Source organism: Colius striatus, chromosome 9, assembly GCF_028858725.1.
Source record: "Colius striatus isolate bColStr4 chromosome 9, bColStr4.1.hap1, whole genome shotgun sequence".
Lineage (NCBI taxonomy): Eukaryota > Metazoa > Chordata > Aves > Coliiformes > Coliidae > Colius > Colius striatus.
Window position 1 is genome coordinate 547,501 of NC_084767.1, and position 58,177 is coordinate 605,677.

The 58,177-nt window shown below is 49.6% G+C and overlaps 2 protein-coding genes across 12 annotated transcripts in view; one reads left to right on the forward strand and one right to left on the reverse strand.

Annotated features, from left to right (window-relative positions):
* The window catches only part of GRIA1 (glutamate ionotropic receptor AMPA type subunit 1), a 123,983-nt gene extending 115,568 nt beyond the window's left edge, over positions 1 to 8,415 (forward strand). For all 4 annotated transcript variants that reach the window (XM_010200324.2, XM_010200331.2, XM_062003107.1 and 1 more), the window contains 2 exons: positions 5,359 to 5,493; positions 8,227 to 8,415. In XM_010200324.2, the coding sequence (XP_010198626.1) occupies positions 5,359 to 5,493; positions 8,227 to 8,415 (324 nt within the window). The remainder of the gene's footprint in view (positions 1 to 5,358; positions 5,494 to 8,226) is intronic.
* A 21,703-nt stretch (positions 8,416 to 30,118) lies between these two features.
* LOC104561588 (LON peptidase N-terminal domain and RING finger protein 1) lies at positions 30,119 to 57,370 on the reverse strand. 8 transcript variants are annotated; one of them, XR_009819250.1, is made up of 13 exons: positions 56,870 to 57,370; positions 53,103 to 53,221; positions 52,497 to 52,619; positions 51,638 to 51,769; positions 50,820 to 50,937; positions 49,957 to 50,050; positions 48,209 to 48,323; positions 47,463 to 47,584; positions 46,923 to 47,081; positions 45,398 to 45,560; positions 45,171 to 45,317; positions 36,670 to 36,756; positions 30,119 to 32,877 (listed from the first exon to the last, which is right to left on the reverse strand). XR_009819250.1 is itself a non-coding variant. In XM_062002269.1 (13 exons), exons 1-13 carry the CDS (start codon positions 57,258 to 57,260, stop codon positions 32,831 to 32,833), a joined length of 1,821 nt encoding a protein of 606 aa, XP_061858253.1. In that variant the 5' UTR covers positions 57,261 to 57,370; the 3' UTR covers positions 30,119 to 32,830. The 8 variants fall into 8 exon arrangements, 6 of the variants coding, with proteins under 6 accessions (XP_061858253.1, XP_061858254.1, XP_061858256.1 ...); XR_009819249.1 differs by having other exon boundaries at positions 30,119 to 34,722; XM_062002269.1 differs by having other exon boundaries at positions 36,670 to 36,760.
* Between the last annotated feature and the right edge of the window lie 807 nt (positions 57,371 to 58,177).

Below are 58,177 nucleotides of genomic sequence, written 5' to 3' on the forward strand. Positions count from 1 at the left end.
GCAAGGCTGAACATCAGGCATAGCTCCCCCTATCCTGCCCATGGTGAGCACATGTGCTTCGGGGGCATAAGCTAGACCACACACCTCTCCTCTAATAGCCACGGTTCAGAGCATGAATATCTTTCCTCCCACAGGCATGGAAAAAAACCTTCACATTTCTATTGTTGAGCTTAGCTTAGTTTGCAGTTAGAGGACTTTCAGAGTGATAAAGTACTGCCAATGAAGGGGGCTGAGGAGCTAGATAGATGCTAGATTTGTATCCACAATTTCTAGTTAGAGGCAAGTAAAATCTCTTGTGTTTCCAAGGCTCACGTTCATTGACCCCAGATGATGTTTCACACTTGTACCTGACTTCTGTGCATTCAGTTTTGAATCTGACTGTTTATCTATATATTGCCCACCTAGGTTTTGTTTTTCCAGAAAAACCCCTATAAAGTAGATATATTAGTGAAACTGAGCTAAAACTGCCGAGGTAAACACTCCTTCTCTGATGAATATTTGGATATGTTATGCCATGCCAGGAGGTGCTGTGCAGCTGTGCTCAGGAACTGTTGATCCACCACAGTCCCAGCTGCATAGCCAGACAAAAGGAAATCCCAGACAGTGTCCTGCCCCATGACAGCCACTCCTTGCCACAAGGTTTCTCCATACACACACCTGCAGTGCTTCAAGCAGCTAGACACCATCCACCAATTCCTAGTCTTATCTCAGCCTTCCTTCACTCCCCTTCCACTTGCCACAGCAGAAATAAGCCCAGAAGAGAGACAGACACCTGTAATTAGGTGGCTCCCTAGAAGGACCCCGTTTTACGAACAAGCATGAGATGGACAGATTTTTTTTTTGCAGGCTTTGAAGTGTGCTGTGGGTTTGAAAGGGATGCCTTGGGTTGTTGGAGGGTAACAACAAATTGGACACTAAATGTCAGGGCAGATGGATGTAATTCTCCCTTGGGGCTTTTGCAAGGCAATGGGAGAAAGAAAGGGTGTTTTCCAGACCAGGATGGCAAGATGCAATCTGCTTGCAGGGGCAGACAGATCATTTCATGTAATTAAAGGCTCTTCATCAAAGCTTCAGGCATCTCCCAATCCTCTTCTCCAGTTGCAAGAATGGTGTTTTTATTTTTAAAAATCAACAAAAAATAGGGAACAAATCCTGCTACTGCCTTGCCCTGACTTTGCAGGGAATTGGCTGGTTCTCACACCAAAGGTGTCTTTTCATGCTGGGCAGCCTCATCCTGGCAGCCAGACATCCATGTGCTCCCACCCATCCCCTGATAGACTCACAACAGTGCCCAAAGGCGGTGGCCAGCACCATGTCCTTCGTTGCTGAGCTTCAGGCCTTGCTCCAATGCAGTCGGCCAGCTTTTGGTGTAAAAACTCATTTTCTGGAGCTACCACCTACTCTAAGGAGAGTTCATCTTCTATGGAGACAACAACAACTTGAGGTGCCATCACCCTGACGTGCCAATGGGGTCTGGTCACGCAGGGTAAAAGAAAGGGCCAGCCCTGCTGGGAAACCAGGCAAATTTGGCCTTAATGCCTTTCAACCAAGAAGGATAAGTAATGATGATGGACACACTGCCACGTTTGAGAGGAACAGACGGGAATGTGCCTGGTTGCCAGAGCAACGAGGCTGGGCTCTCAGAAAGATGGGTTTTTCTTTCTCTTTTCACCTGCCAATCTTCCCCCCACGTCAGCGCTGTGCCGCTGCGGGAGACGAGCGGTGACATTTACACTCCCACTAACAAGCTGGTTCAGTGATGGACAGCTCTGCAGGAGAGCATCTGGTGTCACAGAGCCCGAGCAGAGAGAAGCAGAGGGTCCTCTCAAGCAGCCAGCACAATCTGGGAGTTTTTATTATTGTAAGCATTATTATGAGCAGCAGAATGCATGGAGACAGGAAGCAAAGCCTCGGTGGAGCATGCAGCATTTCCTTTGTGGGGATCTGGTCCTGCACCAAATGGGAGCAACAAGATGCCGTTTCCACCGAGGGAACATCTCCACATGTCCTGCTGGGAGAGAGAAGGAAACCAAAAGGAAAAGGAGAGGATGAGCAAAGAGTTAAGCAACACTGCAGGAGCAGTCCCACTTCTCAGCCCGGTTGCTGATCGCAGGTTGTGTCATCAGCCATGCAGCAGCAGTTCAGTGTTCCTCAGGGCCATGCTGAGGCTGCCCATGACTTTGGCTCCTTGGGAGAAACCTTATTATGGTGGTAGAGGTGAAACTCAGACTGCTCTCTCCCTCCAAGCAGGTTTGCACACCACTGTGCCTCCCTTTCACCTTCTGTGTAAGACAACATGCCGTTCATCCAAACACTAAAAAGAATCATAATAATGATGCTACTGCAAAGTAAATGCAAGAAAAATGCAACAACTCTGAAGTCATCTGTACAGAATAGTGGCACAGCAAACTGCTTTGGGTCATCTCCTCTCTCTTACTGGTCAATTTGCTGCTGGCATCAAGAGGAAAGTGGACCTTAGGAACGAGGAGCGTTTTGGGGATGCCAGACCACTCTGCCATTGCAGCCGACTGAGAAGGTGCCCTGTTGGACAGTGACTCCCAAACTGGGAATGGAAATACAAGAATATTGTGGCAAATAAAATTGGAATTTGTGTATTCCCATCTGTGGCAGAGCCAAGGAAGCTGGTTTCCAGTGGATCTGTGTCTGTAAGTCCCATGTGGAGTCTCTGATGCCTGGTATGAATTGTGCCAACATAATTCTCTGACTGAGAGCATTAATAGGTTTTGTCTTCTCTACAGTGTCATTCTTTTTCACAAAGCCCAGAGGTTCCAGATATCTTTGAGATCTGCACATATCTGTCAAATCAAGGTGAAATATGGGCTGAAAATTATTAGTGAGACACAGACAAATAGACTGCTCCTCATCCTTCCCTCTGAGCACAGAGCATGTGTTAATCAGCCACTTTTCGTTAAGGAGCCAGGCTAAAAGATCAGGATGTCAAGGAGAGCAGCCCACCTCTAGTATCTTTGTCCCTCCCTGAAGCTGGTGCAGTCCCTTCAGACTGAATTTGAAGAGGTGAAGTGCCTGATGTGTTGTAACCCACTTTTCTCAGGGTAAATCTTTCACTTTTCTAAATCTTCACCAAAAAAACTCCCTTCATTTTTCAACTGGTGCTTAAAAAGTATACCCAGTAATCTGCAGAGAAGAGATGGCTGAACAAAAGTACAGTCAAGACTGGAGGAAAAAAAATGCATGAAGGCAGATTATGAAAGACCAGATAAATAATCCTTCAAATATGGAAAGTGCAGAAATTAAGAAGGTGCTTGCAGAAATCTCATTACAGAGGGTACACAGGAAGCAAGACTACAAACTGCCCAGCCTGTGAAAGTTACACAAGGGAGAAACCAAACCTGTCCATCAGCAGTGACCATCACATCTGCAGCAGTGCAGCACACATGATGACAGCAGAGAATCTCTTGGCAGCCATGTCCATCAGGCAGCCATGGAAAAGGAGGTCACTTGCAGAGTTCTTTTCCAGTGACCAAAACTCTGCAGAGGTGACCCCTAACCAAACCTCAGCATCTTTCAGCAGAGGATTCAGGATGGAAAGCTACTCCCCGTGGCAGCACCTGCAGTGAGAGCTGCAGCTGGGCAGAAGTTTGGCAGCTTGCATGGAGAGTGGGACCAGATGAAGGAGAAGTAGGATGAAAACCCATTTTTTTTAGCTTTCTTGACTGGAATTCTCTTGTCTTCTTATTTAAAAAAAAAAAAATCAAAAGGAAGTTACATTCTCTTCTATTATGGGATAGTTTTTTAGATTTTGGAAATTGAGCCGTTTTCCTGCTTGCAGGGAAACTTTTTGCCATCAAACCCTAATACTGCAGAAGGCAGAATCCTTTTGCAAAACTTACTTGCCTGAAAGACAGTGCTGGAGCCAGGAAGACTGCCTCTGCATCAAAATCTCCCATGCTCACGTTGATGTTTGGTTTTGGACTTACTTGAAATTGCTCCAAAATAGGTTTCTGCTTCCTCAATCCTTGCCCTTCCCCAAAAGTCTGGGTTGCTTATTGTAAAACCCATCAAGTAAACGAAATGAATCAACTGTCCTTCAAGGGCAAGGAACAAGCTGTGCCACTCACCAGTCTGTGTGTCCATGGAGTAGCAGGGACCACCAAGAACCATGCAGAAGCTTTGCTACCAACAGCAGACACATCTACAGGCGTAAATACTATTCCTTAACTGTGTGGCTGCATCTCAAATGATCCTTATACAATTATATTTCCACATCCAGGGAGCAGGGCTTTCAATGTTGGTCAGGCTTTGGTCACTCCAACAGATTTGCACTGAGCTGTTGGGCTTGCACTGATTAATCTATACCCGCAAATAGGTATTGAATCGATACTGCAGAGCAGAGACAAGCACAAAGCAGGGAACCTTTGCCTAGTTGAACTATAGAGAAAGCATGTCCTAGAAAAAAGAGCCTGGTACACAGAGCTGAACCAAGCTTTTGGGTTGTGCTGCTGCCCAGACTACTGGAACACCACAACTTCACCCAGTCAGCATGCAGGAGAAGGTTTTCGGAGTTGCCTTTTGGGGACATTGGGTTTAGATGTGAGGACTCAGTTGCCCTAGCAGCGAAATGAGTCTTTCTGAGACTTGCCTCTTCCCCAGAGAGCCGTGGCGATTCATTAGGCAATTGTAAATTCAGAATATAGCTGCTGACTGTGAGCTGCAGTCCATTAATAGCCCTATTTATTGCCAACCAAATAATTAGCTTAGACATGCATCAATGGGTCTTGATTGCATATGAAATAACTGTCTTATTACACAGAAATCCAATCAGTTTCAGAGGCCATCTCAGGTGTCACCCCAACCTCAGTATTGAGAAGGAAAAGAAAAAAGAAACATTAAACCCCCAGCCATTTCGATGTGTTGCTCAGCAACAGAAATTGCGGGGGAAAGGATCTAGGAATGAAGGAATGAGCATTTCCAAGAGAACAGGTTATTTCGGGCGAGACATCAGGGACAAGCAAATGTCACAGAGGCGGAGAACTCTTTTTTTCCCCCTTCCTTTAATCAATAATTTAAACTAGGCATTCTGGGTAAAATAAGCATTTAAGTTAGCGAAGTGAAAAGCGGAGATCCCAAACCTTTACGAGAGTCACGTTGCTGAAGAAATGTTTGTTTGTTTCTTTGAGGGAAACATTAGATTTACTAGTCATCAAATTAAAAATTGAGAATGTTGTTAGAAATGTCAGTTGTGCATTTAAAGAGAAAGATGATGTAATGCCCACATTGTTGTATTGTGCAGCATCCCTCCCAGAGCAACCTCATATTAATTTTGTTTTTCTCCTTCCCACGTGCCCTCCCCTCCCTCCCTTCTCCTTTCTCTTCTAGGACAAGACAAGTGCGCTGAGTCTCAGCAACGTGGCGGGGGTTTTCTATATCCTCATCGGTGGGCTCGGACTAGCCATGCTGGTTGCCTTAATCGAGTTTTGTTACAAGTCCAGAAGTGAATCAAAGCGGATGAAGGTGGCAACCCATTCCCCAGCCTTTCACACCTTCTCTCTGATCCTACCCCGGCTCCAAAGCTGCCTTCAGAGATGGATGCAGCCCACACCACGGGTGGAAAGCCAAGACATAGGGATAACAAAGGGACCGTGTCACTCAGCTTGCTAGAAAAAAAACAGTAGCTTCAGAGGAAGCTAAAAGAGGGTCAAGTGGGCCATAGCAGGGAGCTGATGCAAGATCAGACATGTGGCATAACGCTAGCTCAAACTCCAGATATAGAGCAAAATCATAGCACAAACGGGAACAGGAACACATGGCCATTCCTTAAAATTAAGGAAAGCAGATTATGGCAATGAGAGTGCAGTATGGATGAAGTGTGCTGGGGTTGGTGTGATACAGCCTTTAGTGCAATATGATAAAATCCCCAGAGCCAAGCAGTAAAACTGGGGTAGCACGGTAATGAATCAGATCCTGTTGTTCCCTTTGCTGGCACCCTGCTGGCACCGCTTTCAGGTTGGCAACAGTGATGTATGCTCAGAGAGTTGTTACCCTGGAACGGATGATGTGGATCTGCAAATTCAGAATTATGGGTTCTCTTTAGAGAGAAACTGGCCTCTAATGTGTCCTGTAAAGTTTGCCTTTCTCCACCCTGTCATGGTCTTGCAGAAGCGTACTTCCCGTGACCCAGGAGTTTTGTTTCAGACTTAAATTCTTGGTGTGCCTAAGTTTCAGAATGTCATGTCTAGAGTGGATTAGATTTGAGAACCCTGGGTTTACACATTTAATGCAGCACCTGTGGGACAAGTACATCTTGACTCGGACAACTAGCAGAGGTGATCTCTTATACAAACAAGTCCAAGGGTGCAGCAGGATCTGTGCTGTGAGAGTAACACATCCCTTTTCTTCCTTATCTTCCTCCTCTTCCCTGAGCACCAAAGTTGCTATGAGTATATGAAGAATGCAGCACGTTTCATAACATTTAGAGAGATATTCACCTCCCTGAGTACTGAAGCTTACCCAGAATCAGAAGGGAAATAACCAGTCTTTTCTTTGGGGTTTATGTCACTGTTTCAAAACATGCTTAACATTTTGTCAGTAATAATAACATTTATAAATCACTGACAATGCACAACAGCTCTTTTCCCACTGAGGTTCAGAAAATTCTACAGGCAATGAAAGATGCATTGAGCACAGGGGTAAGATAGTGTGAGCAATTAATCCCCTTGAGTATACAAAAATTACAGTTTACTTGCTGTCTACACTGTAAATCTAGGTATGTCACAAATACATTGTGAAGGAGCCGGGGAGCTGGGTTTATTTAGCCTTGAGGAGACTGAGAGGAGACATGATCACTCTCTACCACACCTGAAAGTGATGTGGGTTGGTCTCTTTTCTCCAGTAATGAATGATAGGACAAGAGGAAATGGACTCAAGTTGCACAAGGGGAGATGTAGATTGGAGATTAGTAAGAACTTTTTCACGGAGAGAGTTGTTAGACACGGGCATAGACAGCCCAGGGAGACAGTGGAGCTCCCACCCCTGGAGGTGTTTCAATGCTGTGTCACCGAGGTGCTGAAGGACATGGTTCAGTGATGGGCTTGTCAGTGTGAGGTCTAGTGGTTGGACTTGATGATCTTAAAGGTCTTTTCCAACTGAAATGATTCTATGATTGTATGACTCTATGAAAGAGTGGCAAAATGCAACAGCTGTATAGTTTTAGACTTGAGGAGATTGTGCCCTGCTTTAGGCTTTGATATGTTACTTGAAATGACCAACTAATTCTTGTCAATGTTAGCTTGCAGTGCACTTGCCATGTTAAAACCAGTCACTAAGGCAAGGAATTGTCACTCCCAGTGTTAGCATTTGGTTTAAGTTTGTCACTTTGGGTGGATCCCACCATCTGTGGCTGCTCAACAAAGCCATTCAGCAGAGCCCAGGCAAATGCCTAGAAAGATGGGCCAGATCCCCCTCTAAACCTAAGCTCTGCTCACCAAGTGCCTACAGAGCTGCTGAATGAGCTGCAGTTCCTGCCAGCACAGGAGGCTGCTCCATGCCTGACAGGGCACTAAGTTGACTGTTTCTGAATAGCTGTGCCAGATTTATCTGTTCTGTATAATTACTCACCTGAATATCCCAGTCCAGAAAGCAAGATGGTGCCCTTAGAGATAGCTTAAACACAAAGAAAGCACATTGACTTCATCTTTCAGTTTAGTTGTTCTGAACAGGTGGTTTCCTAAGATGTCTGAAAGCAAACATTTTGGATGGTATCTGGAGCAGGAAGTTGAGGTTGGTTTCCTGAATTGGGTTTGCATTTCCTGGTTACATCAGTCACCACTGTAGACAAAAACATGGGCACATGCTCAAATTCTCACATGAGGAAAGTGAAACATATGCTTGCAGTGAGTCACAGTCCACCACATATAACAGTACTGGAGTAGTGTTAGCAGATCTATGGGGGAAGTGTGTATAGTACCTCTGCTCAGATCCAGGATGACTGTTCTTATGTTGTAGAGTTTGAATAGCTTTTGCATATGCCATGTGTGCTTTATACCCCAAAATACTGTTGAAGATTCTAGTTTTGAATGTAGAAGAGGTGCGAATTAAGAGCAGCTGCAGTAGGGACATGGAGAAAGTGAGAGTCTGAATGGAGGCAAGGAGGGAGAGAACAGTGACAGAAGGACAACGCTGGTTTATATTGTAACTTCTCCAACATTGCTAAGGACAGGGGGAGACCCCCCCGTCCTTCCTAAAAAGGGTTTTTGTTTAATCCCACAGCAATCAATCAATGAAGCCATACGGACATCAACCCTTCCCAGGCCGGCTGCAGCAGGAGGCAGTGGAGAAAACGGACGTGTGGTCAGCCACGATTTCCCCAAGTCCATGCAGACGATCCCGTGCATGAGCCACAGCACCGGCATGTCCCTGGGAGCTACGGGATTATAATTGGCCTTGTGACCCATTGCCTGGGTGAGAGCAGGGGCAACCCAACTCCACCCCCTTCAGAGCCAAAAACAAATCCAACACCAACAAAACAAACGACGATGACAGAAGGGACAATTGGATGTATCTTCTTGAGGAAAATAAATCTATTTCCCTTTTCATTTGCAAACAGATCCACCGGCAGGAGAACGGGAAACAGCTCTGTACTGCAATAAGGAGAATGTGATGGGATTTAACAGACTCGTGAACCGTCCCTGATCAAAGACCCACTGGAACACTAATGAGGACTATGCCATTTTGTTTTAACTTGGTTGTTAATAAGTCTTAGTGTGTGCAATATATATATTTTTTCTTACTAATTCCTGTGGTGTAAGGGTGTAACATCAGCCCTTTCTCCCTTCCCTGCTCAGTCCTTCAATCTGGTTTAGTTTGGGATGCAAACCATAATGTCTGAGCTACTAACAGCAAAAAAGAAAATCCAATAAATGGCAAGTTGAACTCCCTGCAGGGCGTCAGCATTGACCCCTTTTGTCCATCCTGATTTTGCCTTCCGTTGTGAACTGGGGCTGTGGAGTTGTTGCAACGAGGCAGACATAGCTGCAAACAGCTCTCCCTGCAACAGGAAGGACTCGATGCAAGAAAGAACCTGAACAAAAACACAAGGCTGTTTTACAGGGGCAAAGTCATGAGTGAGCTTGGAAACCTCAGGTAACCTGAGGACAAAGTGATAATGATGAGCGGCGGTTCAAGAGAAGAATCGTGTCCCTGGAGTGGAGCGTGTCATGCGTGGCAGACTAGAGCAGATGGTTGGTCTAAGATCATGCTTGGCTGTTGTTTATGGAAGAGAGAAAGTAAACACCGTGTTCCCCTCACATGCGACTCTCCTGCCTAGGTTACTGGGGGCTAACAAGCAATCATGAACCATTTCTTCATTGCTTAGCTTCTTGTGTGTGCTCCCTTTTCGGTGGTCACATAAGGGAACCACTCTGAGCCGGGAATAGACCATCTCAAGACATCCAGTTCTAGATGGCTGCCTATTAACCAGTAAAACATGCTAGAAGTCATGAGGCTGCAATGGGAACACCCCTGCCTTTTTGCTCTGAAATCCTTTTATGGCCACTTTTCTAATTAAGAGGGACATGTTGTAGATAGCTGGCCAGAATGGCTTTCTGGAAGAAACTGGTGAAGCAAACCAAGGAGGAGATGCTACAAGGACTTCATTCAAGCACCCGTGGTATTCAGCAGCATCAGGGCTGGTCAAACAGCCCTCCCATCAAGTTGTGGCCTGTCTGGGTACAAAGCCAGAAGTAGCAGATTCCCAGTCATGTATCCTTAAGGAAGGAGAAGCATCCACAAGCCAGGAGAGCAGGTTGCTGATCCCAAGCTCAGTCTTGCAGAAACCGGCACTGCCTGACGGGCAGCTGGGAGTCCAGCCACAGGCCCGGGGATCAAAGGGGAAAGGGTGGCTTTCCAGAACTGCACAAAAGGTGCAGGGAACAGGCAGACAAATGCTTCCCACTCTAGTGGGCCTGAGACATCTCCCCAGAAGTGAAGGATTCCCAGGGCAGCATCTGGAGAGACAGAAGATCCGTGGGGCAGGGATGACAGTGAACACACTTAGCCTTGTCCCATCTCACAGGTCCATCATTGATGGCAAATAAAGGTCAAAGCTTCTCACAGGACCCAGAAAATATCTGTCCAGGGACTGAGCTGCTATTGGAGCATCCTGAGACCTTTTTTTCCTCTTTTTTTTTTTTCCTTTTTCCCTTTTTTCTTTGTTTTTTTTCTGCAACGTGGCAAGAGAGGAGCAGGAAAAGAGGGCAAGCAGATGAAGAGAAAGAGATGCAGGCAAATGACTGGCACAGGTCTACAAGGAGGATCTGTCTATGCAGCTTTCCATAAGTACAGCTGGAAGCTGCCTGAGTACTAGTTTCCATTAGTATATGAATGTGCAGAGCAATATATTTACCAACTTTAACAGCAGCCTGGTCTCAGCACCTGCTCCATTGACCCACTTGTCATGCGACCCTTTGGAGACCAGCAAGTCAGTCAAGCTCCTAAGCTCAGGCACAGCATGTCTTGTGCCAATTGTTTTCCTGTCTCCACCTCTGGGAACTCGTGTGATCTTCATCTCTCATCACCAAACATGAACTCTGTTCTCAGCCACTCCAAACAAGCCTTCAGGTCACTTTGTGTTGGTTACCATTATTTTTAACCCTCTTTTCTTGATTTTAACTTCAGTTTCATGTAAGTGCCAGCACAGTGGAGGCATCCCACAAGCTAGCCCATTTCCATGCCCAGAGCCCTCGGACACACCTCCTGGCCCAGCTCTTGCCACATCCCAGACCTTGCCACGGCCCTGCGGTGGGAGCAGGTTCAGAGACCCATCAATGCTCCGTCCTCCTCCAAGGACAGGACCAGGTGGCAGCAGGTCATGGGGAGCCCGACCGGGCAGTTGGACGGTCTTGTGAGTGCATCTGTGCTAGGACTGGCTGCCTGTGACATGAAGACGTGAGATGCAGTTTGCAAAGGATTTTGGTCAGTGGAGGGGTTAAAAAAACCAACAAAAGAGAAAAAAAAAAAAAAGATGAACAGGACAAAAGCGTGGAAAATGTTAACTTGTAATATGTATTTTTACTACACTTTTCTTAAAAATAGAGTAATGGTAAAACTCTGAAAGACATTGCCATTTTTTCTCAACAGGAATCCATATTTAACAGTTTTGGCTTTCATTAAATTTTGCTCTTTGGTACCTGGATCTTTTATTTAACAGCTATATTTGTTTCAACTGTCTTTTGGTTTTTCTCTCTTCCTGCTTTTTCTTTTGGCACTAATGCAAAGGCTTTTGCTTTATCAAAGGCAGCACTGTTTTTCTTTTCACATTCTCTCTTTTTTTAAGCAACCTTTTTATTGGTAATTATTATTTACACACAAAATGAAACTATCAGCTGGAATTTTAGCACCAAGGATCCATGATCCCATTATTTCATACCTGTCCATGCCGTTTTGTGCCAGTGCTGGATGTGTGAAACTGAAAATGATGTTAACCCTCAGGCAATATTACCCAACCTGAATCAAACGAGATTTCCTTGATTATTGCTGTGTCTGACTTGTGAACAGCAGCTAAATAAACTGCTTCAGGTTGAAATTGGGAATCTATCTAATATTTACCCAAGAGTCAGGAAACTAAACATTCTTTGGGTTCAAAGTTAATGATTTTGCTTCATTGGAGTTTTGGGGGAGATTATTTTTTTTTAGGAGGGCTATTAGAGGATTTTAGCTTGTTTTTAGAGACAGAAGACACGGTCAGCTCAGACATAATTCAGAACCAGCACTGGTGCAAAAATGCTCACCAGGATCAGCTTTCCTAGGAGCTCCCATGTTATTTCAGAGGCTTGGACATTCAAGATGTTTCTCTTACTCAGTTTTCACACCATTAACCTGCTAATTTCCTCAACCAAAGGTCTATTGAAGGGGGAAAGAGTACAATTACATAGGGTCTTGGACAGTTATGCAGATGCTGACAGCTGCTGAGGTTGGCTGTAATTGTTAATGCTATGCAGTTAACATAGTGCTTGGCCACAGATCTGAAGGATCTGAAGGACTTATATGGTCATTCCCATCTATCGGCTGGAGAAGGTGAGACACAGAAGTGCCTTGGAACAGACATCCCAGCTCACCCCACAGAGCCATGGTTACTTATTTAAGGTGTTCAACATTCACAAGGGATTCTTTTTTGCCCACTGGTAAGTTTTAAAGATAGAGTCAGCAAGGGGGCAACATTAATACCTTTTGAAAGGGCCTATGAACCCTCAGGCTTCCAAGCACGAGAAAGTCCAGTTAATGGGGCCTGCAGAAGAGGTTTTCCATGGGCAGGTTATTCTGGACCAGCCCATTTTGGTCTTCCACAATTGCTTAGGCATCCATTGCTACAGTGTGGGCTTGGATCTTGACTCAAAACACTCTGTCTCAGTGGTTCACTCTTGGTTCCCAATGAGGTTGCAGAAATGTACAAGAAAAGTTATTTTCTGTCTTGGCATAAACTGGATGAAATTCCCTCCTAGTGGCAAAAACCCAAATATGTCTGGTAAGAAAGTCTCCAGTAAGAATCTAAAACCATCTTCAGCAGTTGTTAAAGCAAAACAAACCCAACACTGAACTTTGAAGTGTGGCAGGTGAGGAAGAGATGCATCACCCAGTTGATGGACTATGAGAGGATAACCCTGACATCAGGACAGGGATGCTCCAAAAAGATTTGGCTGCATTTGTTTGTCCATGTGTCAACCTGCCGTCAAATGCAAGGAGGATTTACTCATCTGAGCTCAGCGACAGGACAGGGGTGCATCAGTGTTTGCTGTAACCCAGTGGGTATCACTAAGCTGTTTCAGCCTCAGCAACTCAGCCACAATTCTCCATCAAAAGTTTTGGGAGACATGAGGAAGTTTTCGCTGTGAACACAGGCTCATACTCATTTTTCAATGACAGGGACAGTCACCCAGGCTTTGCACGTGGCTCTGGGCTCCCAGGAGCACATTTTTTATGCACGTTTCTAACTGACTTGTCAGTCAATACTAGAGGCACATATCAAAGCTTAGATGACCCATGGGGGCCGTGCGTGGTGCCCTTAGGACACTGCTGGCACTCTTTGCTGCAATGGCATGAGAATAGCAGCACAACCTGGGGCTTAGCTGGTGGAGGTTGCCCTGCCTGAAGCAACACCTTAGAGACTGGAAGAGGTGAGTTCAGGCCCTTGCCACAAGTAAAGGTACCAGATTAACCCTAAATACCCATGTGGTCTGTTCTCTGATGGCTTTTGTAGCTGTTAACCTCTCTTAATAGGTTCTCCAGCTGCCTTGATGTTACCTATGGGCACAAATCAACTTGTCAGCCACCAGTGCTGGTTTTGCATCTTGGCAGCCTGTTGCTGACTGAAGCCTCCATGTTGCCATCTCTTCTACCCAGCTAATTAATTAATGGAAATACAGAGATGTCATTGTGTCACATAAAGCTGCAGACAGAAGGGTGAGGCTTTGGGGCCCAAAATCCACATGCAAATCCCAGCTCAAAAGATGCCAGACAGTGCCAGACAAAACTGCTTGGTCTCCATGTTGCTCCAGCTTCATAACAAACTTGACACTCCTCCCAGTTTCCTTCTTACACAGAGCAGCTCTGTTTCACAGGCACTTGGTCCTGATGGTTTGAGTGTATGAGAGGGATGAATTTAGGATGCAAGGACTTGGAAAAAGTTCTTCTAAGCATGAAGGGATAGCTCAAGTCTGATCTCTCCATGAAAACTCTGGGATTCTCCACGCAGCCCTGAACTATAGCTTCATCTCTCATTTCCCTTCTGTCCACCCCCACCTCTGCTTCATCTGTAAATCAGCCACCCTCAGCACTGTCAGCCACTCCTCTTTGGGACCCAGACCAGGCTCTGGGTGTGTACATGCTGGTTGTCTTATTGCAGATAAGACTATATCACTGCATAGTTTTAGAAAGCAGGTGAATTCAGATTCCTTTGGGATGGGGGCAGAGATGTGAATCCAGCTCTGCATTAGGCAGAAGTGATCCCATAACCCTTCACACTGTACTCAGGCAGTAAGGAGCTTTTCTGTAAATTAGGTACTATATGAAGCCAAAGTCTTGCAAAGTTATCTGGCTGTTCCTAGAGCACTTGGTTAACCTCCCTTCTGCTGGTGAACAATGGTGCCAAGGAGGCATCACTGTTTGGCTCCCAGGAGGTACACCTGGCTTGGGTAGGGAGAGAAACAGGGTGCTGAGCATCATCTCCAAGCTGGTACCTGAGTGAACTCACCTGCTGATACAAGGGGAGAGTTGTCCATAGAGCAGTGAAACACAGCCAACCTCACCCCCAGAACAGATATGGAGAAGTATAATTAGCCAATATTTGCATATCCTTTTCTCATGCACTGACTATATAGTACACACATACACATGGATGTTAACACATGCCCTTCACAGCTCAAATTAGCTTCAAGGTACCTTTTCATTCCTAAGGATCAATATGGTATAATGTAACAGCCACCAAGTACGTTCATTACTCTGCGGGGCTGGTTTAACACACTGTCTGGATCCCTTTGGCAGTAATTCCTCCTCTGTTCAAGCTGGCATCAAAATTAATGGCATGTCATGTTCTATAAGTCCTGACTTCTTAGATGAAAGGTACACGGTGTTGTTCGCATCAGTGTTACAGTGTAATAAATCAATGCTTTCCCATTGGAAGGATTTCAGCCCATCTCACAACTTGCTCTCAGGAATTCAAACGACAGCCTGTCTGCCAGGCCATGGGCTGGTACAAATAATTCCATAAAAACAGAAAAAGTGGGGGGCTGGGGGGAAAGGACATCTCATTGCAGGATTGTCAGTGCCTTGTGCAGGACGCTCGAGCCAGGGCAGCAATGGCAAAGTCTCATCAGGCCCCAGTGCAGAGCAGCTCAAGGGACCGGTGTGCCCTGTGCCAAGGAGGTTACAGACAAAGCCATCAGAGTCTGCGAGGGGGAACACAGCCTGATTTCACTTGACCAAACAGAAGCAGAGACAAAAGCAGAGTCTTCCTTCTCATTGCCAGACTCCAGAACAAACTACTCCTAGTTCTCAGAAAAGCTACAGGAAAGGGGAAGAGCAGAAAAGACTGAGCATGTCAGGACAGAAAACCAAGCAAGACCCTGAAAAGTGCCCAGCTTCTTTGGTAGCTGGTGTCCAGAGCGCAGTTTACTTACTTAGCAACATCTTTACCAAGAAAAACTTCAATTCCCCTGATCCCAGGAGTACGTGTGCAAACTGGAAGAGGTTGAACTTGAAAAGGGAGTCATTTTGTTGCCTCAGATTAACTCAAACTGTGTGACAAGCTTTCCTTACTACAAAACCAATGTTGCCAACCTTGAAATCTGCATTATTAATATTTCCACATGGGTCCCATCAGGAGCTGCCAGAAGAGCTCTCCTGGACTCGTGACAGCTTGTCCTGTTTGATTCTAATCATATATGAATGCATGAGTTAAGAAGACATCATTAAAAGTACATTAAGTTTAATTATGCTAGCAGCCACAGACAGTGGGAGCATCAGCTTAATGCAGAATGCATAATTAGATCAGACCTAATCCATTAGATTCGTATTTGTTAAAGAAAATGTTCCTTGTCTATAAGTGTCACTACAAAGTGATCCATAGCACTGTTTTCTGGGATCTAGTGCCCTCCCACCCCCTCTCCCCTCATCCCCCGCCGTGTGTGCTGCTGCAACCTCAACCAGCTCATTGCACATCTAGCTTAACAAAAGTGCACAAAAAACACAGGCCAAGAAGATCCTTCTCTCTGTCAGCCATGCCCTGGGGAGGTTCTGTGGTGGTTTAAGTCATTATGGACTCAGATCTCATTTACAAGGAGCTGGCACCATCAGAGCGGGTTGTAGGTGCAGAAGTGTACCCAGTCCTGGATGAGTGCATGGCCTTACAACCCAGTTAGACCAGTTCAGCCGTGTCCCAGGGTGGAAATGGATGGGTCCAGAGTGGCTGATGCTCTTCCACAGATCTCAGATGCTGTTGCTGCAGTGTTGGGATGACTTCCAAAACAAAACTAAACTAAACTAAATCAAAATAATGAAATCAAACGTGTTTCAGCTCCTTCTAGGGCTGGTCCAGCTCTCTCCACCAGCACCAGGAGAGCGGTGGCAAGGACAACAGGGAAGGTGGCATATCCCTTTCCCCAGCAGAGTGGCATTACAAACCACCCACTGCATCGCTCTGCAAAGCCACTGCATTCCAGGGAAACCACTGTCACTTGAGCTAAGCCCCAGGATGAGCAACTGTGGGTTGCCACCCCACAGCAGGATCACAGAGATAACTGGTATCAGAGATGCCCTACACATCCAAGCAGCAGCATCACTGCAGTGAGGACGACAAATCTGCTAGTGCCTGAGACCCCACGTAATGAAGTTACTGTGGCTTTGTGCTTCCCAGCTGGGATACAGGGGATCCAGTAGCCATGTGCTTGTCCCATGGGGTGATTTCTGCAGTATCTCCCAGCTCAGACCCCCAGCAGTGGCCACTGCTTTAGCAGGGTATTTCTCATCTCCTGGGGGTATTCCCAGAGGTGATGCAGTTCAACAGCATGCCCACAGTGCCCGTCGATGCACATGCTCACTGACATCCTTGCTATCGAGAGGGGTGAATCTACTACAAGCCTTTACCTGCCGCAGGTTATTCACACCCATAGTCCCACAGATTGGCTCAGCTCAGCACCGGAGAGAGAGAGGTTCTGTGCAAAGCTGAAGTCTCAGTCCCATTCAAGAGTGATTCCAGCTGATGTCTCCTCCAGCCTGGAGAGAGAATGGACAGGAAAGGGGGATAGAGTCCCATGCTCACTGGCACTCATCGTGGGCAGGAGACATGCTTAACAGCTCAATTGAGCCCTCTGACACCTGCCTAAGTGCTAAATATTATTGCTATTAAAATATAATGGCCTCTTGCTGCCTCTCCTCCACAGAGCTGGGTAAGGGCTATGACTGGGAAGCCACAGCAAGGAGGCACAATCTCACAGGCAGTGCAAGCAGGCAGGATTAAAACCTTTCACAGCCGATGTCCAGGTCCTAATAGACCACAATTACTCATTATACAATAAATGACACTTCCAGGCAGTATTCTGAATATAGCATCTGTTAACTTCAGTTTGTGGAGAGCTTTTTTAGTCTGCTTTGGATTTGGTTTTTTTTTTTTTTGAGAAAGAAAATCTCTCCCAGATAGATCATTTTATCCACATTTCACTTCCATCCTTACCACCTCCGTCCCAGCTCCATCTCGCTCATGTAAGCAAGGATGACAAGGGGTCTAGGAGGGGACAGAATGGGGGTCAGCAGCCTGGGGGGCCCTGCTGCCACCAGTTTTGCAATGCTATGGGACACCAACACTGTCTTGCCCACAGGGTCTCATGATGGGGATTGGAGGATCCCATGGCTGTTTACTTGTCACACTGGTGCCCATGTTCTCTGTTTTTCAGGGGTTTTAACTGAGAATGGCCATCAACATTTCTAATTTCAATATAATAAATATGGGGAAAGACCAGCTGTTGTGACTTTACCATTTATGTGCTGAATAGTGTCTGTTTGCCAACAGCCATCATATGCCAGAGTCCTGGTTCAGCTGAGAGGTAGGAAGAGACGTGGCAAAGACTTGTGAAAGCTTTCCTCCTCTAAGGAAGCAGGTGATTTACACTGAACTCTATGTACTCAGGTGCTGATTACTTTTTGGCTGAGGAACATCTGAGTAGGTGTTTGGAAACAATATAACCTCATAAGGCCGTTTAGAGAAAGCATTGATAAACAGGCAGCAATTGGTATGTGCAGAGTGAGCATCATGTGTGCAGCTGTTTGGGTGTGCATCTATATGTCATTTAAAAAGAAAGCAGCAACCTCCAAGAAATCAAAGATGAGCACAAAGAGCAGCTCTTTGGAGAAAGAAGTGTGAGGACCTTTATATCCTCCCTATCAGTTCCCTTTGGTGTAATCCAAATGCCAAGATGAAAGAGCAACCCAAGGTGCTGTTAATTGTCCCTTCCAAAGGAAAAAAAACTAAATTATAGCACTCATTGATCAATCAAATGGAAAACTAAGTTGGCTCCTCTGTGGCCTGTGTGCCCTAGGCTGGCCCTGGCATCCCTGATGGGAGATGGGTTATAGCTGCAGCCCTGGCAGCCACAAGCCACATATTCCTAAAGACCTGTAAGTACATTTTAGTCTCTAACAGCCCTCCCTGAGACCCCACCAGACATCTGGCAGAATTCAGCAAGACGTCAAATGTCTCTGTCTGTGCTGCAATATAGTTTGACAGGATCCTGACTCAACAACATGACTGCAGTGTGATCAGCTCTTAGGTTTCCTTTGAAGAAAGGTTTTCTCTCTGTTGTAAGAGAAATCAACCACCACCCCCCTCCACCTAGACCACATGCTATCATTTTAGTACATTATCCAAAAAGCACTAAGAGAGCTCAAACGTTGTCCCAATGGATTCCCAGGTCTTATTTCACAGCAATTGACACAGAAAAGGCTGCAAAGTGGGGTTTTTTTAATGGGAAAACTGAGGCACAGGAAGATTCCTGTGGGATCAGGGCTACACAAGAAATGCAGGCAGATGGATAAGTTACTGCCCAGTCTCCTGGGCTTGCCTCTTCTACAGTCTTCTGTACCTCATCAAACCCTTCCATGGAGCCCAGAGCTCAGTATTTCCAGAAATACAGGAGCATGCCCAACTTGCAAACCTTCATCCTTTCCAAAAGGATTTTGTGGTGCCACAGGTTTGTGCCAGGTCAGAGAGGAAGAGTTTGAGAGTCTGTGGTTTGATGCACTGAGGCAACAGAAACTCCAGCGTCCCTCTTTCTGTTGTTTTTCCTGAAGGCACTGAAATAATATTCAGAAAGATATTTTCAGACTTAAGAGAAGCAAAGCCCAGATGTGTGGCTTTGAAGGAAATGCTCTAAGTCCAGCCTATTAGTCCTATAATTAGCCAGGATTTCATGGTAGCAGCACCACTTCCCTCCACAAGACACAGGGATGGTTTCCAGGACAGGGTTTTGCTCCCTGGTGTCCCCAGTGCTGCCTGATGCCATGCAGAGGTCAACCAGTGTGCTACACGGTGGGGTGCAAAGGCCTGTGTCTGGAGTTTGGTGGAGAAAGGGTTAACCACATCCCCAGCTAAAAGCTGGGCCAGACTGAGAGGAACTGGGAGATAAGCAAGGGCTATAAAGGTGTGCTGGGGAAGACAGTGAGGGCTTTGCTGGGAGAGCTGGGCTGGGACAGGAGGCATGGCTGGAATTTAGGAAGTTTGCTGCCCATGTGCAGGGAGGCTTCTGCAATCAACCACTGCCTGCATCTTCTCTCAGACTTCTGGGAGAGATGGGAGAAAAGGCACTCACTTGCTTTTAATACCACGGGTAGGAGGGAAAACTCTGGCAATGCCTCCCTCTGGCTTCTGAGCCGGTCTCCAAGCAGACCTGTAGCAAAGAAAGCTTCCTTATCTTGGGCTGTGGGACTAGTGGTTAATCCCATCATAGCAAGAAGTCTGTCAGCTGCTGACAGAGAGAGGAGGCTGCTGTGCAGGAAAAATGTGAGGGAGATTAAAAAGGGTCAAGAGAGAGCCCAAAAACTGATGAATAATGTGTCTGGGGCTTCACAGGAGGCAGGTGCAAAGGTGGGGGCAATGACATTAACATTAAAGGGAATCAGGGCACAGCAAAGGAGAGTTTCTACACACTGAGCAGAAGCAGAACTCAGAAATGCACATCCTCAAGTGAGCAAAACCAGATACTTTACGGGCCAGTAACTATTTTTTGGTAACTGCAGTGCATCAGCTAGTGCTGTGTGCCAGGAAGAGTAAACATGGCCTATCTCCAGGCCAGGGAGGATAACCAAGCACATGCAAGCAGTCTGCAAACAAGAGAAAAAGCCCGGTATGCTTTCCCAAAGATAGATCTTGACAGTGCTGGGATTTGTTTTGTTTGTCTGTTTTTCTCCTGAAGATGCTTGTGTTTCTAAGTGAGGGAGGTGTGGTAGGTTTTATGTAAATGACTTTCACAGAAACATTTGATTGTGTGGGGGAGCTCATTAGCTAAAATGAAGACTATAAAAGAGAAGCTGTCAAAGTGAGACATCTAAAGACAAGATAATGAGTTGTACTGCAAAGCATTAACTGGGTGGAAGGAAAGGTGCATGTATAGTTTCTCTGAAGGATTTTTCTTGCAGCCACTGTTAATTCATAGGAAGAATTGAAAGACTTCAAGACTGGGAGATAGACAGGATGAAAGGCAGTGGTCCAACGTGACGACTGAGGACTGCTCACAAGACTAGCTGCTTGTGGTAGGAGCAAATGAAGATCTGAGTACGCTTGCTGTTTGCCATACAGATGTTTTCCACCAATGAGACAACAGTCCTTAAATAATGGAAAGAGGAAGTAAACACATTCAAGGGTCACAGAAGGAGTTCCAGCTGGGAGAAACCTTTCAAGACATTGGAAACGTTATGCACAATCCTGGCCAGCCATCATTGAGAAAGTTGACCTGAAACTAGAATAACTGTGGATTCGATGATGTGGGAAATCCATTTCAGCCTCATTTATGTTGCTGCCTACCAACAATGTGGTAGCCACCGTCACCTAGACAACCTCTATCTGTGAAATACCTTCTCCACAGTGTCCCAAGGGATTGCACTCCCACTCAGTTGGTTACCGGGCCGTGGACTTACCAAGAGCAAGAGAGATGTCTCCTCCCTGGGCTAGCTAGCCCCAAATGTGCCTCCAGAAAGATTTTCAACCTGCCTGGGAAACCTGTCCTGCAACTTAAGCAGACAGCAAAGCAAGATGAGAGAGGGGGCCAAAGACACATGGAGCTGGTAGGCAGGAGCAAAAGAGAGAGAGGAGGGTGATACAGCATGTGCTGGTGCCTAGCAGGTGCCTCACCGGGAGGTGCGATGGAGCTGGTGCCAGGCAGGCGGTACAGGCGCAGCAGGGCTGCGAGCACGGCGCGGTGCCGGCAGGAGCGGGAAGCGCCGCGACACCCCTAGCTGTTACTTTTCTGATTTAATGAGCCTCGGCTGCTCTCTGTGAACGTGCCGGCGCCCTTCGGAGCTGCCAGCTCCGTAACTGGGGCAGCGCTTCGGGCCCCGTCGCCAGCGTCTCTCGAAGGTGAGAGGAAGTTCGTACGAGCAGCCGGTTTGCTGGCTTGGAGAGGCACCGGGCTGAGAACAGTGGGAATACTACCGAGCTGACACGTGGGGCTCCTCCTACGCTTGGCAGGGAGGGAAGGCTTAAAAGCATAATTTACACAGGGATAAAAAAGCAGCGTCTTTGTGCCAGTTGGCTCAGAGGCAGCGAGGTACAGCAGGGAAAACACAATTTAGTTTGGTGGGTTTGCCATCTCTCCAGTCGAGACTGGCTGGTAATTGCTGCTTTTTACCACTTCTAGGTGAATTGCACTTTAAGGAGTGCGATTCCTACAGTGCCCTGATATGCAAGTTGTGGAGCAGTAGTTTTTTTCGTGAGGTGTTTCTGAAGAGCTGTGGGATTGCTGGCAGTGAGGCCAAGCATGACCCCAGGGAATGAGATGGTGTTTCCTCGCTGCTTGGATACAGTTTACCCAGGGTCCGGGTGCTGCACTTCCCAAATGCACCCCGTGCCATGGTCATGAATCCTTGAGCATTCCACCACTGATGATGAGGAGATGCCCAAAGTGCAAGATACCCTGGAAGTATTTGGAGACCTGGGTAATCCTCCATGGCTCAGGTCAGTGTTTAGAAAATTCTGAGGTTTTCCCATTTCTACCCATTTAAGGAGAGAAAATATCCTGATATTTTTCCCTGACATTGTAAGAATGGGAGTGGGAGGGAACAATGTGCAAGGTACATGATGTGCAGAAGCCATGGTGGCTCCTGATGTGCAACAGCAGGGCCAAAAACATTTGGACCTTAATAGCCACAGAAGACCTTTCTTATGAGGGGATTTCTTTCACTGGCTGATTGATTTGCCTTCCTTCCCTCTACTATTTGTCATATGTAAATATATTTTAAGGAAAAATGTATTTCTAGGGCCCCAGATCCCACCATGTGTCCATAAATGGTTGTTTTGGTAAGTGCTGCAAAGGGCAGGGGTCCCAGACAGTTGGTGAATATTGCACCGATCCTGTTTTCACATGGCAGCAAAAGCCCTTCCAAAGCAGGAGAGGAGCCACGTCTAGCACTTGCTTAGAAATTAGCTTTGGGTCCCATCATTATCAAAGTCCAAGGACACATGCTCTCTAATTTACTGTTACAGCCACGGAGCGCTTCTATTGCAAGATTAAAGAGGGTTAAAGGCAGCTGAGAGAGGAACTTCAGAAAGATGGCAGCAATGCAAGCTTCTCCTGCTCCTGCAGCTCAGCACAGCCCATCTGTAGCACTGCAGACACCTATGTCTTCTTGCGTGACAAGGGCCAAACAATTGGGATAATTGCTCTCCCAGCAATACACCAACGATGTACATTTAGGTTTCAATTAATTTACTGGCTCTAAATGAACTGCCTCCTATTGCTTTCAGCAATCAAGTCTTGTTAATTGAAAATAGCGTTTATCTTATCTCTAGGAGAAGGCTGGACAAAAGTAGGGCAACAAAATCCAATGTGAAGGTAGCACCAAGGGAAAGAAAGAGGAGGAAAATGAAGCCAAGAGAAGAGAGCAGCCAGGGTGGCTGAGGGAAAAAGCTCAGTCTGTTTTTTTCTTGATTACTTCAATGTTTTCAGCGTGTCTGGATTTGGAAGGGCTTTTCTTTTCACCCAGACTCACGTGGTCGCACTTCCAGCTGGTGTGGTCAAGGAGACACTTGCTCATGCTGCAAGAGCTCATGAACACAAGCCTCAGCCTCGCTGCTCCCTCTGACATCTCAGTGCTGGCAGAGGCTGCCGGGGCACAGAGCGAGTAGCTCACACTGGGGTAAAACAGAGCACAAGCAGTCGAGTTTAATACATTTTCTTGGGTGACAGGTGAACCCCAAGTAGTTGTTCATCCCATCTTTGTTTTCATGGGGGTAGCCATGCTCTTGGGGAAAGCAGCTGAAATGTCAAAAGTGTCTTGAAAGTCAAACGACACCAAAAACCCACCTCCTGCTTCATTTCCCAAGGGAAGCCCTTTAAACAGAAGATTGCCAGCCACACTATACTGTTTGAAGAATGATCCCAGTTTCTTATCTTTAAGTTACAAAGTAAGTCCTTAAGACACAAGATCATTTTTTTCTCTTTCTTGGTCTGATTACTTAAACACCCTCTGTGAGTTTCCCACCAATTGAACCTAATGTTATCTCATACACACAGTCATCATCTCATTAAAGGGAAATCAGAGAAACTGACTTTAATAATTTTTAACACCCTGTGTGAAAAATCCAGCAATTAAAGCTTCCTGCCCCTGGACCTTTGAAAGCGACACATGGCAAATCCCCTTCAGACTTTAATAAAGTGCTGCTCATCAAAGGACTGTGACATGCAGGGGTAGGAGATGAGGCAGGGGAAGGAAAGAAATAGGAGCATCAAGACTTAAAGAGACTGAAAGACAAAAGATGACTCTATTTTTCACTCTTCTTCCAGAAACTGAGGAGAGAATGAGCATCGTTAGAAGGAGACCAATAAGCCCAACTCACCCTGGAGGAAAGGCTCTGGGGTGCGTTGCAGGATCAAGGTGGGTCAAAGCAGGCAGCACCAGGCACACATCACTACACAGAGACACTCAGAGAATAGTATTTACTCTCCAAGTAGAGTTCCACAATGTTGTTTGTTGTTGTTGCCGATCTCAAAGGACAAAATATTCTGTAGCAGAGCAGCAGGTGGATGCCAGGCAAGACCATGGACCAGGCTGGCTGCTCCTCTGTAGATCTTCTGGGAAAGCATCCTAGAGATAAAGTCATCTTCCTCACCACCCACTGATCACAATCACTTGAGGGCAAATTATTCCTAGTATTGTCTTTCTAGAGAAAGGATTTGGGGATGTCATGGATAAGAAGAAACAGATGTCACTGCTGAAGCTTGGTCAGTGGGAAGGAGATGTACTAACCAGGTATCCCATTTCCCTGTAATCAGATAGGAATCCCTCAGGATATCTTGGTCCTTCTGAAACCTTGAACAGGTTTTCTGAGCTCTCAATGACCTGATACTCCTGGTCAGTTGTACAACAAAGGTGATTATCTTCATCTCCATTTCCTTATGGCTTGTTTCTAAAGTGCATAAAGCAGCACAAACCTCTTGGATGAAAGGCATAAAGCATCTCTGTTGTTTTTATGACTTAGACTCTGACATCTCTTGACCTGAGGCTAAGATATTTCTGGGTTTTTTTCTTTCCATTCCACTCCTTTATTATCTGGTTCTTTCAGGATGGCAAAAAGTGGTGCATTAAAGAGATCCTACAAGTGAAAACACTGAGTTTGTGCACAGACAGGTGAAACACAAGCAGGGAGGAATTGATGATGACTGGAACTCATTAACATGAAAATCCTCAGGTGACTCGTAAGGTTTCTCCTCTGAGTCTGCTGGAATGATAACACCACTGGCAGTGGCTTTTCCAGAAAAGGAATATCCAACCAGGGACTATTGGTTTGATTGGATTGCAGTGAAGCTTCACATTAGGCCTGAAACTCAATAGGTGGAGCCAACAGAGGTTTGCTAGAACACCAAGACAGGAGAGTGTGTAATGCAGCTTGGCTTTTGCTCAGAACAAAAGCCAGGTGAGGTGAGTTGCAAGCTGAAAATACACAGTGTAATTGGTGGAAGAACATGAGGCACTTGCTCTGGGTAGGCTGAGGAACTCAAAGTGATGCACAGCAATTGAAAAAAATAGGGCTCAAAGTAGGTTCTGGATAGGTAACTGGGACAACATTGCTTCTTCCCTTCCAGATGGACAATGTCTCCATGGACAATGCTTGGTAGCCATATGAAGAAGCATTGCTGTCTCTGTTTGCCTCCATGGAGCACAGAAACATCACAGGAAGGCTCTTGTTGACCCAGCCTTCTTGGAGTACACAAACTTCTCATTATTCTGACGTCATATAGTTCCTGTGACTATTTCTTCCATCCCCGTCTTTCCTGTTACACGTTTCCCTTCCAGGAGGCCTGATCTCACTGGGAGGGACTGTGCTTCTCTGTCAAAAGGAGAGATCTCCAGGCAGGTCCCTGGTGTGATGGGCACCCAGCTCACACGGTCTCCTGGTGTTGTTTCCTGACAGACGTCTAGTTCTTGCCATCTAGTGTCCATTTGTGTTTAGGATTCCATTTTATCCAAGATTCAAGCAATATTTGTGCCTCTTAGTCTTTAGGGAGAATACTCCTTCTACCCATCTGGCCTTTGTTGATGCTGAGGTTGAAGAGGATAGGTCATTTTTGCTGACAATAGCCCCCTCCATGTGCTTGCAGAAGCAAAACGTTGTGCATGTGTGTTTGTGAAGGGAGTGAGAGGGCACATTTCTCCAGTGGGATCTTTAAGCCTTTGCTAAAAAGCTGCCCTGCAGCTCATAGGCATGCAAAGCTTGTGCAAACCACTTAGATGCCATGTCCCAACCAGCAGCTCTACACTGGGGACAAAATCCAGGAGCAGAGCCCGTGTAGGGCAGCACAATTTACTCCCCTCTCCACCTAATCCCAGCCCCTCACACCCTGTTTGTGACCTCCATTCCTGGTGCTTCCCAGCAAACACTGCCCTGCAGCACCAGCTTACCCAAGTAGGACAAAGCCAGGAAGGGTCCCTGCCTGCTTGGCAGATGTTACCAGGTGGCCTGGGCCCTTCCTATGCCATAAAAAGACCACTTTAGGAAGAGCTTTTGTTCTGGCTTTGCCATTTCAGCAGTTACTCACCAGTCCACATTAGCAGGCACGAGGGATGCTCGGCACCAGTCACACTGTGTCCTGTGCTGTCATTGTCTTTGGCTTCAGATTCAGACCAGCAGTCCAAGCATGTCAGGTCTCCTGTCCTCCAGCCCTCTCTCAACACGAGCCTTTCCTTATCAGGGAAAAATAGTCCACAGGCCCTGCTCTGGCCCCCAGGACTGCAGTTCTTCTGTGACTACAGCAGAGTTTCATTTCCAAGGCAATTTATTTTTGGGCAAAAAGCAATCTCAGCAGCCCAAGCTGCTGCCTGCCTGCAGCATCCCACATCAGAGCAGCCCCTCTGCTAATCAGCTGCTGGGAGAAATGCAGCTGGGAGCCCCGGGCAGGCAGAGGGACCAGGGACTGCAGGAAGGCGAGGTGTTTGATGTTGACTTCATTTATTTATTCAGCAGCCACCATCTCTATGAGAGTCCCTTTCTGTGGAGGAGCGATAAGCTGCTCTCGGCTCCCACTTGCCCACCCTTGCTGGCTCCATTTTCTGCCAGGCACCATCTCGTTAGCATGCACCAAAAAGCCCCTGCATACATCCCTGCCAGGCTCTCCTCTCTGCCCTGCCTCCAAAATGCTGCTGGCATGCCATGGAAACAGCCAACAGAGCTGCCAGCCTCAGCAGAGTGTGCCAGGGAGAGGGACGGCTCCAGACATTCCCCAGGAACCCACAAGACAGGGATACAACTCTAGAATAAAATCCCCACTGCCCTTGTCACAGCTGGGCTGGGTATGGTGTGGTATGCAAAGCAATTTAAGTATGTATAATTAGCTTACTTACACAGTGATGATTTGCAGCTGAAGGTCAAAGATATGCATCTGAGGCTGCACCGGGGGTGACTGAGGGCTGAGCCAAACAGGCCCCGTGTTTGAGCCTCCTTTCCCCTCGTCATGGGTGGGAGAAACTGGCTAGGCATGGACTCTGCATGGGGGCTTTCACCTCTCTTTGTGGTGCAGCTTGTCCTCAGTTGTGCCTTGCCTCTGCTCTTCCATGCTACTGCTCGCAGTGCCCTGGTCCTCACCACTGCTCCCATCCATGCCCGAATCTCATCGCTCTGCCGGGGTTTGGGCAGCAGTGGCAGGTCCCTTGGGGCAGAGCACTGCCAGGTGATGCTCCTGCATCCCAAATGCCCCGTGCTGTGATGCTTCCAGCCATCCCACCCCTCCTCCCAGCCCACAGGGGGTTTGGTAGCACTTCCCATCTCAGCAGCAGGCTCAGCGTGCTGATAGTCGGAGGGGAGGGGAAAGCTGTTTATCCAGCAGTACCTAGCAGGGCAGGAGGATGCTATCGCCCAGGCAACAATTTTATTTGTCTCATCAAATACATGCCAGGCAAGTCACAGCAGAGCCTTTCCTGTGGGGCAGGCCGACACCAAGGGGCCACTGCTTAACATGCACAGGCTCGTTGCCTGTGACAGGATGCTGGAGCTACAAAATCATCCCTTTGGTTGCTGCAAACCCAAGCCCAGCAACCCTCCTGTGTAATCAGGAGCTCGGGGCTGCATGCACAAGCCCTGTGCTGGCAGTAGCTGGGCTCTCATCCCAGCTTGGCCACAGAGCTGCTGGTTGCCCCCGGGTAAATGGCCTCGCTTTCACAGTGGCACATGGGAAAGGGCTGGAGAGGCCACAGCTCCTCCTCAGAGAGCTATAATTAATATTTGGAAGCTGCTGGCTGCTCTGGCAATCTCAAGCTATCCACGTTGTGCCTGTGCCACTCATATCCCTCTCCTCCTGTTTTGTAGAGGATATTATTATCTACATTAATTACATGCTGCAGTGCACTTAAAATAGGGAGGAGAAGGGAGGAATGACCAGTGCTTTCCCACCATGGGAAAGCAAAATGCTACATTTTGTACTTGTTGAAAGTGAAAAAAAAACCTCAAAAATCTTTCATTTTGCAAAGTGTGAGATGCATTACTAATGACACAATTATTTTGTTCCATGGCGCTTGCAACACAGAACTTGGAGTGATTTCAGCAAATTCTGGTGTTGAGGAAAGAATGACTTGGGTTGTTGGTTTTTTTTAAAGGACTAAATTAAGCACTCTTCCTTTGTAAGAATTTTTTTCTTGAGTTTCTAGGATATTTCTCTCGTAACCCTTCTTAAGATAAAAGGAGCAGAGCTTTTGTGCATTAGCAGTACACTGGGGTCAGTGTGGACCCTGAGAAAAGGAAGGGGCTGCGCTGGCACTGCTCTCTGCCCACCTCCCACCACCTCATGTAACATTTGAGCCCCTTTCTCTCAAGAGGCTGAGAGGCAGCGAGTCACTCTCTTCCCCTGGAGAGATAGTCCCGTGAAGGCCAGATGACGCTTTACATGCAAAACTCGTACTGTACTCTATATAGGCGCCAACAAATAATGCAACACTAACGCATAGAATGGGAGCAGCTCCTGCTCTGGGAGAACACAGTGGAGTGATACAGGTGCTCCAGCAGTCCCATACAAAGCCTGGGCAGAGGAAAGGAGAAGGACAATGTGCATTTGCACCCAGTGAGAGGGACGGTGGTGGAGATGGACTGTCACAGATCAGTTCCTTTAACCAAACACTCCCAGACAGGACGATTTTGTGGGTCTTTGAATTTAGAGGCCCCAATCATTCTCCTGGGGTGAGAGGTGGGATAGCCCCAGCTCTGCAGTGCTGGGCTGCAGTGTGTCCTTTCATGGCTGCTCTGTGCAAGCCTCCACCCTTCATCACCCTCCCATCACATCTTGGGCAGACAAACTCAATGTAATACAGCCATAAAACTAGTGACACTGAAAATATCTCCATGGACTACTTTCTGTGCAGTTCTCCCTTGTCACTCTCCCACCAGCACCATCACACACATAAAAATTGAATTGCTGGACCAGAGTCAAGCCTCTCCCCCAGCTCTGCCCTGAGCTGAGAATGGACCTGGCAGCACACGAGAGCAGCACAGACGAGCGAGAGCGATCTGGCTCAGCTCAGCTCGGCTCAGCAGGTGAGCACAGGTGTTTGGAAAACTAACCACTTCAAGAACAGAAGAAAAAAAGTCTGTTTCTGTGAGATTGATCTGCTGGCACCAGCTGAGTGGTCAGCTGGACTTCTAGGAGAGAGGCAACAAACAGCAAATTAGAAGATGTCAGCCCGCTGAGATTTCAGACAAATTAGGAAAGGAAGCGGCGATGTTGCTGCACTGTTCCTTTCAGCAGCTGCTGCCCAGGCTAAGCCAGCTCCTGCAAGCCAGCACATGCCTCTGCTGCAGTGCAGTGGCCAGTGGCCATGTGCTAAGGCAAAGGAGCCAGTGGCCTGGTGGGAGCTGCCACCAAAGCACCCCATGAGGATGCTGCACTCTCTCCCTGCAGCACTAGGCTAGCAGCAACCACTGGGGAACCTTTAAGCTGGTCTGTTCCTCCCAACAGCCAAAATTTGCCTTCCTGACAATTAAGTATATTTTTAAAGCAAGCTTGAAGCTCTTTCTGCTTTTCTTAGAAGGCTTTGAAATACCAGATGCCAGCAGCCCGTGTCCAGGAGCACCAGGCAGGCTCTGTGCACACTTTGGCCAGTGTGAGCACATGTGGTGAACCATTCTTCTGCCACAGCCTGCTTTCAAAGTAGAACTTCTGCATCCACTCAGCAGGATGCCTGAGCAGCATCCCTGTTAACCTGTGCAGCCCAAAGATAGATCTGGATTTCCCTTAATGCCCTCCAGTTCCACCTAGCTGTGATGTTTCTAAATCTTCCTTTTCCTGAGGGCACGATATTCCTCACTGTGCAACTGAAGAAGAGTTGTATTTAGAAACATCTGCTCCCATGGGAGGTCAGTGGGTCAAATAACATGAGTTGCCTTCACAGACAGTGATGCTCTGATGGTAGATTTTTACACCAATGCACAATATTTCAGTAACTGTTGTTTAGCTGCACTAAGAAGTATCTGAGCACCCCATGGAAACTCCATCTTTATCCCCAAAATGCTGACCTAACACACGCTTTAAACTCTGATCTCAAAGGAATGATGTTCCCAATGCTTTTGTCCACCAAAACAGATATTGCTGAAAATGACACAGATAATTACACATCTGCTGATCCTGAAAGCCTCCACAGTAAAAAAATGCCAGATTACAACAGAAGCACATCCCCGAGGAGTGCAGGTTGACAGTCAGATTCCGTTCAGGTCAAAGCACGAGAGTGTGTGTGTTTTCCTTTTTCTGAAGTTACAGTATTTAAAAGAATTTCTTCTTCTCCTTGGTTCTAAGGAGACAAAACTTCGCCTGACATTTTGGAATTGAGTCTAATGAAGTCTGTTTTCACTCCTTCTCCCATCCCCATTGAGGAAAGAAAACAAAAAAGAAAAGGCAAACACGTGTTATTTTGTCCTGACTCTTTAATCATAGGAATTAATGAACCTTTTTTTTTGTCTGAAATATATGGAATGAGTCAAACTACCCTGAAGAAATGACTGCAATAGCTGGATGTGTAAGACAGGCAGAATGAAGAGTCTGCAAACAAATTTGGGGAGGGAGAACGCTCTCAAGTGTTTCATAATTACTAAGATTCTTTTTTTAGTCCCGTTTACATTCAACTTTGCACATTAAAATCAAAACCGTGGTGTGCAATCAGGTGCAACAGCAATACACAAAATCTTATTAAGAGGAGCAACTGCAGAAGATGGGAGGATTTGGGATGGGAAAGGAGGAGCTTTGTGATGGAATTAGCACCTGCTGATTTCCACCCTTTCTAACAATAAACTGCTTGTGGAGAAATTTGATGGGGACCAACTGCCATCAGTTAACTATGCACTTGAGAAAAAGAATTGAAATGCAAAATGCAATGGCTCACAGCAATCTCCAAAATGTCCTGGCTCCACAGGTTTCCATCCAGTGGGCTGTGCCTTGCTGTGGTTTGGCACCATTCAAGGTCCTTCCCGCTCCTCTCTTTCACTCCCTGATGCTAATTGCTGTGGTTTCTTGCAAACCCTTACTCGAACGTAAATGCAAAAGAATCCTGAGCAGTCTGGCTGGATTGAACTATTGTGTCTGCATCTTTTCAGCCCTGCCAGTAACGCTCAAAATAAGAGAGTTAGACTTTAACCAGGTTTGCTGTCGGAATGGAAACAAGGATCAACTGATTACTGGTCTCAGGGAAGTCTCTCAGCTGACTGTGGTGCTTAAGCATTATCAGTCACTGCATATTAACAGCTGTAGGAATGAAAACTGTGTGTTGTCCTTCTTATAACAGAGGCAGAAATCCTGCACTCAGAGAAATCACTTGCTCAGATCACTCAGAAAAATAAGTGCCAAGGCAGAAATTTAATCTCTACCTGGGGATTATTTAAAATTCTCATGGCTGCCAGACAAATAGAAGGACCTGTTCAGAGAAAACCAACTTTCCTATGTCAATAGCCACAGCTGCTCCTATGGGCTAGCCTGCATCGTGCACCTTCCCTCAAACAGTGAGTCGTGAGAGCCCTCCTTGAACCCCAACATCAGTTATCTTTGGAAAGAGTCTTTCCAAAAGACAAATCAAGACTTGGACCCAGGGCCGAATCTGGGTTAAACCCCCAATCTCAAGAAGCTGAAACTGGCAGCTGTTGGACAGATGAATTATACTTGGTTGATTTCAATCCCAAATCTCAGTGGCCAGCTCTGCTGAGCACCCCTGAGGTGACCTGGATTCATTACTCTGTTCCCAGCAAAACTCTGGAGACTTTCAGATCGAGCAAAGTTAATGAGGCAGGAGTGCACTGCAGTGGGACTCTATACCTACTCAAACCCACACCTCAAACCCAGGGCTCAGACAGAGCAGGCTCCTCACCAGCACCTAGGGAGCTTAGTCTAGCACAAGCCCAGAAGCCTGGCCAGCCCGAGCCTGCTCAACAGCAGGATATTTTCCATCACATAAGAAAACATGTCCTGCAGAAAACAGAGGAATGAGAGCTTATCTCTGAGATATGTCATCTCCCCGTGCCACCTTCAGCTCAGTGTTATCGGGGAGCTGCCAGGGGACTCTGACCTTTGTGGGAAATGTGAAATCATTGCAGCTCTCATGTTGTTTCATATTCCTCATTGATTAGTTTCCACCTCCCTGGAGGCGAGAGGATTTGCCCGAGAGCCAGAGCTCAGCAGTACCCACTGCTGTGGTTGGTATTGAGCTTTTGAGAGGGAGGAAGCTGACAAAATAAAATGCAGCGAATTACTTTCAAAAGCAAAGACAAGGAAGCTGATAACTTTCAGTCTGTATGTTTTTCCTGACCTGGCCTAAATCCCACCATCGTTTCCATGAAGCTTTAATTCCCCCAGGCAGACCGACATTGACAGGTTACTTCAGGTCCAAACCACAGATTTCATTTGTTGCAACTGTAGAAATGTTATGTGGGCCTGTTTTGGGGGTGGGGGGAGGGTGCCAAGAATTAGGTGCAGTTGCTGTAGCCACCCAAGAGCAGACTTGTGGGTGCACCAGCCACGTGCCCTCACCAATGATGTGGGATGCCAGCGGCACGATGCTGTGTGCCAGCTCCCTGCCCCGCCGCCCTCCCTTGGACAGGACTTCCATCACCAGCAGGAAGAGCTGCTGATTCAACTGGCAGAAGTGAACCTGCTTTCAGGGAAAGAGTGGGCAGAAGCAGGGCACAGAGCTCAGGAGACCCAGTTTGTCACTGAGTGGGGGCCAGCGCGGTTCCCACCAGGATGTCTTGCTGCTCCAGGCCCAGAGCACTTTTCCTCACAGAAATCCACCCCTGTGCCAAGCTTGCTGAATGAAGCTGAGCCACTGTTGCTACAGGCTGTTTAATGGCCTCAAAGCTCATTTTGAAGAACTGCAAGTAGTAATCTCCCTCCCATCAGAATAGCCAAGAATAGCCATGTCTGGGCAGCTCTTGGTACTTGATAAATCTCTTCTTGGGCTCAGCCCCCCTGTCAAAGCTTCTTCCACAAAGCCTTGACTTGCCTCTTTCCACTGAGTCATGCACAGCACAGATAACTCGACTCCCAGGCTGTTTCTTCAGTCTCATTACATTTTAAAAGCCTCATCTGGTTGTTTTCATCCCCTGTGTCCAGCCAAGTACATGTTGGGATGTGGTTTATGAAGTCGGGTTCTTCAGCTCCTGCCAGGAATCCCAGTAACAGTCTGCAAAGGGGATGTGATGCTCAGCATATCCTGTGCCATGCTGGCTGTGCCACAGCTTTTGGCATCCGCAGAGGAGGAGCCCCGTTGCAGCAGCCAGTGCAGCTTTGCCCTGTCATTCCCTCCCTGGTCTGAAGCTTTCAGGATCTCTGGCATTTTCAAGCGGTTGTTATATCTTCCTAAACTGCCTCCCTCCCACGCTGCCCACCCACCCTTTCCTCCTTTGTGGTGTTCATTAACAGGGACCTCCCGCCCACGAGGCTGCAAAATCGCTGCCCTCAATTCTGCCAACAGCTACAGGGACGTGGAGAGGAAAAAGAAAAATGAGAGGCAAAGACAGAGCCGAAGACTGGTCATTGCTTTTGCAGTTTGAAGGGCTTTGTGCTATCCCGTGTCAGCTTAGGCCAGGTCAGTGTAATAATAGTAGTGGACAATGGAGAAATGCCGAGTATTAAGAAGTAGCTCTGAATTAATCTCAGCCTTATTTATTTATTTTTAAATACAGAAGTGCACCTTCTAGCTCCCTTATCTTTTTGGGTGCACCTGGAACTGTGAAAGCTTTAAACTTGCAAATCCAAAGCTTAAACAGAGTAAATACTTTTGCTTCAAACACTCCAAAATGGTTTAAAAAAAAGGAGAAAAATCCTGCTCTGTATTTGGCCTTTGGATATGTTGTGTGTGCAGAAGAGGAAGGTTTGGAGGAGATTATGGATTTGTACAGGAGTTGAAAAGCTTGTGCCTGCTTAGCAGCCTTCATTGCAATGCACACAGAAAGGAAAGAGCTGCCCTTCTTACGTGCCGGTGTGACCCTGGGCACTGCCCATCCCTCCATGCTGAAGGGTCCTGCTGCAACGTGGGCACTGGGGATGGATGTCCCTCAAGGCTATTCAATATCTTTTAAAATTGCTTTTTACACATCTCTTTTTCCACCTCAGAATAAAACTTGCCTTCCTCCTACTGCAGTTATTCGTGGCAGCTTTATAAAGTAGCCAGGAAGAATCATTTTTTCCCCCTTTATTCCTGGATCCTTCAAAACTCTAAAAAAATATATATCTATTCATGTTCCTAGAAAAGCAATAGTGATGTCAGTGAGTCAGAGTGATGTCAGGAGTGGTCATGCAGGCAGCCCACTAACTGATCCCTGAGGGATCCCCTCGGGTCTGTGCTCCAAAGGAGCCTGGAAGCGGCAGAGCGGGGAACCGCGTCCTGCCAGCAGCGCCCGAGGTGCCTGTCAGCAGAGGCTGCTCTGCCAGCCCAGCTTCCCAACCCACTGCTAAAGAGCTCTGACAGCACACACCAGCTGCAGCCAGGAGTTGGCACCAGCCTAATGACCCTATCTGCATCCCATGCTGTGGCCACACACTCCAGCCCCACCAGCCACAACGTTGCTGTGCAGCAGAGAGTGCAGCCAGGGGCACGGTGAAGGGGCTGAGACCGTGAGTTAAAGCCTGGCCAGAGGCATAAGAACAACTTAAGCCATTTCCCAGAGGCAGACACAAAGGGGGACAGACAGGCTAAATCCCATTTCTCTGATAGACATAAGTTTTCCAGCCCTTTGGGAACACAACTGAGTAGTTCTGTCAGTAGTCAGGCATTTCCCTCTGCTTGGGGCTGTCTGCCATGGGATGTTATCACCTCTTGGTCTGAGCTGGGACCTAGGAACCAAGAACGGGATTTTCCCAGCATCTGGGGTACACCATGCCATCTGAGCCTAGAGAAGACTAAGGGAGGACCCCATTAACACTTATAAGTATCTAAAGGGTGGATGTCAGGAGGATGGGGCAACACTGTTTCTGATGAGGCAACACTTTTTCTGCTGTCTCCAGTGACAGGGCTAGGAGAGATAAGCTGGAAGACAAAAAGTTTCACTTAAACACAAGGAAAAACTTCTTTGCTATGCAGGTGAGGGAGCCCTGGCCCAGGCTGCCCAGGGAGGGTGTGGAGTCTCCTTCTCTGGAGGTTTCCAAATCCACCTTGACACGTTCCTGTGTGACCTGATCTAGGTGACCCTCCTTTAGCAAGGGATTGGGCTAGAAGATCTTTAGAGGTCTCTTCCAACCCTCACCATTCTATGAGTCTATGGTTCCTCAAAATTTACTTTGACAAGGGTCTTTCAAGCATTCCAGGGTCACAAAGAGGATTTGTGTCCATCTTTCAGTTGTTTGTGGCAAAACAGGGCACTGCATATAAGAAAAAGAAGAGCAGCAGCAGCAATTTGCTGACCTGTTAATAAAAGTCCATGAGGAGATGCCTCCATTCAGTCCTGGATACTTTTTCCATTTACATCATGCTCCCCAAAGTACCTGGTGGCTGGCCATAACCAGGGAGCAAACCTGCCCAGAGGACGGAGCTCAGGGGCACTTGAGTTTTATATGAGTGAGAAATCCTAACGTAAGAGGCTTTAAGGCTAAAGCACCTGTTTTTGAGGTGTCTTTTGGAGTTCAAGGGCACTTTAGAGTATCTCCATTTCCCAGCTTTTTCTCAGGAAGAAAAGACAAGTGCTCACATGCCTTCTGCAGATTCAAAAAGCAAGAAGCCAGAAAGGGCTTCCAATCTACTCATATTGATTTTATTTCTTTCCAGCCTTGACTTTTACAGCACTCTCCAGTTTGGGCAGCTCATATTTCAGTGTTTGGGGTTAGCTGGCAGGTTTTCAGTTTCCATCAGTGGACCAAAGTGGATGGTTATCCCCAGGCACCTGAGAGTGCCCAAAAGAGCCAGAGGAAGTCTGGAGGATGGAGCTGGGTGGCACTATCCTTGCAGCAGAGAGAACCAAGAGGGACAGCCACACCATGATACAGCCCCACCTGCTGCTTTTCAGTAATCACCCAATTGAACTGAATTTTTTCCCTCCTCTTTCCTTTTTCACTGTTAAGATTTATGGGGAGGAAGGTGCCCAGCTGCATCTGAGTGCAATAAACCTCTTGTGGCTGGTAAAAACCAAAGAGCTATTCTTCCAGCTTGTTAGCAGTCAGGAAGATGGAAGGAAGTGGGAGGAATTCGGAGGGTGAGGGTTTCTAATGGCTCACTCGTCACTGCCGAACCCAGCGCTATTTATGGTGCAATTATCACCGCAGACAGACTCCTTTATCATCCAGCCAATATTGTGGGTAGAAATCCTATTGCAGCCCAACCACTCCATACATCATCTGGGCACAGGCAACGGGCAGGTGAAGAGGTTCACTTGCACAGAACACATTGCCAGCCAATGCTTGTCCCTGGCACCCCTGCCCACCCTGTGTTTCCGACCAAGGAAGAGACTGCCGTCCTTCTGCCCTCCCAGTAGTGCCCAGTACAGTGGGAGGAGGTGAGGATCATGTAGGGCTGTTCTACACAGCAATGCCAACAAGGTTTCCCACAGGAATCTACTCCTGTTGAGGCATGAGGGATGATTTTTGTCTTACTAGGAACACAAACACTAAGCCAGTAATGAATCTACTGGACTGAGGATGGCTCAGGGCAGCAGGAGAGGTAGAGGGATCTGCAGAGAAGTGACAGGAAGTTTCGAACCCTCTATGGTTTCATAAATGAGCCATAGGGTAGAAGAGAGGGAATCAAGTGCCTTACACTCTGGTCGTGTGCCTGAAACACAGGTTCCCTGGGGCTCTTCATCCCCCCCAGCTCCGGTGCAGCCTCCTCAGCACCTGCCTAGCCCCATTGCCTGAGCTGTTGCTGCAACCATTGTCCTCAAGGAGTCATCTTGGGTGGGCAGCACTTTGGAATTTTCTTTATTCTTTCTTTCTCTTCCCCAAGTTTCTGTTTTCTCTAGGGAGGAAAATGCACCTTTCTCCTTACTTTGTGTTGAAGTTCCTCTCAAAGTTTGGTGACGCTTCTCCACGAGGCTGGATGGTCTCAACAGAAACTGCTGCACAGCCCACTCATCTGTCTGGTTTGAGACAAGATTAGAGCAGAACAGGTCATGGACAACACCAGTGAAGCCAGGTTTCCTCTTAAACACCTCTCTTGAAAAAAGACTCTGACAAAGATTCTCTGGTGTCTAATAAGGGTTGAGCATCCCCTTCCCCTCTCCACTGGCAGATGCATTTCTCTCCTCTATCTCATTCTGTTTTCACAGACCTTGTCAGGACTTCGATATATCTGGAAGCCTTTTCCTCTGTGTCAAACGTGGGTGGTACTGGGCAGCTGCTAGTGGGAACCAGCAAGAACAAACGCAAAGCTGCTGAGTCACGTAGCCTAATTTTCCTGGAGAATCAGACTAAACTCTCACCCACGCCTCTGTTTCCATTGCCAGAGCAGAGCTGAGATGCATCCCGGTCTCCACCATCTCCCCTTTTTCATTACACAGAGCTGGGCTGCACTTATTAAGGGAAGAGCCTTAGTGCTTGCAAGGAGTGAAATTCTTGAAGCATAGAAGCTAAAGCAACCATTGCTTGCACTGCCTGTTTACCTTCTAATTGTCACTGACTCCTGCCTTTTCACGTTCCCGGTGCTTGAAAAGGGAAGAGCAGATCTAGGCAATGTAATTTAATACCCCAAACATACTGGCTTAATTGCAATCCCCATAAGCCAGCCACACAAAACTCTAAACAAATTCGATTAATTTATTTCAATTTGCACAAGTCTCCCTCTCAGACCGTAATTAATGGAGGGAAACAATTAAGGTAAACACAGCACAGCTGAGAGAGCTGTCCTTGCTAAAAGTCACATTTTATTTTAATAATGCTCTATTTATATAAGATCTGTACTTTTAAACAAGTTTCCCGTTTCCTTGATGTTTAATCAGTCTGGTAAATATTTCTCCTGGGCTGAAATTGTTTTGTGAAACCACAGAATCACAGAATGGTAGGGGTTGGAAAGGACCTCTAAAGATCACCTAGTCCAAGCCCCTGCAACAGCAGGTTCACCTCCATCAGGTCACACAGGAACGTGTCCAGGAAATGATGTCTCTCTTCATCACTGTGCCATCCAGAGACATGGTTGGACCTGGATCCTGCCATGGCAGGGGCTGGACAGAGCGGTGCTGGGGTTAATCCTGCACTTTCTGCCCTGTGCTCAGCCTCAGGTGTGTCACTGTCACAAGACAGGGGACAGTCACACACTAGGGGGGGGTTAATTCCTGCTCCAGGTGCATCTCAGAGGGCTGAAAGATGGTCCTGAAAATCCATTGCATCACTGGTGTGATGGGCCCAAATGGGTTTTATAAAGCCTATAGGAAAAGCCTGTCTCAGTAAATCTGTTTACTATAGGTGTAAATGACCTATGGTCATGCAGAGACAGCTCTGCCTGACGTATTTTCACAGGTTTCCTGCTCCTTCTCGGACCAGGGCCAGCTTTGCACTGTTCCCATGTGCAGCACAGCCTGGGGACGCGCCACTGAGACACCCAAAATGCCACCAAACAGGAGGCAAAGCCATTTGTACAGCTGCTGCTTGATTTCTGCTCTGGGTTACATTCAGCACATCACCATCCCAAGGGAGGTGGTGGAGTCACCATCCCTGGAGATATTCCAAAGTCACGAGCCCAGGTGCTGAGGGATATGTGATGGGCTTGGTAGTGTGAGGTTTGTGGTTGGACTTAGTGATCTTAAAGGTCTTTTCCAACCAAGCAATTCTATGATCCTGTGATGACTCTGCTCTGCCCCCTACAAACAGCAAACACAGCCTGGCCAGAGGAAGGGATGGGGCCGTCTCTTCAGGGGAGTGGGCAATTGCTACTCCAACCTCTCCAGCAGCGGGTTTTGAGTTGCTTTTTTTCATCACTTGTCGTTATCCATCTTTGAACACATCCCATGGGTGAGTTTTCCTTGAAAGCGATGGCACACCTGTCTTCATCGCTTTCCTTTATATTTTTTTAAACAAGCAGGAGCAACACGGCCAGTCTTTCACTGCACCAGGAGGTATTGCTAAACACGGGAACAGAAAATACGTGCTGCTTTTCTCCCTTTTCTTCCCACCCTCATTAACCTTAACATATACTGTGCTCCTCTTCCAGTGCAAGTGTGGCTTTGCTGGAGGAGAAGACGCTAGTTTAAAGGATCTTGTGTTGATTTTTCACTATCTCGAGTACCAGCTGGTCTGATTAGTTTGGAAATGCGCCATTTGTTAAAGAAAGACGAGGCACAGCCTGACACCTGCTGTATTAATTACTTGCCTCTTTAGCTAATTGCTTGCCCACACTATTAGGTGAGGGAAGTTGCCATTGATGTCTCAAGTTGAAGGTGCCAAACAGGAAGGAAGAAAGGAAATGGTGGTTTTGGAGAGGAGGTTGGAGGAGCTGCGGGATGCTCTTTGGGATGGGGGGGCAGGGACAGTGCTCATTCTGGTTTACACCTCCCCAGGGATGTAAAATCCAGGAGCAGGATACATCCCAGCAGAAGGAAACAAATCTGAGAGCAGAAAGCAAAGTGCAGCAGTGCAGGTGGGATGGACCTCGTGTGCTACAAGGCTGGACAACTCACCTCCCCTCATGCCTCAGGTGCCACCCAGTAGCCTATGCAGAGACGGGCCCATCTCCTCACAGCTCTGGCTGCTGATTTGTGTGTGAAACTGCTATGCACGCTACCACTGAGGCTGGGGCAGGGAGGCTGGAAATGCCTGTAGCTGCCAGACCCAGCCACGCCAGGCAGGACCAGATCTGGCCTCTCCGTGGGCTCATGATAGACGACAGAGTGAAGCACGAGACCTGGCAGCCAGCGAAGGAGCTGAGTCTGCCCTGAGTCCTCTGTGTCCCCACAGACAGTGAGGTCACAGCAGCCTGCGTCCAAAAGCTGCCCAAAATGGGCCTTGAAGAGTAGAGCATCCCAGGAGAGGATGGTTTGGTGGGAACTGGTAACAAGCCCAGCTTCCACCTCACAGTCCCACCTGCTGGGACTCCCTTGCTCATGTGCACGTTTGGGGCAGGGTTGAGAATCCCTCACAACTGCCTCCATCCAGATCCCAGCTGCTCACTGAAGCAGCCCATCATCCCAGTGAGTCTGCAAGGTGCCAGGTCTGCTTTTGCAAAGGGCTATGGGACTCTGTTATGCCACATGCCACACAGCTAGGACATGAAGTTGCCTTATCTCCCACCTTTGAGCCAAGGCTGTGACCAGCAGGGAGAATGGGGAGGAGAACAACCTCCTCCTCTGCTCCAGCCCCAAGAGGACACATAAGACCTCCTGGCCAGAGTGGAGAAAGGATCTCCAAGAAGAGACTGTGCACCCACAACAGAGGCGGCCTCAAGCCACGCAATGCACTTGGTCCCCAGCCTCACTGTGCTGATGGAGAGCTCAGGCAGCCCAGCCCTACCCACTGTGTGGAATCAGGGCTGGTTTGAGGGCTGGGGGAGTGTAAAGCACAGCTCAGGCTCAGGCAGTGGCAGATGCTGCATATTCACTCTACTGTGCCTCCCTCCTCACCCGCACTCAGCCTCTTCCTGACATCTAGTGGGAGCAGAACAATACAGCAAAGGGATCCAGCACCAGCTCTGCACTCCAGACACACAGACAGGCATTAGCCATGTGGCTGGGCACAAGGCTTGGGCTGCCAGAGCCACCAAAGGGGCTGGCATTGGTCACATCACACAGCTGCACTTCACCAGAGCATGGCTGTTTCTGTAGAGAATTGCTGGGGGGTGAAATTCAAGGAAAAAGTCTTCATGAAGCTGGTTATTAATGGCCTGGCAGAGACCCTGCTCCGAGGCATGGGATCTCTAGGGTTATCCACCATCGCAGATGACGTGAGCCTTCTGCCTCCTAAAGCCTCCTGCCTCTCTCCTAAAGCTGTTCCAGGTTTGCAGGCAGGGTGCAAAGCAGAGCTGGGCAGAAGTTCCCTTCTTGCCCTTGGGTTTGTGGCATCTTTGGGAGGCAGAGCAAAGAGGTGAGGTAGGAACAACGGACAGATGAGAGCTGTCCCAGGAGGACATCCCCATGCTTGGAGTTGAAGACCATTCGCTCTCCATTCAGAGACATCTTCTCATCTTCAAGCCCATACATGTCTCCCTGGATTGTTACACATCCCTACTGAAGGCAAAACTGTTCCCAGCTCAAGGCCCTCTGCCCCTGACTGCAAAGGTGAGACAAGCACAGATGCTCTCCACAGCATTTGAGGGACAGACACCCTCCAGGGTCATCTCACATTAGTCAGCATCTATACCAGACAGGTAATCTGGTTCTCATCCCTCCCCAAAGCCTTTAGCTGCAATGGCAGGCAGGAGCTTGTCCCTCCTGCCTTAGCTCACATGCTCACCTTCTGCAAGCAAAAGCACTTTATTTTGTTCTCTTGTTGCCATCTACCTTTGTGTTCACTGTGCCCATCTAACTTGCTGTCTGAAGGCCAAGGTGTCACGTCTCCATGTACCCCTAAAACCCAAGCACTTTAATCAATGAGCAGCTAAAAGTTAAGCACCAGCAACAAAACAATGACAAAAGTCTTTATTTCAGTGTCCAGGAAGAAAAATTAATTCAAAGAGCAAAGATACTAACACAAACCCCAAAGGCACTCCAAGAAAACCAGAGGGATGTGCACAAGCCCCTTCCCAATGCAGCCAGGCAGATGTGGCTCTGGTCCCTGGCTCTGCCCCAGTGCAGGGGTCCTGCATCTCCCCCTGCCTCTCCCTTGCTGCAGGGACTCACCTGCCCAGGGAACTCCTGCCTGGGGAACAGGCAGCTCGGGGCATAGGTGAGGGGCTTGGGGGAGGGTGTCACTGGGTGAGCTCACATTGACCCTGTAGAAAAGAAAGGCACTTCCCAAACTTCAGGGATGTCCTGCCACCTGCACACTCTCACCCCAGGACTGCAAGATGTCCCTCCATTGCTTACCTCTGCCCACTCCAACCCAGCATCCCAGGGGTATAGCCCCTTGACAGAAGTCACGGTGACCCAGAAAGTGGGGGAGGACATTGCTCAAAGGTAGAGGAGCAGATTCAACTTTGAGTTGCCCTCAGTTGCCCTGTGCTCTCACTATGGTCCCTGGGGCACAAGACCTCTCCCTGAATGTCACTCCAGGGAGGCACTTTGCTGGAGAGGAGGAGCTGAGACTTCTTGCTCCTGGAGGGAGCAGGATGGGGAAAGGCAGTAGCCCTGGGCAAGGGACCACTCAAGAGCTGTGTCCAGAGCCTCCTGCCTGGGCTCAGCTCAGCAACCTGTGCAGGAAGGAGCAATGTCACCCCAACCTGATTTTCTCTCCCACACACACATCCAACAGCCCACTGAGTCCATAGATGGTGTGTGGAGCCTTTGGGAAAGGCAAGGATAAAATTCTGGAAGCAATGTTAGTCTAACAACTCCCTAAGTGAGTATCACTCCTAAAATTCAGCCCAAAGCCACTGAAATTATGGATGATCCCAAACCTTCAGGATTTCCAGGGCAGAAAGTTTGGACTGTCCAGAGGGATACTCTTTTCCCTGTGTCTAAACACAAGCAGCAGCCAGGCACTTGCAGACAGGCACTTGCTCCCTGATGCAGGGCTCACAGCCTCAGTCCCTGGTCCTGCCCCCTCCCTGGCTTTCTGGAGGTTCAGTTCCCTTTGACATCACTCTGTGCTCTTTTGGAGGATGCTGAACCATTCTGGGCCTCAGATGCAAGGATCCAGTCTCAGCTCAGATCCTGATTTTCTCCTGAGGAGGCAGAAACTTCACAAGAAACACTGAACATGGGAAAACTGCACTATTCAGGGAGCTGGAAGTCTCACAAAGTGACTTCCAGGCTTAACTCCCTCACAGCACCGACTCCTTCCAGACCTCAGGTCCAACTCTGAAACCTGAACCTAGATGGGTTTGTGAACAGCAGCCTTTAGGTGGAGGAAAAAGCACCAACACTGCCCAATCCCCATTCCCATGGCACTTCATGGCAGTGAAGCTGACAGGCAGAGAAGTGGCCAGCAGGCTCCAGTGCAGCCCTGGCCTGGGCACGCAGCCGGCGAGCTTGGCACAGTGAACACGGCAGAGCACCACACACTGCAGTAGGAAGAGGTCCTGACACAGGCATGTTCAGACAGCAGCATCCCCTCTGTGTGGCCACGGAGGTGGTTATGAGCAGCACTGGGGCAGGCTTCAGGTTGTTTAATTTAACCTTTCTTCCCGTTTGAATAGAAATGAAGTCAAAACTTGTAAGTAGAGGCAGAGCCATTAGCTGCCAGAGCTGGGGAAAGCCATTGGGAGCTCTCTGCCCCCCAGTGCCACCTCTCCCAAGCCTGAAAATCTGTCACACGGAACATGCCCATCTACCAAAAATCCTACGCTGGCTTTCCAAGAGGAAGAGGGGATCCTGGCACTGTCACAGCATCACAATCACAGAATGGAAAGGACCTTCAGAGATCATCTACTCCAACCTCCCTGCTCAAAGCAGCTCCACCTAAATCAGGTCACACAAGAACACGTCCAGGCAGGTTCTGAAAACCTCCTGAGAAGGAGACCCCACAACCCCCCGGGGCAGCCTGTTTTCTTAGGTTTAAACAGAACTTTTTGTGTTCCAGCTTCTTTCAATTACCCCTTGTCCCGTCACCAGATACAACAGAAAAAAGTGACGGCCCAAGCTCCTGACCATGTAGGTATTTGCAAATATTAATGAGAAGCCCCCTCAGTCTCCCCTTCTCCAGACTAAACAGCTCCAGTTCCCACAGCCTTTCCTCATACAAAAGATGCTCCAGTCCCCTGATCATCTTGGTGCCCTGTGCTGGACTCTCTCCAGTGGTTCCCTGTCCCTCTGCAGCTGAGGAGCCCAGAACTGGACACGGGACTCCAGATGAGGCCTCAGCAGGGCAGCGTAGAGGGGAAGGAGAACCTCCCCAAATCTCTGCACTAAGATGAGTCCTCCTTAGCACTGAAGACACACAGAAAGTGTGTTTAGTTCCTGAGATGTGACCCAGGTCTCCATCCCAGGCCCCCTCCTCCAGCACAGCCACATCACTGAGCAGCTCCCAAAAGTGGCTTGGATGGTGTGGTGTGGCTGCCGCACCGAGCTGGGCAGAGGATGCCCAGCCCATCGCTAAGATCACTTTCAGGGGGAGCAAAACCACGAAGCAACACACAGAGAAAGCCCGAGGGGCTGGAGGTGTCCCCTGCAGAGGCCCGGGGGGCTCAGACGGGGCCGCGCTGGGGCGGGGGCGCGGGGGGCGGCTGCTGCAGCAGAGCCGTGAGGATGCGCTGCAGCTGCGTCAGGCGCGCGCGCAGAGACGTGCTGGAGAAGAGGTTCAGCTGGTAGGATGGGTCAAGGGGCAGGATGGAGATGAGCCACCAGCACCACGTTGGGCCGTCTGCTGAAGCCTGGAGGGGAGAGAGGGAGAGAACCACCCCCCGAGTCACCGCGAGGTGAATGCCTGGCCTTCGGGCAGCATCGCTGAGGGGAAGCAGGTGCTGTTGTCAGGATGGCAATGCCAGCTTTGGCTAACGTGTTCCTCTGTACAATAAACTCATTTCATTTCCAGACTAGCATTCCCCAGGGAGTCTCCAGACATAGATGTGTCTGGGAAAAAGTCTGCACTAAAGAGACAAAGACATACCGTGTGTGTTTCCTTGTTTAAGGCAACGCTTTTCGTGAGCTGGGGACAAGTCCTGCGTGGTTGGTGTCTTTGGGGCATTTGCTTTATCACCTCTCAAGAGGCAAGACCCAATCACTGGGCAGTGCTTTTGTAAACCAGCTTTTTTAAAACCCAAGCCAAACTAAGAGGGAAATGCTCGATTCAGATGAAGGAGGAGAAGTTATTGTGCAATTCTGAGCGCAGCATTGATGCAACTGCTGGCCAGGAGAGCCTCAGCCAGAGACAGCCTGCGAGAGCATATTTGTAACCATCCAGGCCAGAAAAGGCTCCTAAAAGGAGTGAAAACTAGATTTAGGGATTTGGGTGGGTTTTTTTTCTACAGGATCTGAACTTGTCAGAGCAGTTTCATAGGCAAAGTGAATCCTGCCCCCTTAGCATCTCTATGACAATCTCAAAGGCCATCTCAAAGGAACATAATGAGAAAGGAGACCACAGAGTTGCTGAGCTGTGGGGGTTCGTTTCTTTGCCCATTTGTTTGGGCTTTTTTTCCCAAACATTTTCAAATCCAGACAGTTCAGTTTCTTGCTTCTCATTTAGGAAGAGACTCCAGGGAAGCTTTTAAAATTCAGTGCTCAGTTTCCAAGAACAGTTTAAAACTATAAAGAAACATTAAACAGTTTTAACAAAGAAGCCCTACCATCTCTCTGGGAGACAGAAGGCAGAACTGGTAACGGGAGTGAAAAACAGGGCTTGCTTTGTTCATCTTTGTGGAGGAGCTGAGCGGGGAAGCAGCGTGGTTAGCGCAAGGGAACGGGCACTGCTTCAGAGGCTTTCTTGGTACCCTCTCTATTCACAGCATCCCTTTCCTTGAGACATTACCTGGATATCCTCTTCCTTCTCTGGCAGGGGCCCATGCTGCACCAAGATGTGCCTGGAAGCAAGGTCTCCGTGCTCACAGAACCGCTGAGCCAGGCGGTAGGTGCTTTCATGCAGGCACTGCAGCTCCTGCAGCTCCTCTCCAGCCACCTGTGCGGAGGGATAAAGAAGGTGGGTGTCCATGAAGCATCCCACCACAGCAGGGGCTTTTGCCCTGGCCTTGCCCTCACCTTTTTGTCTTCCAGGTACTCAATGTCGGCGGTGTTGTAGCCGTCCCTGTGTCCACGGCTCAGCACCCGGAACCGCCGCCGGCCGATGGTGTCTACCAGGGACCTGCCATCCGGCAGCAGCTCGATCCGACGGATCTCCAGCACGCAGCCGTAGTCAGCAAAGCTGGAGGCAGCCAGGGAGAGAAAAGAGAGGCTCAGCTGGGATGCCAGTGCTGAGAGACCTACTTCTCCTGGAGGCATGACCTTCAAAGCCCAGAACAAGCTGGCTGGGGATGAGGCAAATTCAGAGATTCACTCAACACCATTGAGTTACCTCTTGCTGCTAAGAGGGCAGGGAACAGAGAGCACACTGTCCACACCCCCTTGGATCTGCCTTATGCTAAATAACTTAGGGCTTCATACTGTCCTGATGCCTAGTGGTTCTGAAGGCACCACTCCTTGCAGAGACATCCTCCCAAAGCCCAGAAAACGTTACTTATTTCATTTCACTTGAACGGGACTGGAGCACAGGAAGGATGTGTCATGCAAATCCAGTTCTGGGCCCCTCACTACAAGAAAGACACTGAGGTGCTGTAGTGTGCCCAGAGATGGACAACAAAGCTCATGAAGGGTCTGGAGCACAAGTCTGACGAGGAGCAGATGAGAGACCTGGGGCCGTTTAGCCTGAAGAAGGCGTCTGAGGGGAGACGTGATCACTCTCTACAGCTATCAGAAAGGAGGCTGTAGCGAGGTGGGGGTCAGTCTCTTTTCCCAAGTAACAAGTGACAGGACAAGAGCAAATGGCCTCAAATTGCACCAGGGGAGGTTTAGATTGGAGATCAGGAAGAACTTTTTCCCTGAGAGGGTTGCTAAGCAGTGGAACAGGCTGCTCAGGGAGGTGGTGGAGTCGCCATCCCTGGAGATATTTAAAAGCTGTGTAGCTGAGGTGCTGAGGGACATGGGTTAGTGGTGGGCTTGGCAGTGTGAGGTTAGTGGTTGGACTCAATGATATTTAAGGGCTTTAACAACCAAAATGATACTATGATACAGGTATTTATCAGAGTACTTGGGTTAGGAGCCTGGAGACTGAGCCCATCTGCGATCTGGAGGTGCCACAGGAATACAAGGGTGGCCACACCGCAGCAAACACAAACCAATGTTCTCTCACAGCTTGTTAAGGACAGAATGTGAGAAATATGGCAGTTGTCAAGTGCTCACTAAGAGGAGGTGAAGGTCACAGACAGGGAACCGTGGAGTTCAGAGACCTTCTGAGCCAGAAGCTGCTTCCAGACCACCATATTTAACAGCCACTCCTTGCTCTGTCCAGCTCCAGCCCTGGCCTCATCCCTTGCCTGAGATGGCACAATGCCAGGAGGCAGTGAGATCGCATTTCCCTCTGCTGTGTGGGGAACACGCCACCTCCCTGCTGATTCTATCGACGGGATGCAGTGGGATAGGAAATTGCATCTAGTTCCTCCTCTCTGAAGTACTCAGTTCAGACATTTGGGGCAGACAGGGACAAACCAGGCCATGCTCAGGAGCTCACCTCTTCCCACTCTCGTATATGCACATGCCAAAGCTCCTGGTGCCGGTCTCCTGGCAGCGCCGGATCATGAGGCGGTAGCGAGGCTCGAAGACGTGCAAAGGGCAGGCGACGCCTGGGAAGGACATTGTGCATACGAAGATGGGGATGTTCTTGGTCAGGCTGAGGGACAGGAGGAGAGACCACAATGAAACCAACCAGAGCAAATCCCATCCCAAGGGCTCTGCTTCAGCTGCTGCCCCAAACCAGATGTATTCAACAAGTGATGGTCCAGCAGAGAACACCACCAAAGCTTCCACTTGGCTCATCAAGAGTCCAAGGACAGACTCAGCCCACAAAACAGCTCCTTGAAGAGATGTTCCCTCATCCCCAGATGCCCCATAGGTCCCACCTGCACCCACCCAGCAGTCCTACAAGTGAGACAGACATCCCTTGAGCAACCCCAAGCTAGAGCAATGGTGTGTCATGTGGACAGCCTCCCCGGAGCCAGGCTCAGCCCCTGTGCACCCACACATGCACACACCAGAGCAGGGCCCTGCTTACTTGGAGAGCTCTGCCATCTCAGCCCGGTGCAGCTCCCGGCGCTCAGCCAGCTGTGCAGGGAAGGTGGCCACCATGATGTCCTGCAGCAGCACGGTGGGGCTGTAGCTTCCAGCCTTCAAGTACTAAAAGAAATTAGACCCAGAAATAGGTTGGAGTAGAGCAGAGGGGGAGCCCTGAGGCCCTGACGGGCTCTGAATCACGTTCACTTTTATTGGAGCTGAGGGTAATTTTAGACCAGAGAAAGTCAGGGATAAAACCTATCGGGGGATGTCAAGCCATTGAGCAGGATGGGATGTCAGCTCCACCGAGACCTCCAGACACAGCTCAGACTCAGGGCACGTCCAATGCAGCGTCCTGTCTCTGACAGTGATGCAGCCCTTGTATGACAACCTAATTTCCCTGATGGTCTCATCTGAATCCCTTTTCATTAAAGATTAAATCAAATCTCCAGGCTAGCAGGTTTTTCATCCATTTCCATTTTTAAAAGTAATTAGCATTTGCTTCTTTCTTTCTCTCTCAATCTTGTTTACAATCTCACTAAATCACTGTGGCATCTTGCGGAAATTAATCTCTTGGTCCTCATTACCAACTGTCTGGTCGTTCCCACACGAGCAGAGCTGATGCCACCGTGCCAGGGAGCTGCTAACATGAGAGAATCACACCTTCCCACCCCAGGCCCGGGCACGCAGCTGCAACCGCTCCCCAGCCCTCCCTCAAGCTCCCTCCCGCAGAACACAGGCCCTCACCTCTCTCAGGCTCTGTTTGCAGAGGGGGCAGCTGGGCCGGTGGTCCAGGCAGCGCTCGAGGCACTCCTTGCAGAAGGTGTGTCCGCACGGCGTCGTCACCGGCTCGAAGAACATCCTGCAAGGGGATCGAGTCAATGGGCTGCACAGAGGGGCACAGGGGAAGGAGCACAGGAGACTTCACAGAGCCTCTGCTCACAGGCCTGCGTGCCCTTGACCCTGACGTTCCCCAGGCCTGGCTCAGCACTCTGTTTTGGAAACCCCAGTTGGTGTCAGCCCCACGATGCAGAGGTCCCACAAAGCACTCAGGGACTTGCAGAGGTCCGGTCTGGTCCTGCAAGGCTTGAGTAGGTCGGGGTGAGCAAAGCCATTCTATCCCCAGCTTTGTACCTATATCTTCCTTGAATTACTTTGCTGAAAGCAAGAGGTTTTGCTTCCGTCGGGAACAAGACATTTCCCAGGCATCCTACCGTTTCAAGGGAAATCTGCTGCCTTCATCAGCATTCTGCAGTGAAGACAGCAATGCTGCAGGCACGTGATGCCACAGAAAGCTAACTCACATGGTGTCTTCCAAGCCCTGGCAGCCCTGCCTAGGCAACTCACCTTCACTAAAGCTGCATTGGCTAAGCTCTGCTCAAAACTCCTGTTAATTAAATGCAAAGGTTACTAACTGGCTTCTTCCTTTAATTACAAGTCTGGACTCAGACTTGCAGGATGATGTAAGATGAGAACTGTCCCAGGCCTAAGCAGTGCTGCCCATCCCTTGGGTTCCCCATAGGCCCCATCAGTACATACATTGCACCTTTTGGTGCTGGCAAGGCTGCAGTTCCTCACCTTCCAGACAGGTTTCCACAGTGGTGTGTAACCCAAAAGGCAGTGATGGGTAAGTGCTTCCATTTCCCCCGCTCCCAGAGCACAGTTGACTGCAAGCACTGGGATTGCTCACAGGTATCTCCAGGACCAGAAATGGAATGAAAATCTCAGGAAAGCTCTGCTATCACTGAACCCTGACCCCTCCTGAACATAATGTTTTGCTACTCTCAGAAGAGACCTAAATTCACTTTATTCAGATCACATAGAGCCTTAAACTCTCTCTCCCCAGTGTCACTCTGCTGTGCCATGCCCAGACCTGGAAAAAGCTGACGTACAGGAGACCTTCACCATCATGCACATCTGGTGGTGCAACACCCAACTCTCTGCCAGTAGCTGCTTGCACAACTGTTCCAGATCCTGGGACATGCCAGAAATAACAGTCTGGTTTCAGCATGTCCTATGGCTGCACACAGCCCTTCCCTAGCCCTGGGTCAGCAGACACGGGCTCTAACTGGTCCCCAATTCCAACTTGGGGCACAGAGCTCAGAAATGCTCCCCTCTGGGTTTGCAATACCCCCATCACAGATGGTGTTTCCCTGGGGCAACACCTTCCTGTGCCAACCTTCAGTTACAAAGCACAACCACTGTATTCAGTCTTTGCCCCCACTGAACATGCCCACCTCCACACCAATGTCCCAGGCAATGCAGACCTAATGATGCTGTGGGCCGAGACAGGGTGACCTGAGCTCTCAAGAGTCTGGCAGAGCAAACCACATCTCTCTCTCCCCCTCTTATCTCTTATCTATACTGAAACCTACGTTTCAGCAGCACTGGAGACTGAGTTTGCTATTAAGATGTGAAGAAACATCCACACCAGGAAAAAAAACCCAGCAGGTGCTAGTTCTTCATCCTAAAAGCTCCCCTGACAGAGAACTCACCGTATGCAGAGGGAGCACTCCAAGTCAGATATGCTCAGCAGCTCCCCGAGGCGTGGCTGGGTGCACTTTGCTCCTGCTGTTTCCTCTTTGTTATCTAGTGATAAAAACAGAAGGAAAGAGAAGACAAACTCCCATGTCAATACTGAAAATTAATCTTTGGTTTGTGACCTTGTTCTGTGGTGTAAGTAGTTAACTGCTGCACAAAACGCTTCGAAAGTTAAAACCAAAAGCACTGGGAAATGTGACTTAAACCCCTCTATTACCCATCTGTGTTCATCCTTAGCTTTTAAACCAGTAGGTCTCACGGTACTTGGTAGAGGAAGGTGGTATCTCCCTACCTCCTTTTGCAGGCAGGGAAATTGAGGCACTGGGAGGTGAACTGACCTAAGAATGCCTCAGGACTCTGGAGACCTGTCATGAGTCATTAGCACTGCTTTATGCAAACTCAGGTATGTGGCAGCCATTTGGCTGGAAGCTCACAACAAGTGAATGCCAATGGAGGAACTGCTTCTCATCATGTCCTTCTCAAGGGAATTTACTAAATCTAAACTCATGGGAATGAAAGGAAGCCTGTCCCTGACTCCACACAGGGAACAAGTGTTGTCTGGCTTTAGAAAGAACTTTTTTGCCAAGCTGGATTCAAAAGTTTGTGTAAGTTCACTGACTCCACACAGGAAGACCAGACCCTCTTCAAATGAGTGAGAGGCAGCAAACGTGCTGCCCAGAGCTGCCCATCCTGTGCCCCTGGGACATCTGCTTGCTGAGCTGGCACACGGTGCAAACACTAAGTTTTCAGTGCCAAAATGGATTTGAAACGAGTGTTTTGCATGAGACGAGATTTTGGTACCTTTGATGACACTCACCTACCACCCTCTCTGCTGCAGTCTCCAGCTCCTGCTGCTGCCCCAGCTGGGAAAGGGTCCCCTGGATGAGCTCAGACCCAGCATCCCCTCCGCCATCTGCTGGCTTTCCCTCCTCATCCTAGGCACAGCAAAGACAAAATCAAGCCCAAAATCTCCCTTTGCATGCACAGCCCCATCTGTCCTACCAAGCCTGATGGCACCAGGAGGCTTTCTGGTGTGTTGCAGTATGGTACCACCCTGCATCTGCAAGACAGCAGATGACATTCCTGTTCATCGCATGGTTAAAACACGGCTTTCCTCTGTCCAGGTGTACCACCTGGAATTTGGGTGTATCTGAGACCACTGTCTTTGGTTTTCCCTCTCTCCAAACCTGACACATTCATCTTCAGGAGGCAAAGAGCTTTCCTTAACTGCTGCTAGAGGTCTAAATGTTCTCAAATGTGGCCTTTGGATTAAAAAAAAACCCAAAACATTAAAACAGACATTTTCTATTATTTTCTAAGTGCTGTGTGACTTGGGTCTTTTAATCACAACGAGAGTCTAAAACCCTACCAGAAGTATTGCAGAGTAAAACTGGGAGAGGAAGGGAGACAGAAAGAGTTTCCCCAGTCTCGACAGCACCAACTCTCCTGGTGTCTTTGCTCTCCCACCCTCCATTACCTGCAGCTTCTCATCCCAGCATGCAACCATGTGCATGTAGGTCCTGTAGAGCCTCCCCTTATCATACCTCCTTTCCCATCATTGAAAACACCCAATTTGGGATGTCCCAAAGGGACATTAAGTCCCACTGCAGACTCGGATCACACAGGCTCTCTTACCTGAGCTTGTGTGGAAGCTGATGGGAGTCTAGTGCTCCCTCCACTGACCTGGGGACCAGTCAGGCCCCAGTGAGCATCTCCCAGGTGCGTAGCAGCCTTGTATGGCTGAGGAGCATCCTCTCCCATGAGGATCTGCAAGGAGAACACAGGGATCGGGGGCACTGGAAGAAGGAAGCAGGGAGATGTCTGGGCTTCCAGGCTCCCTCTTTCCCCAAAGTTGCCTCATGCTCACCACAGGGCACCTCAGGATCACTTGTTTCAGTGCTAGCTGAGCTTTCTGTCAAAACATTGCCTTAGCAGCATGTAAGGAAGAAAGCATCATGAGGCAGTGAATAAAATGGTGTATTATAAGGGCTGGGAGCCATATTCTCCATCACCCATAAAGGGCAGGACGGGAGTGAGCTGTGGAGGGGGACAAGGTCATTCCCCATTCCCCTGCCTTCTCCCTCCTGGAGGGCAAGTGCCCATTCACGGTTCAAAGTCCCCATGCCAGAAACACTGCTGGAGGCCCCACCAATGATGGTGATTTTGGTAGACTGGCCTGAAATCACCTGCTGAAAAGACACTGGCAGTTTTCAGATGGCTGCTTAGTCTCAAAGCCCAGCTCAGGACATATCAGCATCTAAATCAGGCAAAACCTGAGACCTGAAGATACAAACTGAGGAAGGGAAGTTCTCTTCACAGGTGAACCTGCATCGGAGCAATGGGGAGGCTTTTGGATCAGGCCCAAACTTGCCTTGATCCTTGATCTGCTGGCCAGAGCAGCGTGACCGTGACGGATACGAGTCCTTCAGAGGACAAAGGCCTCTCCCTGTGCGATGCAAGAGCACAGGACCCCATCACATAACAGCCCACACACCTTCTCCATCTCTCTCCGAGCAGGGTGGAAATGAGGACTGAGGGTCAGGCAGTGCTCCCACGCCAACAGGGCTTCAGCTCTCTGTCCCATCTCCAGAAGCACCTTCCCTTTCATGAAGAAGCCCTGCAGAGCAAAAAAAAACCTGTGGTGACTACGTAACAGTGAACAACTGAGCACACGCCCCTTCAGCTCCCTCCAAGCCTCCTGCCTGCTCCCACCCCAGGCCAAAGCACCCAGACACATCACTGCTCTCATGCTCAGCTGCAGGTTCACCTGCAGTCAGGTGCCCATTAAACAGGGCTCTCCCAAAATGCAGCAGTTGCAAAAGCCAAGCAAACAAACCCTACGGAGACCTAGAGAAAGAGTCAGGGGCTTCTGTCTTTGAAGCCACGAAACTACTGCCAGCGAGTGCTTCACAAATCAGCCAGCAAGGTCCCAAGCCTGATTCCTCCAAGGCCAGCTCAGCAGCTCAGGACCTACACCTTCCTGGGCCTGGCAAGTGTATTTCCAAGCAGGATGAATCCAATGGCTAGAAGAAACCAGGAACGGGAGAAACTGCTGCCAGAGAGTAGGATTTGGCTCCAAGTGCAGCCAGCCAACGCTCACCTCATGCTCTGCAGGCTCAGCCCTGCACACAGCATCCAGGTCCTCCAGGGCCCGCCGGTGCTGCCCCAGCGCTGCCAACGCCTCTGCCCGGCACAGCCGCAGGGAGCTTGAGTCCGGGGCTGCAAAGAGAAATGTCATCACTCCTGTCATCGGGCCACAGGGAAGCCACGAGGCTGGATGAGCCCGGGGAGATGCCACCACAGGGGGACAGCCCCTGCAGCACCGCCCCAGGCTGACCATGGCCAGCACCCACGATCCTCTTCAGCAGGAGTCACTGGCCTCACAGGCCTTTCAAGGAAGTTATTTTCCCTAAATACCTAGTTTTAAACTCTTTGAGGGTCTTTGTTTTTCCCTATATTCCCCCAACAAGGAGCCTCACCACTGTCCCGAGGCTCAGCCATGCTGGGATCTGGGTTCTCATCCATCCTTTTGGGATGCAGCTGCACCATACTCGCAGTTCCTACAGGGACTGTTGCCACAGTGATTCACCCAGCAGAGCCACAACAACACAAGCCTGCAGCTACAGACACCTGAATTCCTAAAGGCTGCCGCTGACCTCCTGAGCCAGAGGGGAAATCTGGAGGTGCATGCAAGGATTTGCCCCCACCACGTGACAGGATTTCCAGGTATGAGAAAACGCTGAGATTTCCCAAAACGGGGGAACTGAGCATCCAGTGTCTCATCAGTGAGATGTCACTGATGGGAGCTCAGTGGTGGGGGACACAGCTCCCACAGGCACTGCTGGCCCTGACACCCCAAGCATCACTCCTGCCTGTTCCTAAACAACTGGCAGTGAGACTTTCTTCTCTCCTGCCTCAGCAGCACCCCAAAAGCCAACGCTGATGGAGTAACCATGTGTGGTAACATTTGTGGGTTTGAACTGCAGAGGTTCCCAGACCCACCCCGTTATATCACAGCTTGCCATGCAGGTGACCTACATCCAGTGCTGTGCTAGCTTTCTAGCTAAGGCAACAGGTCTGTGGACCCAGCCCTGCTGTTCCCCAACGCTGAGCATGGCAAACAGCTGCCGAGAGCTAGAGTTGGGGACCCACTGCTCCCTGGCTCCTTTGAGGAGGCCTCCAGTGCCACACAGGTCCCCCCTGGCTCCTGGCTCCCCACAGCATGATGGTAGGACCCGCACAGGTAGCACAGGTGGTGGCCCTGCACGATGCTGGCTCTGAGGCCAACCTTGTATCATGAATTACTCCTTTCCCTCTGCCCTGCCCTGGTGAGGCCTCATCTGCTGTACCGTGCCCAGTTCTGGGTTCCCCAGCTCAAGCGAGACAGGGAACTTCTGGAGAGAGTCCAGCGGAGGGCTACCAAGACAATCAGGAGATTGGGACATTCTTCTTATGAGGAAAGGCTGCAGGATCTGGGGCTGTTGAGCTGAGAAAAGGGAAGACTGAGAGAGGACTTCATTAACACTTATAAGTACCTAAAGCAAACAGCCTTTCCTCCTGCCCTGGTTCAAACACCATGCAGACGCAGCTCTGCCTGGGAAGTGCAGGTCTGGACCAGCAGCCCTGTGCCAGCCCAGTGCAGGAGGCTGGCATCTGCCCACACGCCTGCCTGTCCCCCCAGGACCATGCTCAGGTGCCCACCCATCTGCTGGCATCTCTTATCACAGACGAGGAAACTGCCACAGCTATTACCTCCTTGTGCCCTGCATGGAGCACAGGGAGACCTTGCTCTGTACCTGGTGCCAACTGTAACGCAGAGAGCAGCAGAGCCTAGCTGCTCCTGCAACAAGGGCCACACTGGCTACTCTTCTTGAGTGCAACACCCAACCCTTTAGAGCTCATTTTTATCTACAATGTTAGTCAGGACCTCGGGGTTAGAGTCAGGGAACGTGGGAACGTGCTGCTTAGTACACCATCCCCCAAGCATGCACCCAGAGATGAAATATTCCAGTCCCTAACAACAGGTAGGAAAGAATAAATGGGTACAAAGTCTAGAGGTTTATTTATTTCCATGTGGGGGAAACCCATCTGAACATTTGCACAGCCCAGCAATAAAGCACCCGACTGGGCGAAAGACAGATGTGTAAAACAAGCCTATGAGTTGTGCGTTTCTGTTCTGCTTCAGCTATTTTTGATCTATGATATCATTAGACATCAGGGACGTACGCCAGCTGGCGGCCCCGCGGCCGGCGAGTGACTGACGGTGCTCCCCAGCCTCCAGGCACAGGAGGCCTCCTGTGTTACGCCTTGCAGCGTTTCTTTTTCTTTTGGTGGGTTTTTTTTTTTGCTCACTTAGAAAAACAGCTGATAAAATGTTGACAATTTCTTTTCTCCCAAGCAAAAAGAGCTGCTCCGTGGGCTGGGCTGAGCACTGCAAATTGGCATGCACTACAAGACTGAACCACAAAATACCACCTCCAAACATTCTCCCGTGTGGAACATTTACCAGTGGTTGGGTTTGAAAGCGAAGGGCAGCCTGTAAGGGGCTGTGCAGCCAGAAAGCAGCATGCAGGAGTTGGAAAACACGTCCGGAAAGCACCGCCCACATGGCTGAGCCCGAGCTGCACAGCAAGCGCCGGTTTATTGGAGCTGCAGCTGTGATTGCAATTTCCTCGTTGCCCTAAGCCAGACTTCCCCTGTCCTTCGGGGAATGGAGCATACAGGGAAGACAGAGGACAGGGCTCGTGCTATTTCCTCTTTATACTCAGAGGCTTTTTAAAGAGAGATGTACACCCCAATCAGACAGGAGCCTGGCAATAAGGACAACCGCAGGAGAGACCCGTTGCACGTGCCTCTGTGCTGGAGCGCAGGAGACGGGACGAGTGGATGCTTCGGGAGGTTGCATAAAGGGACCTGCTTTCTGCTGCCAGTGCCAGGACCGGCCAGCCCGCTTAGCCCTTCAGCTCCAGGCATATGCTGAACCTCTGGCACTTGTCTCACAGCGGGCGATGAATAAGTGTCTGCACCGTGGGAGGAGAGCTGGCTGCTGTCATAGAAACACCGGCAGAGAAAGGACCTTCTGCCTCCACTACCCCAACCCCCTGCTTCAGACACATTATATAACCCCTTTTATTTAAGCATTATTGTTCAAGAAATCCACTTACAACCACACATTAAAGCAGACCAACCCCTCCCCGGGCCCGATCCGGACCCTGCAGGCAATTGTCTGGCCAGAGCCGGCCGCAGATGGGGGCCGAGTGGGGGGCGTGGGCGGCACACAGGACACCCTGCCCTGTGCCACGGGGCTGGTGCAGGAGCTTGGCCAAGGCTGTGTCCTCGCTGGGCTCTGGGGGAAAGGACACGTCTGTCCCAGACTGGAAACGTCCCAACCCCTGTACATAACGGCCACCTCCCTGGGCAAAGCTCTTCGTATGACCCTGCCAGGACAGAAGATGCACGAAGCTGTTGGCAGCTGCTCGCTAACACCAGAAGCGTGTGGCCGACGAGACTCGGGCTGTGTGTCCTGCCCTGCCTGCAGCCCTGGCACCCAGGATGCGCAGCGGGGCTTACCCGGCCACTTGCCCGCTCCCATCACCCTGGGACACCTGTGGACGTGGGAGAAATGCCCAGCAGCTGGATCCCCCTGTCCCCATTCCTTCCAGCGCCTGCAGCACGCCGGGTGTCCCAGCTCTGCGCCGTGCAGGCTCGGAGGGCCCCGAGGTGCTGGGACAAAGTGACCCACGCGGGTCCCCGCCGGCTCCACAAGCACAGCCTGCGCACCGCGGTCTCGGCTGCGGGGCTGCCTCGCACCCGGAGCCCGCACCCCCCGCCCCTCCCCGCCAGCTCCTTGGGCCCGGCGGTGCTTACCCAGCTCGACCCCTTTCTGAGCCATCCTCAGCGCTTCCCTCGCGGCGCCGCGTGCGACACACTCCCGGACGCGTGTCACCAGCCAGGCCACCCGGCTCTCCGGCTCCACGCACTTCTCCAGGAGCCCGCAGAGCACCACGTTGCACCTCAGCCCCCCGACGCCCAGCAGCTTCAGCCCGTCCTGGCACAGCGGGCAGCGGGAGGGCACGGCCCCCGCGAGGCACGGCTTGCAGAACGAGTGGCCGCAGGAGACGGTCACCGGCTCCCTGAGGAGCAGGAGGCAGCACGGGCAGCGCAGCACGTCCAAGCCCCCGCTGCCGGGACCGAGGGGCCGCCGGACGGGGTTCATCCCCCGCGGAGGGGAGGCCGGGCTGGGGGGACCGCGGTCCATGGCGTCAGCTGCAAGCCGGCGCGGGGGAGCTGCCCCTTAGGTGCCCGCACGCCCCGCCCGCTGCCGGGCCCCCGCGCATCGCCCCGCTCCGCTCCGCCTCGGCCCGTCCTCCCGCCGGGGCCGGACGCCCCCGGGCCGCGCCGCTGGGGGGTGCCGGCGGCGGAGCTGCCGGGGCCGCCATTGGCCGCCGTTGGCCGCCGCCCCGCCCCGGCGCGTTTCGTAACGGAGCGGTACCGGCGGCGGAGCGGAGCGGAGCGGGCGGCGGGACGCGGCCCCGGGCGCCGTGCGGGCGGGGGCGCGGGGCAGGGCGCTGCTGCAGGGCTCCGGTGCCCATCCCCCGCGGCGGGACACCGGGGTGCTCGGGGGCTCCGGGGCGGCCGGGGAGCGGGTAGAGGTCGGAGCACTCGGGTTTGAAGCCGTGCGTGCGGGCTGGAGAGCTCTCCGGACTAGCCGAGGTGCGGGGTCACCGGAGGCATCGGGGACACTCTGAAGTCGGGTCAGGGTGCAAAGTGCTAGGGGATGCTTTGGGGTGCTCCGGGGAGGGGGGCAGGGTGCTTTGGAGGCAGCCTGTCGTGCGGGGATGCAGGGCCTGGGGGCTGCAGAATGCTCTGGGGCCAGGATAGGGGTGCTGGGATGCTCTACAGTTGCTGGGGCACAGGATACCCCTGGGGTGCTGAGGAGCTGCTGGAGGTACAGGGTGCCTGAGCTGAGGCTCTCCAGAGCAGGGCTGGGGTGCAGGCTGTCATGGTGCTGCAGAACATCCTGGAGACACAGCAGGTGCCCCCTTGCTGACCCCACCATGCATCCCTATCACAGCAGGATGTTTTAGGGGAAAGGGGTGTCCCTCCAGTGTGGATGGAAAATTGTATCTCCCTCAGATACTTCACTTATCCATAATTGCACAAGTTCAGACCGTG

Coding starts and splice junctions, on each gene's coding strand:
- LOC104561588 (XM_062002267.1), bottom strand. CDS start 57,260: ATGGACCGCGGTCCCCCCAGCCCGGCCTCCCCTCCGCGGGGGATGAAC. Junction 53,222..56,869: donor TCAGAAAGGGGTCGAGCTGG/GTAAGCACCGCC, acceptor TTCTCTTTGCAG/CCCCGGACTCAAGCTCCCTG. Junction 51,770..52,496: donor CTCGGAGAGAGATGGAGAAG/GTGTGTGGGCTG, acceptor TTCTCCTTGCAG/ATCCTCATGGGAGAGGATGC.